The following is a 72,089-nucleotide window of genomic DNA, read 5'->3' as shown; positions in this document are numbered from 1 at the left end:
TCTGTCTTTTCATTTTGCTTATAGTTTCCTTTGTTGTGCAAAAGCTTTTAAGTTTAATTAGGTCCCATTTGTGTATTTTTGCTTTTATTTTTGTTACTCTGGGAGGTGGGTCATAGAAGATCCTGCTGTGATTTATGTCAGACAGTGTTTTGCCTATGCTTTCTTCTTGGAGTTTTAGAGTTTCTGGTCTTACGTTTAGATCTTTAATCCATTTTGAATTTATTTTTGTGTATGGTGTTAGAAAGTGTTCTAGTTTCATTCTTTTACAAGTGGTTGACCAGTTTCCCAGCACCACTTGTTAAAGAGATTGTCTTTCCTCCACTGTATATTTTTGCCTCCTTTGTCAAAGATAAGTTGTCCATAGGTGTGTGGATTTATCTCTGGGCTTTCTATTTTGTTCCACTGATTTCTATTTCTGTCTTTGTGCCAGTACCTTACTGTCTTGATGACTGTAGCTTTGTAGTAGAGCCTGAAGCCAGGTAGGTTGATTCCTCCTGATCCACTCTTCTTTCTCAAGACTGCTTTGGCTATTAGAGGCTTTTTATTTTTCAATATAAATTGTGAAATTATTTGTTTTAGTTCTGTGAAAAATACTGTTGGTAGCTTGATAGGAATTGCATTGAATCTATAGATTGCTTTGGGTAGTATACTCATTTTCACTATATTGATTCTTCCAATCCATGAACATGGTATATTTCTCCATCTATTTGTTTCCTCTTTGATTTCTTTCACCAGCGTCTATAGTTTTCTATATATATAGGTCACTTGGACTGCAAGGAGATCCAACCAGTCCATCCTGAAGGAGATAAGTCCTGGGTGTTCATTGGAAGGACTGATGCTGAAGCTGAAACTCCAATACTTTGACCACCTGATGCAAGGAACTGACTCGTTGGAAAAGCCCCTGATGCTGGGAAAGATTGAAGGTGAGAGGAGAAGGGGACGACAGAGGATGAGATGGTTGGATGTCATCACCAACTGAATGGACATGAGTTTGAGCAAGCTCCGGGAGTTGGTGGTGAACAGGGAATCTGGCGTCTTGCAGTCCATGGGGTGGCAAATAGTCAGATACGACTGAGGGACTGAAATGAACTGAACTGAATACTGGGCTTCCGTGGTGGCTAAGAATGCTGTAGTGTGTGAGACCTGGTTTAATCCCTGTGTGAGGAAGATCCCCTGGAGAAGGGAATAAGCTACCCACTGGAGAAGCATGGGGCTTATTCTCTTTAGTACATGAACTGTTACAGTTTATATTGTCCCAAGGGGTACAAACTTCCTTTTCTAAAATTCACATTCAAAAGTTTCATCTTGATGAGATGGAAGTAAATCTTTACATAAGTTTTACTTGGTTCTATATGGGCATTTTTATAAGTTGATTTAAATTTTTTTGCTTTTTCGTCCAGGAAAATTGTTGTCTCCATTAACTCTTTTTCTCTTGCTATTTCTTTAAGTTTCACCCTATGTCTCCCTAAGAAGTGAATGTTTTGCTAATCATATTATTGATCTTAAGTAGTGCTTTCTAAAATTAACTTCTATGTATTCTTGATTTTCTTCATCTAAAATATATTTTTGCTTTTCATTCTTAGTATTATGCTTTCTGTTTCTTGTGTTGTGGAATATCTAAGTAGCTGCTTTATGACTTTTTTTTCCCCTGGGTTTTCATATTTAAGTGAGAAGGTAACTAAATAATCCATATTTTTGTAAGTAAGAAGCACATGCAATTTAAATTGCTCTTGTTTTTATTTTCTGGGCTCCTGATCGCTGCTAGAGATTTTATTGCTTTTAAGTCAGAAGCTTCATTGGTATATATAGTTTCTATCCAACTACTTGATATTTTGTAGCCCTAAATTTTAAACATTCTATTGATTTAAGAGGGAATATATTTGTCTCTCATAAGAGATGGATTGTTAACAGATTATATTAATTATGGTCAGCATAATCTATTAATATATTTATGAGGATATTCTCAGAACATGCAAAACAATGTGTTGTAAAGAACTTTGAATAATTTTTTTAGCCAGTAAGTGTTATTCATGACTCTAATAAACTCAACGTTTTCTTCTTCACACTATTTCTTCAGAAATGAAACACTTCCTTAAGTCAGTTTAGCCATAATATTCATTGAAATAGATGGAAATATAGCTTAAAATTTTGGTTTAAGTAAAGAGATATTAATGTACCAAATTTGAGAGTGAACTTGTCCTGACTGATTTGGACAGAAAATGGAAGTGTATTTTCTTCCTCAGTTTTATCCTTTCTATGAGGTGGTCCTCACAAGAGCTGCATTAATTGACAGAAATTGCATACTTATTTTTTCCCCTGGTGAGCTGACATAGACTCCTGTGGTTACTTCTGAAAATTCTTCAGGTTGACAAGCAGATACTTAAAGTTTCTTACTTTTAGGACTAATCTCTAATATTGTTTTCATAAATTTTCAGAAAAATTTTGTGAACTCAACTTCACTAAATTTTACTCAAGACGAGCTAAAACTGTTACAATTATGTTGAAATTTACTGATATCTCAGTTGGTAAAGAATCTGCCTGAAATGCAGGAGACCCTGGTTCGATTCCTGGGTCATGACGATGCACTCGAGAAGGGATAGGCTACTGATTCCAATATTCTTGGACTTCCTTTGTGGTTCAGCTGGTAAAGAATCTGCCTGCAAAGCAGGAGACCTGGGCTCAATCCCTGGAAAGGGAAGATTCCTTGGAGAAGAGGAAGGCTGCCCACTCCAGTATTCTGACCTGGACAATTCCATGGGCTGTATAGTCCATGGGTCGCAAAGAGTCAGACATGACTGAGCGACCATCAATTTCACTTACTTTCATATATCAACTCTCTTATATTTTAAACTGGCTAAATGCAGTTTTCTTTCTAATTTGTTGGCTCTAGCCTTAGTGTCTAGTGTGGTACTTGTACATAGTGAACTTTCAGTCATGTTTGTTCACCAAAATAAATGCTTATTGCATTTATCATAGAATTGAACTTGTGGATAATTCAAATATGAAAGTCCAATGACATTAAATTTTCCTCTTTGGAGAGTTCTCAGACTCTCAGACAATGTAATTGAACTCTGTATGATTAATAATTAGTATGTAAAACAATAGTAATAAAATCCCAAGAAGTATATTGGTTGTCTCTAAAATATGAAAAGTTTTAAAATAGGATATGAAATGAATTACACTATTTTTAAAGGCAAAATATTGTTCACTTTGATCACTTCAATCACTGCAATTTGAAAGCATATACAGTCACAATGACAGGCTATTTCTTTTCGATACCAATTTATTAACTTCATTTCTGCAAAATTACAACCCACTCCAGGAATCTGCAAAGGAAAATTTAGTGAAATAACTGATTTCCCCTTTGTGGTAAGAATACATTATTGTGGTATTTTAGAAAAATTTAATAATAAATGGGTAAAATTATTAGTTCACTATAATAAGACCAAGACAATACATATAAACTTGTAATGCATATTTTCAAAAATTCAGTGAAAGTAACTGAGATGAACTTAAATGAAGACAGAAGTGAGGCAGAATTATACATCAAACAATTTTATTGTTAAATGATTAAAGTATGAGAATGATAAATTACTAAGAGAAAACATGGAGAAGCAGAATGTGCCTGTGTTTCACTAGCACTGGCCAGGAAGATAATTCCATAGAGAAAGATTTTAAAACACTCCAAAGCTCTCTGTAAATTGGGGATGATTATATGAAGATATCATAATTGTTTACCACTAGACACCAACATCATCCAACTGATTTCCATTCAATACTTATCCACAATCCTCCTAAATATAAATTTCCACTGCTTTCAATTATTTTATAAAGATAAAGATAGAAAAGAGTGAAACTGTGCTCTTTGTTTTAAAGATTTCTCTTTCACTGGCATTTAGTATAAATACAAATTCATTAAAAATGAGTAAGGACATAACAGACTGATTGTGTCTAATTTTACTCAAAATGTTGAACTGTTTTGCATGTGAAAAGCTAAACACTGGAAACTGGATAGGGCATCACACAAAAATAATGCCATAAGATGAGATCCTGTCTCCATGTTTAAATTGTACCTTTAGGTGTTATGGATAGTTCATATTATCTTTTAGTGTAACAATGGAAGACTTTACATTTTATTAATGCCTTGAGGATAACTTTAATTGTTATGTGCATATTTCAGAAAACATTAGATTTTAGGTCCAGAAATTTAAAATGAGCTTTTCTCTGTTAGATACTATTTAGTAATCTTAAATATATCTTCTTAGTTTTTTTAATCTCTATGCCAAAAATATCATCTGTTTTTAACTGTATCAAGATAGTGTCCAGAATTTTCAATTAAGAAAATAAATGTGAAAAATTTTGGAAAGTGCTATGTAACATTTAAAAAACTAATATTGAGATATCCATTAATAATGTCATCAGTCTGGATAAAATTTTATTTTCCTATTTTTTATAATGAGCTTCAATGATCTCCTGTTCAACTGCTTTATTAATGATTCCTTAAACTAATAGAGCATACAAATTTTTTCAGGTCATTTAACTTTTCTCTTTTCTTTTTCAGTAGAGCATGGAAAAACAGTTGCCAGACTACTACTAAGGACTGAATGGCTTTCACTGATTATAGGATCAAAATAAAGAATTGATATTTGGCTATCCATTAATATTATCTCAATAATTAAGAAAAGTTTGTAAAACATGGATAAATTATTACTGGTGATCACAAGGCAACTGTGGTAGACATAGGAAAATATATCCACGCTTGCCTTTATAATCACATTTGAACAGTAATGTAAAATGTAAAAGTGGTAATGTAAATGTAAAAGTGGTAAATAAATGAGCTTAGTAAGACCTATAGTAGTTCTACAAATAGATATGAAAGTGAAAGTGAAGTTGCTCAGTCGTGTCCGACTCTTTGTGACCCCATGGACTGTAGCCTAACAGGCTCCTCTATCCATGGAATTTTCTAGGCAAGGTATAGTGCATTGATATTTCTCCCTCTGTTCTAATTACTATTCTGAAAAGTAACCGGAGACATAATGGAACAAAAAGGAATTTTAAAATTTTCAGGGAGTCTTTGAGTGTACTTGGTCATTTACAGACGAATTTGTATTAAATCATTTTAATCTAAGAGAGAAACAAAAAACCAAACACACACACACAAAAAATAGGAGTAGCTATAACCTATATGGGAATATAGGTTATAATATATGTAATAACTTATATGGGAAAATAATCTGAAAAAGAATTAATATATGTATATATATTACTGAATCACTTCTATTGACCTGAAATTTATACAATACTGTAAATCAACAATATTCCAATGTTTTTTAAAATGAACTAAGTTGATATGTTTCTAATTAAAGATCAGTTAAAAAAAATTAAGTAATGTTTACTTTTATGAGAACAATTTCCCCTAGGCTATTTACTGAATTGAAGGAAGAAATCTAACATTTTTTTCTCTTTTATTTCACTGTGGCAATAGGAACCTAAAATTTAAAGTTATATTGGGTTGCTATTGAAATTCAAAATAATTCACATGTATTGCTTTGCTTATTAAGAATGTTAGGAGGTAAATGCTTTTGTATTATGTAATATTTTTATATTGCTGGAACTATAATAATTACTTCTCTCTCTTTACATATATTCTTTAGAGAACAGTTTCTCAGAGACATTCATGTTTGGGCAAACTGCTATAATAACACTGAAATTAAGAACAAAAGTAACAAATATTTTCCTGATATCTTCCTCTTCCATATATATTCATTTAATTCAATTAAGATTTTTCAAATGCAAAAGCCCTAACTCAATCAAATTTGATTTTATTATTGAAACCAAATTTTAATCAATGATGATTTATCAAGACTGAAACTTACACATTTTGATCAAGAAGAGTAGAATGTATTTGAGAAAATTTTTACTGGGGGTCCGTGAAAGTAGTGTATATCAAGGAGAACACCTCAGAAAATATTCTAACTTTGTTTAACAAACACACATACACACATACTCCTACCCCAAAAGTGAGATTTCCCCTTTTAGTTAAGATTCATAAGGATGTACTCTTTAAGGATTTTTTTTTAATTTATTTTTATTAGTTGGAGGCTAATTACTTTACAATATTTAGTGGTTTTTCTCACACATTGATATGAATCAGCCGTGTGGGCTAAAATTTGAAAAGTTATCCATTTGAAGCTCAAGAAGTTTGTTAACTTTACAAATATTAAGTAAACAGTATTTTGTTTATGCAAAGTTAATATATTACTTAATAATTTTATAATTTATTTTATTTGTTTTCAAAGTGAATGGCATAGTAATAATAACTAAAAACTTAAGCAATTAAGTATTAAAGAACTGTAAAACACTTTTCAAAAAGAAGTAATAATTATTTGCTTTTATCTAGAAGTTTCAATAACTTGATAAAGTATGTATTATTATTATTTTTTTTAATGGTATAATTATATGATAAAACATTATTTGGGTAACATTTTTACATTGTAAACCATGTTTGCCTTTCTTATTTAACATTAACAACAATCTCAGAGAGGTCACACAGTGCAATAGGCCACATTGCGCTAGTTTTGGAGAACTGCAGTCTAGTATTGAGAAAATTAAAGTGACTTCCTAGTGTATCAAACTGTCTAGAGTTCAAAGTCTAGGTTTATAATTCTCATTGTCCTGATTTTATTAACAACTAGGCCACATTTAGAGTAGCATTTATTAGTTATTATTAGTGGTGATTATTAGTAAAAAAAATGTCAGTGTCTGCTATAGTGTAATAAGTTTATTACTAGTTATCATTTATTTATTATTTATTAACATACTTCATTGTGTTCTCACATTCAAACTAATACCTACTTCAGTCTTTCTTTGAGTGATAGATGGATTATTTTTACAAATATTTTGCTAAGCCCTTATATTTGTTTTGGGGTAACAGATTGCCTCTTATATACATATTTCTTCACTTATTAATTTCTCAAGAATTGGAAGGTATTGTACAACCAATGTATTTATTTAAAATTGGTTTACTGTCTTAGCATTATCCTCTTCACACTTCATGTTAATTGAGCTAGTAAAAACTATTATCAAGTCAATGATATTTCTTATAAACTGTAACTTCTTAAAATATGAAATAATTCTTATAAATAATGTTTTGCCTTTTGTTTGTTAGTTTTCTATTGGCTGGATTCATGCCCTATACAAATTATTTAACAATCTGTCAATTAATGGCTATCCACTTCTTGTCTCCTGTAATAAAAATATTACATTAATCACATAGTGTAAGCTGAGGCAAATGTGGCAATTTTTTCCCAATGACCGTGAAAACAAAATATATATTTTACATATATAAAGAGAGATTAAACTCTCCTTTATAACGCATCCATGTGATTATACTCAGAATACCCTTTGCATTGGTAAATGTCTCTATAATTTGCCTTGACTCTCATGCATAACTCTGAGAAAAAATTATTTTGGATTGTTGGCATATTGTCATTTAAGTGGAATTTAGAGGGAGCAATCAGGTTGCAATATAACAAGAGGGTGTAAACCTGAGTTTGCCAAGCAGTTTATGAACTACTGAAAGTTATTTTCAATGATTCTCATCAAGAATCTATGTTATCATTTATAGGTGGACTCTAAAAAGTAAAACAAATGTCCTGAATATAACAAAACAGACACAGACTCACAGATATAGAGAACAAGCTAGTGATTACTAGTGGGGAGAAAGGAGGGGAGAAAGGTGAGAGGAGGATGTGGAATTAAGAAACATTAACTACTGGAAGTTAAGATTCTTTGCTTCTGGTGCAGGTGGGACAAATTCCTTCACTAATCAGGGGAGTTCAACGGGCTGCATGGTGGGGCCCCCCAAAAAGAGAGGGAGAGCTACAGACTAATATGTATGAAATAAATAAGCAACAAGGAGATATTGCACAGCACAGGGAAATAAGGGCTTTCCTTATGGCTCAGCTGGTAAAGAATCCACCTGCAATGCAGGAGACCTGGGTTTGATCCCTGGGTTGGGAAGATCCCTTGGAGAAAGGAAAGGCTACCCACTCCAGTATTCTTGCCTGGAGAATTCCATGGGCTGTATAGTCCACGGGGATGCAAAGAGTTGGGCACAACTGAGCGACTTTCACTTCACTTTGTAATAACTTTAAATGGAGTATAATCTGTAAAAATGATCACTATGCTGTACTCCTGAGACTAATAAAATATTGTAAATCAATTTCTTGTGCCCGGTTGCTCAGTCATGTCTGACTCTTGACTCTTTGCAACCCCATGGATTGTAGCCTACCAGGCTTCTCTGTCCATGAAGTTTTCCAGGCAAGAATACTGGAATGGGTTGCCATTTCCTGCTCCAGGGGATCTTCCGGACCCAGGAATCGAACTTGGTGTCTTCGATCTCTTGCATTGGCAGGTGAGTTCTTTAAATTTAAAAAAAATAGAGTGGAAGTGGAGCTACTAAAATTGGGAAGAAGTTGACAAGACTCGTTTGCATCTCAAATACACTGTTGGGATTGTACTGTCACAGATTATGGTATATGTGGGCTCAGTTCAGTTCAGTCACTCAGTCGTGTTCGATTCTTTGCAACCCTAGGGACTGCTGCAGGCCAGGCCTCCCTGTCCATCATCAACTCCCAGAATTTACTCAAGAATTCCGGGAAAAAAAGTGGTTTTTATAAAAGTAAACTTGGCCTGTGAATTCAGAAAGAAACAGTAATGCTATTTTCAGTAGGAATAAATAAAGAATATTCATATTTCAGAGTAAATAGGACCATATTTTCTTTCAATATTTTGGGAGGAAACAAATGGGAAACTGCAAAACTGAACAAGAGATGAAGAAATCCAAAGAGATAAAGAGAAGAGATTTGTGAGCAAATGCTCTAGAATTGTTTGGCAGGACATTCCAGGTCCAGATATATCTTATTTATCTTATAAAAATAGCTGCTGTTTAATATTTTTTTCCTCTAAGCCAATAGAAGAAGGAATATCTTATCAAAATCTGTAATTTTCTTCTCCATTTCAATGTCCCATTGTTTAAATACATGGAATTGAAGTTCTTGTGCTTTGGATTTTTCATTTGAACAATAAAAATGCGTAAATTAATATATGTCAATTATTTGAACTATCAAATACCCATTTGATTGTTTTGAAATCAAAACAATGAATTATATTATTTGATTCAAATAATAAGTTGATTGATTCATTGAATTTCAAATCAATCAGTTGTATTACATGTTTTGCAGTGTCCACTTATGACATTTGTCCAGTTTTAATTTATTCAAGGCAATCAAATTACACTTATTTCTATAGGTCAGCATATCTCAATTTATCATTTACATTTTATTGCCTTTATTGACAACAGAATTTATTACTTTCATTATAGTAAACGAGCAATATTTCCTTGAAGTATTTTACCTGTGTTATTTTTCTCAGAAAAATTTCACCCATCCTAAATTATGCATGCCACTACTGCTGCTGTGCTAACTTGAGTCAGACTCTTTATGACCCCCTGGACTGTAGCCAACCAAGCTCCTCTGTCCATGGCATTTTCCAGGAAATACTAAAGCTAGAGTGGGTTGATATTTCCTACTCCAGGGGATCTTCCTAGCCCAGAGATCAAACCTGCATCTCTTGTGTCTTCTGCATTGGCAGAAGGATTCTTTACCACTGTGCCACCTGGAAAACCCATATTATGCATATTCTCCTTTAATTTGATATTTTAAGGATTCTTTGATAATTATATATTCAATCCATTTGGAATATATTTTGATACTACATTAAGGAAATTAACCCAAGTTTATTTTGCATTTTAATAAGTCAGTTTTCTTAAATAATTTATTAATCCATCCTTTTGTTGATTGATTTGAGGCACCACCTCCTTATAATTTCCACTAATAATAATCTTATATGCTATATTAATTTTCTTTCTTAATTAAAAAGGAATCTTTGTGCCATTAGGTTTTTCCCTTATTGGACATGTAAGGTTATTCTTTCAATATACTGTTGAATTTAAATAATAAAAACATGATTTATAGAATATTCATAAAATAAAGTATTATTTGGACTTCTCTCTATATATTTAATTGAATGTTTTCTCCTTTTAAAATGGTCAAGACTTCATGTAAAATTAGAATACACTCTTTGAGTGAAATGTTAAAAGAAAATCTCCACACCAACAAATTGAATGCTTATGTACATTATTTTTTCACCAGTTTTTCCATAGGTTCAATTCTATTTTGCAGGATGTTTCATAGCATATTTTTATATACACTACCCATTTCACCCACCTTGCAAATGCATGTAAAATCTGCAATATAGGTAAGATCTTAAGTCAGAGGAACTCTGTTACCCACAGACTTTTCTTTTGGTGTGTTTGCATTGGCTGTCCAGATGCTTTTTCTGCACCAATAATGAGGTTGATCACCAAGACAAAATGACTGCTCTTCACTGGGCTCCTTTCTTTTACATGAGTCAACTTTATCTTCTAAATTGTGTTCCTCCAAATTAAGGGGTTTTGTGACAGTTTTGCCAGGATATATTCTCCCTGCCTTCTCTGGATGGCATTTCCGTATGGGATGCTTTTTTCAACCACATTTCATCTGCTTTTTATTTTTTTTCCCCTTGGGGAAGTTTTTCAAAACTGATGTCATGAATTTGGCTTCCTCCCATCATTTCAGGGCCGATGTGCATGTGATGTTGTCCCCTCATATATGTTTATCTTTATGGATTTTGCCAAATATTTGAGGGAGATGCTGGAATTTTAAATTTATGATACAATACTTTTGGAAGATGTTTTAGTAATGTATAAAAATGATGTTGAGTGCAAATGTTATTCATGCATAGAGTAAGTTATAAATGGTCATTAATGAATAAAATTAAAGTTCAAGAGGCTGTCTTATTTTTCATAGCTTGTATATTTAAGAATTTTTCCTTATTTAAGTATAGGTGTTCACTTGATTCGTGTTTTTATTTTAGTTGTAGGTGGCACAGGGTAAAGAATCTGCCTGCCAATGCAGGAGACACAAGAGATACGGGGTTTGATTACTGGGTTGGGAAGATCCCCTGGAGTAGGAAATGGCAACCTACTTCAGTATTCCGGCTGGAATATTCCATAGAAAGAGAGAAGAGCCTGGCAGGGCCATGGGATCACAGGGTCAGACACAACTGAGCTCTGAGACATTGAGCTAAGCAATTTGAGCAAGCTCCAGGAGTTGGTGATGGACAGAGAAGCCTGGTGTGCTGCAGCCTGTGGGGTCACAAAGAGTCGGACACGAATGAGCAACTGAACTGAAAACATTACACGTTATAAGGATTTGGAATATAAAATTGGGATAGAATAATCATTTTATTTACAAACTACTTTTTACTGAAATGTAAAAGAATACATATTGATTGGATTTCGTGGATCAGAATTATTTTCTGAATATGCTGTCTATGCATTTTAAATTATGAAATATTAGAATATTATTTTATAGAAGTTATTTTACATTATTCTAGTATGCATATCAAGTTTTGTTCATGATTTAAAATGTTCTTTCCATTCAATGGTATTTGCAGAAAACAACTATCAAGTGCACTTACTCTAGTAATTAAATAATTACTGTTTAACACTGACCTGTCTTCTTTTCATTAACACCTACTCATTTTCTTAGTGTAAATAGCATCATGGAAATTAAAAATGAAAGCTTCCTAAAGGATTAATGTACTGGAGAGATAAATTAAGACTAAATAAAATAGCATCACTAATATGTCTTGCCAAATTCTCAGCAAATGATTTTTTTCCTGTCATAAAATTTAGAATAAGCCATGTTTTCAAATTCCACCCTTCTTTTAATTAATATATTATTTTTTTTACATATTAATGAAGAAGTAACTAAATAATAAGTCAAATTTCATTTGAGAAGTAAATGAAATATATACTGAGTAAATATAAATATATATGAAATCCTTTATTTTCTACAACTGAACACATCCCGTGGGATAAAAAAAGAGTTTAACTACCAATCCCTCATTTTTAATTTGATGAGTCTTTAACACATCTTTAACACATTTGTTTGTCTAATACTAGTAGTTTTCTAGGGGGAACCAAAATAATTTGGATCAGAGAGTTTCTCCTGTTCTCTTTTAATGGATATATGCTTTGAGCATACTTTGATTAAAAGGAATGGTTTATATAATGGCAATGCAAGCTTTTGTAATACCTAAGAGCCTATTATAACCAAACTATTTTTGCATGTTACATAGCCATCTAATTTACAATTCTTGTGTTATGCATAATGAAAGCTAACGCATAGAGACTTAGAGCTCCTGCTTAGTTTTGAATATGACATTATGATATTCTATTAACAGTTTACTTTTCATTTTATATATAAATGTATGTACATACAGACACACAAAACATACATATTAAAACATGCTTTACAGTCATTCCAGAGACAGTATTTCATCTCTGAATTTTTTTTTTCTTTTAATCTGTATTCTAGTTACTGTTAGTGACCTTGCAAGATCTGTACTTTACAAAGCCTCTGACCTTTTAGTCCAATCACACTGGGCAGGCTTCCACATTCATTAGGACAGCAAGAAGATGAATTTGATCATGCTTCTAAAGTGACCATTATATTTATCAGCCAATTTCCATCCTCCCCAACGTTTCCAGCTTGCTTAGGAATATTATTAGAATGAATAATACAGGAAATCTTTTGTACTCAAACACTAGCAATGTTAAACAGTTGCAATATCCCCTTCAATATAAAATGAACTGTGATCAAACACAAATTGTAAATAACTATTTGCACTGCAAATAGCTACACTGTGAGCAATTCATATTTCATATGTGCATGCACACTAGAAAAACACTTGTGGTTTTATATAAACAACAAGGATTTTTCTAAGGTAAAAAAATCTGTCTTATTTAGGACTAACATGAAATAGAATATAGACAACGGCAACAATAAAAAATTGAGGTCCAGATATTTGTTTCTGACTACATGTTAATTGGCACACACAGAGACTACATTTTTTATTGAAATATATATTTCCATATATAGATTATAAAGCACTTCATAATGTTTCTGAAGTATAGTATATTTTTCGAAGTATTGTCTTACTAATTATTATTACTGAGTGAAAATTCTGTGGGCCTATCCAGGTGATACAGGGGAAAGAACAAATATTTGTAAGTACTATAAGAATATTCTGTGGATCACATAGACCAATGTTCCTGTCACATTTTAAATGATAAGCAACATATTTAAAAATTATAGTTGATAATTATTTTTCTTTAAAAAACATGTACAATTCATTAGAATAAATGTAACAATGGTTTGAACAGAGAAAATGTTTCTGCACTCTGTAAATAACAATATTCAAAATAAATGTTTATATGCATATATGTGACTTCTATATGCAACAGAATATATTCAAAAGGAGAATAAGAGATAATTTTTTTCTCTTTTAAATCTATAATAGTAGAAACAATGTTTCCTCATAAATTAATAAAGCTTAACTGCCTCAAATTCTCTCTCCTAATTTCATAAATACTTCTGTTTTACTAACATTTCTCTTTTTTTAACTCATCAGTTGAGAACTATTTACAAAATGTTATATCAGAAAGCTCACTTTCCCCCAAATTTTCACCAAACGGCAATAATTGCAATATCAACTTTTTTTATTGTTTTGGATTTTAAAGGATTATTGGAGTATATAATTGATTTATAATGTGGTGTTAGTTTCAGGTGTACAACAAAATCAATCAGTTATACATAAATGCACTCTTTTTCTTATATATTTTTCCCATATAGGTCATTACAGAGTATTGAGTAGAGTTCCCTGTGCTATATAGTAGGTCCTTACTAGTTATCTATTTTAAGTAGGTAAAATGGATAAAATAATAATGGATAAAGAAGTCGTGCATATATTCAATGAAATATTACTCAGCCACAAAAAGGAATGAAATATTTCTATCTGTAGCATGGAATTGTGCTTCCAACATGGATGGACCAAGAGATTCTCATGCTGAGTGAAGTTAAGTCAGGTAGAGAAAGACAAATATCATATGATATTGCTTATATGTGAAACCTAAAAAAAAATAATAAAAATGAACTTATTTACAAAGCAAAAACAGTCACAGGTGTGGAAAACAATATCAATATACTATTGAGTTAAATACTGTAAATATGGAAATTGAAAAATGTCATAAAACTGATTCTGTGTATCAAGGTTATGGTTTCTCCAGTGGTCATGCATGGATGTGAGAGTCGGACTGTGAAAAAAGCTTAGCACCGAAAAATTGATGCTTTTGAACTGTGGTGTTGGATAAGACTCTTGAGAGTCCCTTGGACTGCAAGGAGATCCAACCAGTCCACCCTAAAAGAGATCAGTCCTGGGTGTTCATTGGAAGGACTGATGCTGAAACTGAAATTCCAGTACTTTGGCCACCTGATGCAAAGAGTTGACTCATTGAAAAAGACCCTGATGCTGGGAGGGATTGGGGGTAGGAGGAGAAGGGACTGACAGAGGATTGAGATGGCTGGATGGCATCATCGACTTGATGGCTATGAGTCTGAGTAAACTCTGGGAGTTGGTGTTGGACAAGGAGGCCTGGTGGGCTGCAGTTCATGGGGCTGCAAAGAATCGGACAAGACTGAGCGACTGAATTGAACTGAACTAAATATGGAAATTGACAAATGTCATAAAACTGATTCCTTGTATCAAAGAGAGTAAACTGTTAGAACAAAAATTAAAAGGTAAGGTTTTCAAGAAAATTTAGCACTATAAGAAAATATATGATGACCTAAAAGTGGACATAATATTGTTGTGTCAAATGTGCAATCCCCGAGCTTCTGTCATTAGAAAAAATTTTTTATCCTCTTCTTAGATGTTTATATACCTATTTATAAAAACTAATTCTGCTTTTGCTTCTGGCAAAAGAAAATAGCAAAGTCTAGCCACTGGATATGCTAAATAGGGTTGATAGAGTGTTGAGTACTAAGAAAAGGCCCATAACTCCAGTGTCTCTCTGAACAAAATATATGTCCATAATTCAGGATTTCTCCTCACTGTGGTGGCACAAATAATGGAGATGTATGTTAACAGGTAGTATTTGGTGGAATAGGGCGGAATTTAATGTAATGCTTTGATGATGTTCCTGTTTTTGAAGTAGACTGAAGAGAAACTGCAAGTCTGGTAGACAGAGTCTTCACAGTTATTTATTAAATAAAAGAAATTTGATTAAAAAACAGTTGTTTAATTATTCATAGCATTAGAAGAGGAACACCACAGAGTCATTACAAGAATAATCCTTGGAAAGAAATATGTAAATTTGAATCCAAGACCTTTCACTTACCAAGAGCTTGGTCTGAAGTAATTTGATTAGTGCCTTGAGCCTGTTTTCTATTGTGTCTACTGGAAAAAAAACAAAACAAAAAACAACCTTAAATCATAAATTAGCAAGGATAATTAAAAAAAATAATACATATGAAATAACATCTATACAATATTTAACTGAAGATTGTTATCTAACAGGTATTTACTAATTATTTTAATATAAAATACATAAATTTCAGTATTTATGACAAAATAATTAAAATATTGATTTATGAAAGCATATTCAATGAACACACAAGTATAAGTTTATTAGTTGCTTTATTTTATCTGAATAAATTTTGAAAGATCTTCATCATACAGAATTACCCATTACATGCAAAAATAAGAAGAAAGTTAAGGAAAATTAAATTTAGACCAAATTCACCCTGAAGTCTCTCTTGCTTTCTTACTGGCCCTTGAGAAACAAGTTGCTCTTTTGTGAACTGTTTGTGGTGGATATTGCATGGCAGGGAATGGGGGATGAGCCCAGGAACCGAGGCCCTACCTGGGTCAACAGCCTGCAAAAAAACCTGAATTTTTCAATTATCTGAATGCCTCTGGAGTTGGATTCTTCTCTTGCTAAGTCCACAGGTGAGAATGCAGCCTAGTTAACTGACAAGTTTCCTGCAGCCTGATGTGATCTTGGAGCAAAGAACCACCCTAAGTCATACCTGATTTGTGATCCACAGAAACACCTGTGGTGTATTAAGCCACTTGTTGTTCAGTCACAAAGTCATTTCCAACTCTTTGTGACCCCATAGACCGCAGCACACCAGGCTCCCCTGCACTCCACTATCGTCTAGAGTTTGCTCAAATTCATGTCTACTGACTGGGTTATGCTATCTAACCATCTCATCCTCTGCCACCCCCTTCTCCTTTTGCCTTCAATTTTCCCAGCACCAGGGTCTTTTCCAATGAGCTGACCCTTCACATCAAGTGGTGAAGATATCAGCTTCAGCTTCAGCATCAGTTCTTCCAATGAATATGCAGAGTTGCTTTTCTTTAGGATTGACTGGTTTGATCTCATTGCAGTCCAGGAGATTCTCAAGTGTCTTCTCCAGCATCATAATTCAAAAACATCAGTTCTTCAGCAATAGAAAACTAATAAACATCCTTTTATTGTCCACTTATTTTGACCAAATTCTTATTTATATACTTGGTGTCTCCTCACAGCAAGTGTTTTGGCATCTCTTCTTTGTATATTTGCTCTCTTTTCAGTTGAAGTGTACTCCTACACAATTCAGTGGTTAAGTTTCCTCTGATCTTTCGTTAAAGTCTAATTTAAAGGTAATAGATCAAGAGCATACTTTTTTCAACCACTCCTATTGGTATCTCAAGAGAGAGATGAAAAATATGTTTGATCTATCATTTTAAGTGAGAAGCTCCTTAATACTTAACCAGCAATTTACATTTGGAATCCTTTCCAGTAAACTAACAAATCTACATTCTATGGGACACAAAGTGTTTTCTTTTATTAATGGTTCACAGTCTGACTAAATGCAATATTACCATAGCTTTAATAATTATAAATGACTGGCAAGAAGTAAAGAACACTATTTAAAGGAGACTCAAAGTAGAATTTCTGAAAACAGTAAATCTTTACTTAGTATTTTTGAAAAATGTATTAATCACAAAGTAGATAAAATCACATCATCTTAATATGACTTTAATGTTTGTAGAATATTAATTTATTTTTATTTGACTTTCACACCTGCAAGATGATTTTATCAGTACCTATTTTTACAAGAAGAAAGAGATTCCAAAGGATTAAGTACATACCCAAAATTAAACAGCTAATTAAGAGTGGGCTGAAACTGTAATTCAAATGTAACTATGCCTATGCTTTCTTCACTAAGTCAGTGATTTTTAATCTCTGTTACCTAGATTCTCTAAATGCTAATCCTCATCATTCTATACCCATACCAACATGCAATCTTCTGACAAATAAATTCTTATCAGTTTTATATATTTTGATTATCAATATATATAACTCTTAAATATTTTTTGCTTTTAAACATCTTACAATTATTTTTCATTTATCATTGATTTCATCATTTGATGATGATCTTACAAAAATCTCTATAACAAATTTTAGAAACAATTTATCCACACTAAATTGTAAGGGGTAATGTTGGAGTTGAATAAATTTACAATAAAAGAATCAAAACATGAGAGAAATAGATTTCCTTTCTTTGTCCAGCTGTTATTTGAACCCATAAACTCATTGACCTTAAGCTTTATACCTTTGAACCAAAAGCTAGACAGTATATGAATGCTAGAGCAAACCATGACTGTTAAGTTTAATCAATCATTTTATTTGCATGTGAGCTTAAAGTCAATACGGAGAGAGATTCGTTCAGTCATACTTAATTGAAGAAATGACTGGGAGCAAAAATTTGATATTTTAGCTTCAGTATTCTTTACAATATTGCTGCTGCAATATTCAGTTGTGTCCAACTGTGCAACACCATAGACGGCAGCCCACCAGGCTCCCCTGTCCCTGGGATTCTCCAGGTAAGAATACTGAAGTTGGTTGCCATTTCCTTCCCCAGTGCATGAAAGTGAAAAGTGAAAGTGATGTCGCTCAGTTGTGTCCGACTCCTAGAAACCCCATGGACTGCAGCCTACCAGGCTCCTCTGTCCATGGGATTTTCCAGGCAAGAGTACTGGAGTGGGTTGCCATTGCCTTCTCCGTTACGATATTGACTAACTACATAATCACATTTTTCAATGCAAAAGTCCCTAGAGACTCTTGGTCAATACAGGATAACTTGATTACAGAAAGACTTGATTACAGAAAGACTTGATTACAGAAAGATTCAAAATCAAACAGAAATAAATCTTGGTTTGAAAAAATAATAATAATTCAGAATATAATTAAAGAAAAAAGTTTGACTCTATCATCAGGAGACTGTATCTTAGGTACAAATGATGTCAGACAATGTCTGCAAGAGCTGAGGTTCAGTAAAAAAAAGCAGAAATAAGTCTTGGTTGTTTTTGGCAGAAAATTGCTTACTACAGATCATAAGCTTCTTATATCATTAGCAGACTGGAAGGAATTAGTCTGTGGACTAATGTGTGACTATTAATTTCAAGATAAATCTAATGTAGCTGAATTCCAAAGGTCAAAAAGCATCTGTCATTATTTTTACAACCACTTATCTCACCCTCAGCTGCCTAATAACTAGGAAGCATATCCACGAATAGGGAGACTGGCAGCCACAACTAGACCTAAAATCTTTCATTCTAGCTTTCACAGCCATGGGAAGATGGCCTCTACATCACTTTCACTTTTCATAATTCATATGCATGCTTCTCATTTTCACAACTTAGTTTTTACTCATAGCTACATAGGGATATAACAAATGTGTGTATGTGTGTTTTTTAAAGATACTTTTCCTGTTATAGAGAAGAAATATAAAAGGTCGTGTGAAGAGATGGTAAATATCCATAAACCATATTCACTCTGTCTCAATATGGAGTATAAATACCGAAAGCATAAAATATAGGGAATGCTTAAAACTTTAAAAAGACTAGATAAATAGGGTTAACATTTTATTCTACTGTGTTTTTACTTATCTAACTTAACAAACTAAACAAAAATGTCTTTCTCATTCACATAAATGGGAAATTGTGAAAATATACAGAAAAATTTACAATAACATATCTACTAAACTTCATTATTTTACTTTATAGTAGTAGAATGTTAATTTACATGAGGCATAATTAAGAATGACTACAGAAAAGGTTATATACACAATTTAAAATAAAAAATGAATATATAAATGTTTTCAATTCTATGATGACATGTAGGTAAAAAGAATACAAATGCAGTAGCAAAATTAAAAAAAAATAAGAATAAAAATGGGGGAAAAAAGAGCAAATCAAATCTAATGTAAGCATTCTAATGATGGAGGGAGACAATTATTAGGCAGAGATACAATCTCATATATTTCTAATACTATTTTTATTTATTTATTTATTTGGCTGTGCCAAGAGTTAGTTGTGGCATGCCAGATCTTCGATTTTCTGTGGCATGCAGGATCTTTTAAACAATATTTAAGTTGTGGCATGCAGGATCTTTAGTCGCAGCGTGTGAACTCTTAGTTGCAGCGTGTGGCATCTACTTACCTGACCAGGGATCGAACCAGGGACCCCTGCAATGGGAGTGTGGCATCTTAGCCATTGGACCACCAGGGAAGTCCCAATCTTACATTCTGAGTGATTTCTCCTCCCATATTCTCTTGGATAAATGTTACTTTATCAGTGAAATGCTATTTTTTGGTTTAAAAAAAAATGCCTGGCTTATTTTTGTTCTATTGTTGCATCTTATTTTGTTATTGTTGAGTCACTAAGCTGTATTTGACTGCAACTCCACCGACTGTAGCCCGCCAAGCTCCTCTGTCCACAGGGTTCTCCCAGCAAGAATACTGGAGTGGGTTGCCGTTTCCTTCTTCACTATATCTTATACTATATGACTAAGCATGTTTCCATGTTTGTCACAGCAATGCATTGCCTAACTTTACCTATATCAGTTTCACTTTAGAAATATATTTTTACAATACTTTAAAAAATATGTATGAAGTACATAATGAAAAATTTTCCTTACAAATGTGTTGAAATATTTTCTAGTCCCAGGATGGAGTCTCTGCTATCCAGGGGACATGTCAGCAAATTTAGATAACTTTCCTGTCCATGTAAATGCTCTGCACTTTCACTTTCTTCACTTAAATGCTCTACTTGAGCAGAAATGCAGTATATCTGTTCAGCTAATCCCCAAACCACAAGCCATTTCTGGACCATGTATTTATTTCCTTTTCCTTTTTCACTGCCAATAAGATTGACAATGTGGCCTCAGCCAATCAAATATTTCATATTTTTCTCTTCCTTGGTATTTATTCTTTATCCTAAAAAATACTTCCTGCTTTCTGCCCCATTTTGCAGTTCTCCCAAAGGACACTGTCACCTTTGTGAAGTATTAGTTTGCTTGTATAACCTAAATTGTTTTCTTTAATAATTAGTTTAGCAACAATAATTTCAAAAAATAAATTAATCTTGTTATTTAAATAACTTTTGTGAAATTGTGGTTTAACTTATCTCTCATTTTCAATAGAAAATCTGTGTCTAAAGTCATTCTGATGCTAATTATGACATCAGCAGTAATGTAACTTTTTTTGTCTTACATCAAACATATTTTGTCCCACAGATTTTTTACAAAAATATTTTTTGTTAAGTATTTTAGTATTTAATATTATTAAATGACCCCCAAACTTGAAAGTTTATTATATAGTATATGTTATTGACAGAGAAGGCAATGGCAACCCACTCCAGTACTCTTGCCTGGAAAATCCCATGGATGGAGGAGCCTGGTGGGCTGCAGTCCATGGGGTCGCAAAGAGTCCGAAACGACTGAGCGACTTCACTTTCTCTTTTCACTTTCATGCATTGGAGAAGGAAATGGCAACCAACTCCAGTGCTCTTGCCTGGAGAATCCCAGGGACGGGGGAGCCTGGTGGGCTGCCGTTTATGGGGTCGCACAGAGTGGACACGACTGAAGTGACTTAGCAGAAGCAGCAGCAGCAGCATATGTTTTTGAAATACTAGTGAACTATATGCATTTTTTAAGAAACATTATTTTTAAACTTATAATAGTAAATTCTATACTTACACAACCTCAGTAGTTATTCATTTTAGAAAAGTATACAGGATACAGGATAAAACCCAAATAAATGATCCAACAGATATTTACTAATCATCTATTATATCCCAAATAATGTTATGTCAGTTCCTAATAAATAGAAACTATAAATTTTCTCATAAGTATCCTAAAATCTAGCTATGAAAATAAAATCTGAATAAATAAAAAGTTATATGAAGTGTGAACAAATTTAACTTTCATAGAAATATTACAAACAGACACTTTAAAAAGGAGTTTACCTAATAGTAGTTAATGGACTTTAAAGAAGCAGTGATACACTGAGACATCAAAAATTGGGCATTTGTGTTTAATAAAAAATACAAACAAATGAAGCCAACTGGCATAATTCTTGGGATCAATTGTTCATTATTATACATCATTCTGATTTTGATTTATGAAAATGACAGAAATTGTTTAATATTTTGTACTATCATTGCTGGATTTTTTAAAATTCTGATTCATTCCTACTGTGCAGTATAGAAATGTTCAAGGCTCCCAGAGATTCAGCATAGTATGGGAAACAAGTACTTAAGAGTTTTACCTGACACTTAACTAGAGGAAGTCTGTTGGGGGATTTTCCATCTCCACTGTCACTCAAGCCTAAAACTTCTTTCCATGGACAAGGGCGCACAAAGCACCGAGTAGGTAGAACCTGACCCCATTTGAATGCAATTCCTGAATGGTGCTCCTCCTGGTTTCCTATCCAAGCAAGCTTTCCTCAATTTTTTCAATAAAATGGAAACAATGAGAACCCAAATTTAAACTAAACCAATGCTTTCTTCAACACTTATCATGACATCTCCTCAGTACATCATTTGCAATTTTCCAGGGGACAAAACAGTGCTTTCTTTTAAGTAAGTGAAATACAACTTCTACTCTGCAGATTGAGTGCAGCAATAAGAAGAATTTCATCTGAAAATTACTTCATGAATAAAGCCCCTCCTACAGTTGAAGATAATTTAACATATATCTAATCAATAACATGCTCCTCAACATCAGGTATTAAATTTGTCATATATTTGATTAAACTGAATTTGAAATGTTCAGGATTCTGTTAGGTCTAATTTTAGAAAGGTGTTTTTATCTGTAAACTTTTTCCTCAATAAATCTGCAGAAGATTTTATGCAATTTATATTTTACATGTTGGAGGGTTGCATCCTCTTCTGCTATTATTATTTTAAATCATTTTTTAAAGTGACTATTACCACGGAGACAGTGATTTTTGGCAATATCAGCCAAAATATTTTTAAAGTTAGAAATGTGTCCTATACTATCTGTAAAGTTATTAAATATAAACAGTTTTACTAGTAACTTCCTACTCCTTGGATTTTCCTTTGATGATGAAATACAGGGTGTGATTTCATTGAAATACGGTAGTTCCAATATGCTCTTACCTGATAAACATGACATGCTATAAATTTCTGTAGAGTTGGAAAATTTCTGCACTTTATCTCATTTTTTTTCTTGTAGCCACTCTACTGAGATAAAACTTTCACTTTTCATAAGTACATCATATATTTTCTATCAGTCAAAATCAATTTAAAACAGTAAATCTTTTGTGTTTTTTTTTGTTTAATGAAAATTCAGAAGCAGCTTACAATTAGGCAGGCTTGAATAAAATATTTTTAAGCATTTAATTATTAAATGTAGTGCTTAAAAATGTTTAACTCAATCCTGTCTAGTATATTTCACACACACATATAAGAACTTAAAGTTATTTTAGACTAACATCTTATAAAATGATTTACGCTAAGTATACAGGTAAACTAAACAGAAGTTAATCATCTATGCCTTAGAGTAATCACATAATTACATTGGGTGTGATTTTCCTATAAAAGACTTTGAAATTTAATATTACAAATATTATTGAGAATAAAAGTTTTAAAAATTCTTCCTCATACTAATATAACATTTATGCTTCTCTCTGTAAGAATTAAAATGCATTTATTTTAAAGAAACTCATGATTCATATTTTAAGAATATCTTCTTTAAAATGTTTATTTATTTGTTTGTTTTACTTCTTTTTTTCTTTTCAAGAATATCTTCTTAAATAAGGAGGAAAATATTTGGTAAGGGAGGAAAAGTGGTGGTGATGGGCTAGCCCCAATGTTTCCTCCATTTTATTACAGCCATCAAAGGAGATTTTTTAAAAGCTTCTTTTCAATTTCTAAGCTTGAGTATATAGCATAGAAACTTCCAACATTGGAGTAAAAGGATAATAAAGACTACAATATATACACATACACAAAAAGATAGTCAAATGAGACCTAGAAGGGCACCTCAAATGGTAAACTGCTAGTTATTATGAAATATTTTGTTTGTTGTGTTTTTTTATTTATTATTATGCATGTTAACTTTTAAGAAATAAATGCCATTTTAGCAACTTTAAATAAAAGGATATTCAAGAACTGTACTACAGCTATGAAGCATATAATGCAAATTATAATACATCCAGACAATGGAATATTATTCAGCACTAAAAAGAAATGAGCTTAAACTATGAAAAACCACTCAAGCACATATTACTAAGTAAAATAAGCCAATCTAAAAAGATTATATACTGTATGATTTCAACTATACCTCATTCAGTAAAAAGCAAAATTATGGACACACCTAACTTATGGTTGCCAGAGGTGGGGAAGGAAAGGATGAATTAATGGAGAACAAGGAATTTTAAGGCAATGAAAATGCTCTGTACGATACAATAATAAGGGATATATACCATTACAAATTTGTCCAAACCCACTGTATGTACAACATTAAGAGCAGAACCTAATTTATTCTGTGATCTTTGGATGATAATGATGTTTCAATATAGGTTCATTAATTGTAACAAAAATCACTCTGGTGGGGAACATTAACAGTTAAGGAAGGTTATGCATATTTGGAAACAAGGTAGGTATATGGAATATTTCTGTAACTACCAAACAAACAAATTACTCTTAAAATAAAAATATTTTCTGAACTAATTCAGGTTCAGACATCAGTTCTGGGGAAGCTGAAGGCTCATCACTCTTCCAGCTATGATTCTGAGAGTCATGTTACTGTTTGAGTCCGATAGGGAATAGTTCATTGGCTGCAAAGTGAGAAACTGTCTTAGGTAGGAAACATTTTAAAATGGAGATTTGTATGCAGGAAGTTACTAGGGGGAGTGCTCTTTGTTGGGGCGGGTGGGTAGCGTAGGGGATTGATGGAACAGGAATTAGGAAGAGAGAATGATTAACTTGCTATAGTAGCAACTAAGGGTTCATAAAACTCTCTCGGGGGCCACTGCAGAATTGCACCAATTGGAGTAGGAGAGTCAGAGCTGTGTCTCTGAATTCTGATATCACCACTCTTTGAATACTGGCTGCCTGAGGTGAGGAGTGTGAGAGTGGGTGAGGCAGCTGTTTTTCTCCATGTGCAATGTCACATTCTTTTGGTCTCTGATGTTTCTGTATAGTTGATGAGGCTTCCCGAGTGGCTCAGTGGTAAAGAACCCACCTACTAATGTAGGAAACACAGGAGTCATGGGTTTGATCCCTGGGTAGGGAAGAGCCGCTGGAGGAAGAAATGGCAACCTACTCCAGTATTCTTGCTGGGAAATCCCACGGACAAAGGAGCCTGGTGGGCTACAGTCCATGGAGTGGCAAAGAGTCGGACATGACTGAGTGACTGAATGTGACTGATACATTGGAGAATGACATACTAATTCTTCTTTGTTCCTGACTGTCTTTGCAGGTGTTTCTGCAAGTGAACCCTTGGAAGACTGAAATAGTATGTCCCTTTGGAGTAAAATAATGCTTGCTGTCCAGTAGAAGAAAGATAATGTCTCTATCTAGAACCAAGGCCAGGCGTGTTATGTGTATTAGAAAAGATTAAGTTCACTTTGTTAAGGACCCCTTTATATTGTGCTGCTCAACACGTACACATCATCGTTTTCTCTTTATGCTGTGTTTTGGGAAATGGTGCTGATATGTTGATTACTACAATTGCACTGAATAACAAAGTATCCTCTGTATCTGAATCAGGAGGTTTTTTTGTCTTCTAATAGTATGCACGATACTTCGATAGGCTAACTTAGTAGCTTGCAAATAGAGTAAAATCTTAGATCCATCATAGTTCTTGATAGTCATTAGCAACAAGGACACTTTCAGTAGCTGGAAGGAGTACCTTGATCCTGAAAGGAGGACCTAGGTAGTGCATCTTAACACCCATCCAAGAAGCATATGAGAATCTGCAAGTAAACGTTTAGGGAAGAATAAATATTTGGGATTCAGTCTGATGTTACCCCCCCCCAAAAAAAAAAAAAATTGGTACAGGGGAGGCGGTCCTAAGATGGTGGAGGAATAGGATGGGAAGACCATTTTCTCCCCCACAAATTCATCAAAAGATCCTTTGAATGCTGAGAAAATTCCACAAAACAACTGAATGCTGGTAGAGACCAGGCACCCAGAAAGGCAGCCCATTCTCGTTGAAAGGAGGTAGGACAAAATATAAAAGACAAAAAGACAGACAAAAGAGTTAAGGACCGAGATCCATCCTAGGGAGGGAGTCAAGAAGAAGTTTCCAAACAGCAGGAAACCCTCTCACCAGACGGTCTGTGGGGAGTCTTGGAGTCTCAGAGGGCAACATAACCAGGAGGAAAACAAACAAAAGACCCCACAGAATATGCACCTAACTGCAACTCTCAGAGGAGAAGTAGCCCAGACCCGTGCATCCACCACCAGTGAGCGGGACTGGAGAGTGAGGCACAGGCTGCATTGTGCCCAGTCCTTGGGGCCAGAATGCCCTGAAGACAATCTGAGGGAGCTAACGTGAGATAGCAACCCAAACTGTGGGATAGCCAGAGAGAGGAACAAAAGAGAGAGACAGAGATAACTTTCCCATGAAATGCTCTAACCTAAGGCACAGCCTGCCTGCTCACAGAACAAAGGATTGAGTGATTACCAAAGAAGAGTTAGCTGGCTGCAGACCGGCCCCTCCCACCACTGGAGGCAGAGAGACAGGCAGGGGACAGTCAGAGCCGGAAGCAAGGGGCAATCTCGGCCCGAGTTGGGGTCCTCCTCCAAACTGTGAGCAGGCACCCAGTTGCTAACCAAGTCTTCCTGGGATCCTGGACAATGGACATCTTCCAGGAGGGCCACAGCCTGAGATCAGCTCCCCAGAGGAGACACATGGCACATCTGAGATGCCACACACCCAGGAAACCGAACAACTGGGACCAGGGAGGAGATTAAGACACATAGTCCACATGGGACAGTGCCCTTGCCAAGCACCGGGTCACCTGAGCTTCTCGGACCTGGGAAGGGCACAAAACGCATGCCCAACCAAGTTTGTACCTTTGTGGGGTACCTAAGAAACTGAAGCTGACAGCTTAGACCTAGGAAGTGCATGAAACACAGGGCCCACTTTGGACAGTACCCCTACAGAGCAACTTGGAACCTGAGCAGTGTAGACCAGGAAAGCACACGCCCCTGTGAGCTGGAACAACCCAGTGTGGTCCATACACTGCAAGCACTCCCCACACATGTCAATGATATTTGTTTGAAGTGTCCCTCCTTCCCCACAACACAAGTGAACCTAAATAAGTGACCACCTTCACCCTCTTGTGTCAGGGTGGAAATTAGACACCGAAGAGCCTTGCAAACAGAGGAAACCAAAATAAACAAAGAAGAGGGAACTGCTCTGGAAGTGACAGGTGCAACAGATTAAACCCCTGTTGATAACACTGACTAAGCATTGGAAGGGGCCTATAGACCTCGAGAAGAAGTATAAGCTGGAACAAGGAACTATCTGAAACTGAACTGACAACTGACCCCACACTGCCCTCAACAGCTCCAGAGAAATTCCTAGACATATTTTTACTATTACCATTTTTAAAAATTTTTAATGTTGAAGTTCTTTATTAGCCTTTTAATTTTTATTTTGATAATCTACTGTTGCCTTGCAAAAAAAGGAACCTATTTTTAAAGCAAATTCATATATATATATATATTTTATAATTTTTGTGACTGATTTTTTTTGTATTTTTAATATTATATTTTTGAGAGTCTAATATCTACTCTAGATTTTTAATCTTTGATTTTGGGGACTTATTATCAATTTTTTACCTGTAAGAATCTAATCTTCAGTACCCATTTTTGCTTAGGGGTGTGATTACTGGCTTGACTGCTCTCTATCCTTTTGAGTCTCCCTTTTCTATCTGCTCCCTCCCCCTTCTCTTCTCTAGTTAGTTCTGTGAATCTCTCTGGGTTTTCTGGGCTGTGGAGAACACTTAGGGAACTGATTACTGGCTACATTGGTCTCTCCCTTTTTGACTCCCCTTCCTCTCCTCCTCATCCCCTCGTTCTCCCTCCTCTGTCTTCCCTTCTCCATGTAACTTCCTGAACCTCTCTGGGTGTTCCAGACCGTGTAGAGCACACAGGAAATTGATTACTGGCTAGATTGCACTCTCCCCTTTTGACTCCCCCTCTTGTCCTCATGGTCATCTCTATCTCCCTCTTCCCTCTTCTCATCTCCATGTAACCCTGTCAACCTCTCTGGATGTCCCTCACTGTGGAGAATCTTTTCACCATTAATCTAGAGGTTTTATCATTGGTGCTGAATGGGTGGAGAACTCTTGAGGCTACTGTAAGTATCAGACTGAAAGCCAGAGGCAGGAGGCTTAAATTTAAAACTTGAGAACACCAGAAAACTGACTCTAGAGAACATTAATCATGAAGAGCTCATCCAAAAGCCTCCTTACCTACACTGAAACCAAGCTCCACACAAGAGCCAACAAGTTCCAGAGCAAGACATACCATGCTAATTCTCCAGCAATGCAGGAACACAGCCCTGATCATTAAAATACAGGCTGCCCTAAGTCACACCAAACACCTAGACACCCCAAAATCACTACTGGACATTTCATTGCACTCCAGAGAGAAGTCCAGTTCCCCCCACCAGAACACAGACACAAGCTTCCCCAACCAGGAGACCTTGACAAGCCACTAATCCAACCACACCCACAGGGAGCAAGCTCCACATTAAAGAGGAGCCACAAATTGCCAAAATAGAGAAAGGCCACCTCAAACACAGCAATCTAAGCAAAATGAAATGGCAGAGAAATATTCAGCAGGGAAAGGAATATGATAAATGCCCAGGACATCAAACAAGAGGAATTAGGGAACCTACCTGAAAAATAATTCAAAATAATAATAGTAAAGACGATCCAAAATCTTGAAAACAAAATGGAATTATAGATAAATAGACTAGAAATGAGGATTGAGAAGATGCAACAAATGTTTAATAAGGATCTAGAATAAATAAAAAAGTCAATCAATAACGAATAATGCAATAACTGAGATCAAAAACTCTCTGAAGGGGACCAACAGTAGAATAAGTAGCAGAAGATAGGATAGTGTGGTGGAAGATAGAATGGTGGAAAGAAATGAGGCAGAGAGGAAAAAAGAATTAAAAGAAATGAGGACAACCTCAGACCTTTGGGACAATGTTAAACATCCCAACATTCGAATCATAAGCGTCCAAGAAGAAGACAAAGAGAAAGACCATGAGAAAATACTTGAGGAGATAATAGCTGAAATTTTCCCTAAAACAGGGAAGGAAATAGACACTCAAGTTCAAGAAACCCAGAGAGTCCCAAACAGGATAAGCCCAAGGCAAAACACCCCAAGACACATATTAATCAATTAATGAAGATCAAACACAAACAGCGAATATTAAAAGCAGCAAGTGTAAAACAACAAATAATGCACAAGGGGATGCTCATAAGGATAACAGCTGATCTTTCAATAGAAACTCTTCAGGCCAGAAGGGAATGGCAGGACATAAAGTGATGAAAGAGAAAAACATACAACCTAGATTACTATACCCAGCAAGGATCTCTTTCAAATATGAAGGTGAAATCAAAAGCTTTACAGACAGTCAAAAGCTGGGAGAATTCAGCACCCCCAAAATTTAGCATTCAACAAATGCTAAAGGATCTTGTCTAGATAGGAAACACAGAAAAGGTGTATAAAGTTAAACCCAAAACAACAAAGTAAATGGCAACAGGATCAACTTATCAATAATTACCTTAAATGTAAATGGGTTAAATGTCCCAACCAAAAGACAAAGTCTCACTGAATGGATACAAAAGCAAGACCCCTATATATGCTGTCTATAAGAAACCCACCTCAAAACAAGGGACACATGCAGACTGAAAGTGAAGGGCTGGAAAAAGAAATTTCATGCAAAAGTAGACCAAAAGAAAGCAGAAGTAGCAATACTCATACCAGATAAAATAGACTTTGAAATAAAGGCCATGACAAGAGACAAAGAAGGAAACTACATAATGATCAAAGGATTAATCCAAGAAGAGGATACAACAATTATAAATATATCTGCACCCAACAAAGGAGCACCACATTATGTAAGGCAAATGCTAACAAGTATCAAAGGGGAAAATAACAATAACACAATAATAGTGGGAGACTTATTACCCCAGTCACATCTATGGATAGTTCAAACAGAAAATTAGAACAGAAACACAAACTTTAAGTGATACGGCAGACCAGTTAGACCTAATTGATATCTATAGAACATTTCACCCCAAAACAATGAATTTCACCTTTTTCTCAAGTGCACAGGAAACGTTCTCCAGAATAGATCACATCCTGTGCCATAAATCTAGCCTTGGTAAATTAAAAAAAAAAAAAAAAAAAAAAACTGAAATCATTTCAAACATCTTTTCTGATCACAATGTGGTAAGGTTAGATGTCAAATACAAGAAAAAAAATTATCAAAAATACAAACATATGGAGGCTAAACAACATGCTTCTGAATCACCAATGAATCACAGGAGAAATTAAAAAAAGAAATCAAAATATGCATAGAAACAAATGAAATTGAGAATGCAACAACCCAAAACCTATGGGATTCAGTAAAAGCAGTGTTAAGGGCAAGGTTTATAGCAATACAAGCTTACCTCTCGAAACAAGAGAAAAATCAAATAAATAACCTAACTTTACATCTAAAGTAACTAAAAAAAGGAGAAATGGAGAACTCCAGTGTTAGTGGAAGGAAAGAAATCATAAAAATTACAGCAGGAAATAAATGAAAAATAAACAAAGGAGACTATAGCAAAAATCAACAAAGCTAAAAGCTGGTTCTTTGAGAAGATTAATAAAGCCAGACTCATTGGCCAGACTCATGAAGAAACAAAAGGAGAAGAATCAATTCAACAAAGTTAGAAATGAAAATGGAGAAATCACAACAGCCAGCACAGAAATATAAAGGATCATAAGAGACTGCTATCAGCAACTATATGACAATAAAATGGACAACTTGGAAGAAATGGATGAATTCTTAGAAAAGTATAACCTTCAAAAACTGAAACAGGAAGAAATAGAAAATCTTAACAGATCCATTAAAAGCATGGAAATTGAAACTGTAATAAAAAAAATCTTCCAACAAACAAAAGCCCAGGAGCAGATGGCTTCACAGGTGAATTATACCTAAAATTTAGAGAAGAGCTAACACCTATCCTACTCAAACTCTTCCAAAAAATTGCAGAGGAATGTAAACTGCCATACTCATTCTATGAAGCCACCATCACCCTAATACCAAAACCAAAGATGCCACACAAAAAGAAATCATCAGGCCAATATCACTGATGAACATAGATGCAAAAATCCTCAACAATATTCTAGTAAAGAATCCAACAACATATTAAACAGATCAACCATCATGACCAAGTGGGCTTTATCCCAGGGATGCAAGGATTCTTTAATATTTGCAAATCAATCAATGTGATACACCATATTAACAAATTGAAAGATAAAATCCATATGATTATATCAATCGATGCAGAGAAAGTCTTTGACAAAATTCAGCATCCATTTATGATAAAAATCTTCCAGAAAGAAGGCATAGGACAAACATACCTCAAAAATAAAAACCATATTTGTTAAACCCACAGCAAACATTATCCTCAATGGTGAAAAATTGAAAGCATTTTCCCTAAAGTCAGAAAAAAGACAAGGGTGCCCACTCTCACCACTATTATTCAACATAGTTTTGAAAGTTTTAGCCACAGGAGAGAAGAAAAAGAAATAAAAGGAAACCAGATTGGAAAAGAAGTAAACTCTCACTGCTTGCAGATAGCATCATCCTCTATATAGAAAACCCTAAAGACACCACCAGAAAATTACTAGAGCTAATCAATGACAATAGTAAAGTTGCAGCATATAAAATTAATACACAGAAATTCCTTGCACTCCTATAGACTAACAATGAGAAAACAGAAAGAGAAATTTAGGAAACAATTCCATTCACCATTGCAATGAAAAGAATAAAATACTTAGGAATAAATCTACCTAAAGAAACAAAAGATCTATATGCAGAAAACTATAAAACACTGATGAAAGCTATCAAAGATAACACAAAAGATGACAAAATATACCATGTTCATGGATCGGAAGAAACAATATAGTGAAAATGAGTATACTGCCCAAAGCAATCTATAGAGTTCATGCAACCTCTATCAAGCTACCAATGGTATTCTTCACAGAACTAGAACAAATAATTTCACAATTTGTATGAAAATATAAAAAAACCTAGAATAGCCAAAGCAATCATGAGAAAGAAGAATGGAACTGGAGGAATCAACCCACCTGACTTCAGATATACTGCAAAACTATAGTAATCAAGACAGGATGGTACTGGCCCAAAGACAGAAATATAGATCAATGGAACAAAATAGAAAGCCCAGAGATAAATCCACACACCTATGGACACCTTATCTTTGACAAATGAGACAAGAATATACAATGAAGAAAAGACAATCTCTTTAAGGAGTGGTGCTGGGAAAACTGGTCACCCCCTTGTAAAAGAGTGTAACTAGAATACTTTCTAACACCATACATGAAAATAAACTCAAAATGGATTAAAGATCTGAATGTAAGAACAGAAACTATAAAACTCCTAGAGGAAAACATAGGCAAAACACTCTCTGACATAAATCACAGCAGGATCCTCTATGACCCACCTCCCAGAATATTGGAAATAAAAGCAACAAACAAACAAACAAACAAAAAACAGACCTAATTAAACTTAAAAGCTTTTGCACAACAAAGGAAACTAAAAGCTAGGTGAAGAGACAGCCTTCAAAATGTAGAAAATAATAGCAAACGAAACAACTGACAAAGAATTAATCTCAAAAATATATAAGCAACTCCTGAAGCTCAATTTCAGAAAAATAAATGAGCCAATCAAAAAATGGGCCAAAGAACTAAACAGACAGTTCTCCAAAGAAGACATACAGATGGCTAACAACACATGAAAAGATGCTCAACATCACTCATTATCAGGGAAATGCAAATCAAAACCACAATGAGGTACCATCTCAGGTTGGTCAGAATGGCTGCTATTAAAAAGTCTACAAACAATAAATGCTGGAGAGGGTGCAGCGAAAAGGGAACCCTCTTATACTGTTGGTGGGAAAGCAAACTAGTACAGCCACTATGGAGAACAGTGTGGAGATTCCTTAAAAAACTGAAAATAGAACTGCCATATGACCCAGCACTCTCACTGCTGGGCATACACACTGAAGAAACCAGAACTGAAAGAGAATGTGTACCACCATGTTCACTGCAGCACTGTTTACAATAGCCAGAACATGGAAGCAACCTAGATGTCCATCAGCAGATAAATGGATAAGAACGCTGTGGTACATATACAGAAAGGAATACTACTCAGCTGTTAAAAAGAATGCATTTAAATTCGTTCTAATAAGGTGGATGAAATGGGAGCCCCTTTTACAGAGTGAAGTAAGTCAGAAAGAAAAACGCCAATACTGTATATTAATGCACATATGGAATTTAGCAAGATGATAATGATGACCCTATATGTTGCTGCTAAGTCACTTCAAATCGTGTCCGACTCTGCGACCCCATAGACGGCAGCCCACCAGGCTCTGCCATCCCTGGGATTCTCCAGGCAAGAACTCTGGAGTGGGTTGTCATTTCCGTCTCCAACGCATGAAAGTGAAAAGTGAAAGTGAAGTCACTCAGTCTTGTCCCACTCTTTATGGCCCCATGGACTGCAGCCTACCAGGCTCCTCCATCCATGGGATTTTTCAGGCAAGAGTACTGGAATAGGTTGCCATTGCCTTCTCCAATGACCCTATATGCTAGACAGCAAAAGAGACACAGATATAAAGGACAGACTTTTGGACTCTGTGGGAGAAGGTGAGGGTAGGGTGATTTGAGAGACTAGCATTGAAGCATGTGTATTACCATATGTGAAATAGATCGCCAATCTAGGTTCAATGCATGAGACAGAGCGTTCAGGGCCAGTGCACAGGGATGACCCTGAGGGATGGGATGGGGAGGTAGGTGGGAGGGAGGTTCAGGACAGGGGACACATGTACACCCCTGGCTGATACATGCCAGTGTATGGCAAAAATGACTACAATATTATAAAGTAATTAGATACAATTAAAATAATAATAATAATAATAAAAACATTGGTACATAGCATTGAAAGGCAAATGTTACATTCCAACTGGAAGGTACACAGCATTGGGCCTATTTGGTTCCAACCCCTTTTTTTCATGTCCTGTTTCTCTCAAAGCCTGTGTCATTTTTTAGGTTTGTGCCCTGACCGCTTCCCTCCTGTCTCAGAAATATGCTACTTATTAATTAATAAAGGATAGTGCTATTTTGAAAAGAATATGAACACTACTTAATTAACTTAATTTTTTTTTCAGATTTAAAAACTCATTCCTTTTGCTTTTTTCTTCAAATATCAAGTAAGAGTTTTCTAGTTCTCAGTATTCTACGTGATGTAAAACATATATTGGAAAATATGGCATGAAGTTAACTTGGAAACAAAGACTTTAAATGAAAAAGCAATCAATTGTTTTTCAACATGAAAATTTTACTAAGAAGACCTATAAGAACATAGTAGAAGCTGAGATTAATTGTGCTTATGCAGCTGATATCCAGACAGATACAATGACTAGTATATAATGAAAGTTTAGAAAATTATAACATTTTAAATCATTTTCAAGGAGTCATGAGATTAAAAAAAGGTATCAGAAAAGAGGTTAGCTATACAATAATATGTTACCAATTTTATGAAACTATTTTTAATCCCACTGTTCCTCTATTTGCAATAAATTATTTGGATTTGTTGGGTTTTTTCCATTGAATCTTTAAAGAGGTTGTGATATTAAAGTTTATTCTTACAAGAAGAAAGACCATGTGCATTAATATATACCAATAAATACAAACACATAGTATTTTAACTGAGTTTGGGTTTAAGCTAAATCATGGGGAAAAAACATATAGATCTCTGAGAAAAAGGAATGTGACCCAATGGACAACCATTCTTTACTTCATAGTGAAAATCAGTTTATAATTACTAAATCAGATTTGTGAGGGAAGCATTTTTATAAATCCTCTGATACTTAATTTGTTGTGTCAACTTGATGGAGCTATTGGATGCTCAGACACTGTGTTAAACATTATTCTGGGTGTGTCTATGGGGTTGTTTCTAGATGAGATTCACATCTGAACAGGCAGACTGAGTAAATCAGAGTGCGCTCTTTAGTATGGATGGGTCTCAATCAGCCAACTGAGGGCCTGAATAGAACAAATGGATGGGTAAGAGGGGACTCTTCCTGCCTCAGTGCTTGAGCTAAGATACTGATCTTCTCCTACCTTCAACCTAGAACTTATATCGTCACCTCTACTGGTTCTCTGGCCTCTCGACTTGGATGAGGCTGAAAGTTGAAGTTGAAGTGTCATTTGTTCAATTGTGTCCGACTCACTGTGACCCCAAGGACTGTAGTCCAGCAGCTCCTCTGTTCAGGGAATTCTCCAGGCAAGAAGACTGGAGTGGGTGGGTAACCATTCCCTTCCCCAGGAGATCTTCCTGACCCATGGATGAAACCCAGGTCTCCTCAATTGCAGGCAGATTCTTTACCATCTGAGCCACCAGGGAAGCCCAGACTTAGACGGGTACTACACCACAACTAGAGAGTCCACGCACCACAATGAAAGATCCTGCATGCGACAAATAAGACCCAATACAACCAAATAAATAAATACTAAAATAAATCAATAAATAAGAAAGTAGAGAAGTTGAATTAAAGTTTAGTTTTTTTTGACAATCTCCATGTTGTTAAATCTTCTACCAAGCTTGTTTCATGTAGCAATGCAACAATATAGAATGCACATCTTTTAGCAAGTGTAAACCAGGTTCTTCTGGCACACTATGAAACACACATGAAAACATTTTGTACACAACTGGAAAACGAGTGAGCAGTTCAAAGGATAATGTTTGTTGCTTTTAATAGAGAGATGTAGAATTGATTATAAGAGATTTCTAACTTGGGATGATTTTTCTTTAAATAACCTTCAGCTTACCTGAGGGGCTTCTTCAGTGAACGTGTTCTTTCAACTTGAAATACACTTTTAAATATTATTAACTTACTAACCTATGGAAACAGTTTCTTACAACACTGTCTATTAAAAACATTTTCTATTTTTTTTATTTCCCTCTTAACCAAGTCCTTGGGTTTCAGCTAAATATTTTATGGATAAGTACAACATTTCTTCCTCAAAAAGAAAGGTAGGTAAAATGTATAGTTCTACCTCCCTCCCTATGTCTTGTACTTTTATGAAAAGGTGGCTTTAAATGAGAAAGTAAAAGACAAAAATATTTTGCTTAATCTCATGAAGGTAATTCCAAGCTCTGTGAAAACTTTATTTTTAAAATTTATTCACACAAATATATGTCATAAAAATTTACACCAATTATTCAATAGTTGAATGCATTTATTTAATTTATAGCCAACATACAACATTACTATGATAGCATTAATATAGTCATAAGAAAAAAGTATGATTAATACTTGTGTTTAAATACAGCACATGACATCACCATTTTAACCTACCTTTCAACATCACGCCAGGTTTCTTTGTTATCATTCTCATGTAAAGAGAGGACTGACCTATTTTCAAGGCTCCACTACAGATTGCATATGCAAATGTCATCTTTGCTGTATTATGTTCAGGATCTGCAAATGCTAATACATAAATTCTCTCACACAGAGCTGAAGAGGTTGCACTATGCATTGTACTCTAATATAATTATTTTTCATCTCTATCAGGGCATGTGCAAAGCCTAGATGAAATTGAGAAAACCCAGACACCACCAAAGAAATCAATTATAGACAATGCTTCTCTCACAGGAAAACTTTTACATATTTGTTGGCAGATGTCCAGTTCCTGTGAGAAATACACCTCTTCTCTTCACCTTGGATAAAGGATAGCACTCTAAAAGTGGTACACTTGAAAAATACTGGTCTTTGATATGATGGTTTCCTTTTTAAAGTACATAGAGACCTTGGTTTTAATTACAATTCTCATATTTTCTAGTGAGACTAAAGAAATTAGCAAGGGATCAGAGATGAAGACTCTGAAAAGCAGAGTCAGTAATAAATAATGCAGGATTACAAAGCAGCCCTAATTTTAAATTTCAAAGCTATGTGCCGCAGAGATGAGTGATGTTTCAAGTCAATTTAGTTTAGAGATTTTTTGTTATAGTTGTTTTGTCTTACTCTAGAACATTCTGCACAGGCAATATCAGTAACTCCATAAATCTCTTTTCACTTACATTGAAAGTCTGAATTTAAGCCATGTTCTCTGAGGTAAAGGGTCAGGGGTTTTATCCACTAAGCCACCAAACCCCTCATTTCAAGTACTTTTGAGTCCTGGTATTTCTTTGTGACAGAAGACACTCATGAGGAATTATGCGCTGTGCCTGCGGGTGAAAGAAGCAAAAGAAAGCCTTATTAAGAGTACACGTGCTGCAGCCTGACAGATTTTGACCTTCACAATGACACAAAGGCAAAGATGAATGCAAAAAAGCTCCACTGCTGTTAAACATTGTAACAAGACAATCTGTAGGACCTCAAAAAAGAAAGAAAGAAAAACAGAAAAGAGGGAAAATGTTTATCAGTTCAGGGAGGATCAAAGCAAATATAGTTTTGGTCTGAAAAAAATAAAGAAAAACCAAAAGATTAAAAGAAAAAAAAAAGAAGCACTTTCAAATTGAAGGTCAAAAAAGATACTAAGAATATGGATATAAACTGATTAGTAATCCTTCATAATATTGTCTGATATTGTCTCCCATATATGGTTATATTGTCATTTAAACTGCTTTCCTTATTTTGAATGCCAGAATAATTCTCATTCCCCAAATAAAAACCCATGGACAGGATACTTTTTAGTTTAGTTTTTAAAAGTATATTCTGATTGGAAATAGATCCAGATTTAACCAATAAAAAGATATAGCAAGTATAAGAATATTGCTAATTTAATTATATTTTTATCCTAAATTAAATATTTGTGTGGGGTGGGGGGTATTATTTTTAAAAAGCTAGAAAAAACCCACCTGGTTCCTTAAACTTCATGTTGAGCAAACAACATTTGTTTAGTAAGATTGCAACAAGAATAACTCTTTAGTTTAGTTTTAAGTAAAAGATATTGTCACCTCTCTTTTAATTTTTATTAAGGAGTTACACTAGAACTAGATCTTCATTAGCAGAAAGTTGTCTCATCTTCCTTATCACCTCACTGCTTTGCCCTAAGCTTCTGTGTCTCCTGTATAGTCTAATCTAAAGTGGCTTAATTCTCTTCAAATAGCAGGGAGGAGACAGCACCTGGAAGCTCACTGCAACCATTGCTCCTTAAGCTGTCAGAGTTCTCAACAGCATCCAAATACAACTGCTCATGGTAACATTGCAAAGATCTATTTTCATCTCTAAATACACAAAAATGAATAAATCAAGCCACCAATGTAAGTTAAATTATTTCAGAAAATTCCATCATTTAATAAGATTGGCTTAATTCAGATTAATATTTTTTAAATATCCATATGTTTTCATTACAAAATTTCTAAAGAAAAAAATGCTTCTTAATTTTCATTTTTTGAATTGCAACTGCAATAATACTTCCATTTAGAAGAAATTTAACCAGTACTCTATTATAATTTGTTAATGAAATTTTTTAATTATTGAAATCATACTCATTAGAAGAAAGAGTTAACTTTGTATAAAGTTCCTAGATCAGAATTCACAGTCAATAGGTCTTGGCTTCTGTTTAGTTCAGTCGCTCACTGGTGTCCGACTCTTTGTGACCCCATTAATTGCAGCACGCCAGGCCTCCCTGTCCATCACCAACTCACCGAGTTCACTCAAACTCATGTCCATCGAGTCAGTGATGCCATCCAGCCATCACATCCTCGGTTGTCCCCTTCTCCTGCTGCCCCCAATCCCTCCCAGCATCAGGGTGTTTTCCAACGAGTCAACTCTTCACATGAGGTGGTCAAAGTATTGGAGTTTCAGCTTCAGCATCAGTCCTTCCAATGAACACCCAGGACTGATCTCCTTCAGGATGGACTATTTGGATCTCCCCGCAGTCCAACGGACTTTCAGGAGTCTTCTCCAACACCACAGTTCAAAAGCATTGATTTTTCAGTGCTCAGCTTTCTTCACAGTCCAACTCTCACATCCATACATGACCACTGGAAAAACCATAGCCTTGGCTTAATTCATACCAATTATCCTGTCATAAATACAGCAGCTATATATCTGTAGGTTTAAAAGGTATATAATAATGCCAATATAGACTTCCCAAAACTTTTGCAGAAATTTGCCCAAAGTTTTTTTCTATTCACAGACCTAAGGTGACATAAGAAATGGACAGATACTTCTTCACACTTACTGCATAATGGCTCACAGTGAAAGTGAAAGTTGCTCAGTCATGCCTGACTCTTTGTGACCCCATGTACTATACATGGAATTCTCCAGACCAGAATACTGGAGTGGGTAGCCTATCCCTTCTCCAGCAGATCTTCCTGACCCAGGTATTGAACCAGGGTCTCCTGCATTGCAGGAGGAATCTTTACCAACTGAGCTATCAGGGAAGGCTAATGGTTTGTAGGTAGTTTAAAAAACAAGATATAGAAGTTGCTGCTGACTAGAGCAATCTATATCAAGTATCAACTTATAGGCACTATATGTAGATATATTCTCTTGTTCTTTGATTATTACTCTTTCACATTTCTTCACCAAAGTAAATGTATTGTGTTCTAGGATCTAACCAATAGGATGATGGATCCACATATCTCTTCACATCATTTGCATCTTTACACGGGCAATATTTGCCACACACCTTATCAGATTTGTCTTAAATAAATACTAGATAAAATAAAGCTCTGCCTCAGATAACTAAAACAAATCTTCTGAGAAATGGTTCTCAAAGTTTAGCCTGAAATCGAAACTACCAGAGAAGCCTTCCAGGACAGACTTCTAAGTTCCTTCTCCAGAGTTTATGACCTGGGTTAGGGCTCAAGAATTTGAATTTCTAAAAAATTCCCAGCGATGCTCTGTTATTATTTGGACCTCACTTTGAGAAACACTGTCCTAGGAAATCTATTTTTAACAAATTCTCAGGTGATTTGCTGATTAACCAAGATTAGGGAGCATTATTCTATGACTGAGCTCTAGCTAACCTTTTGATATCCAGCTTTTAAAAATCTGCTATCATCTCAGCCTATCCTGCCCTAGTCACACATTACTTCCTGACACATTCTCATTTGTATCTAAGAATGATATTTCAGTGAAGCATATTTCAGCACAATCAAGAAATTGGAATTTGAAGGAGTTAATTGCTTCTTTCTTCACAAGACATAAAACACTTTTATAGTTTTTATGAGACTATATTCCATCTTTGGTTTAACATAGTATTTCTCCACCTTGATTATAGTTATAAATGTAAATGCCTGAAGAATAGAAAGACAAACTAAATGAGATAGATGGGTTGAATGGAAACTTTGGTGAACCGCCTGGTCCATGTCATGTTTACTGGAAAAACACAGCCCTTTCTAATTAACTATGACTATAAAACAATATGGGCCCAATACTTGCAAGTGATGAGCTTTGTTTTGTTTGTTTGTTTGTTTTAAGAATCAAATCTAAATGTGTGTGCTGGTATAAATGCAAGCATCTAATGCTTTTTCAGTGAATAAAAATAAAATAACTACACATCTAATAATCTATGTTTTTCATAAACATTAGCTTTAAATTGAAAACAGTACAGAGTTCTCATATTCCCTTCATCACTTTTATCTTTAACATCTTATATTATTATGATATATTTGATACAACCCTGGAGCCAAAGTTGGCATATTACTATTAACTAAATTCCACACTTAATTCAGACTTCACAAGTTTTCCTCTAATGTTCTTATTCTGTTCCAGGAGCCCATCCAGGACAGATTATATTTAATTATTATGTCTCCTTAGGCTTTTTTGGCTGTGACATTTCTCAGAATTTTCTTGTTTTTTATAACTTAACATATTTAAGAAGTTCTGGTAAGGTATTCGGTACAATGTAATTTAATTGGAGTTTATATGATGTATCCCATCGGCATTAAAACTAGGGTTATATGATTGGGAGGAAGACCACAGAGGTAAAGCACCATGTTCCAAATATCCTGGAAGTACAAGCCACCCACAGGGCTCATTGTTGATAATGTTAAAAGTTATTCACTGGAAGCAATGTTTGCCCACTTTCCGCAATGGAAAGTTACTCTTGCTCCCCTTTTTAATACCCTGCAGTTTCAAAGCAAGTCACAAAACAGAACCAACACTCAAGAGAGGGAAGACTAGCTCCACCTTCTTGAGGATGGGGTGTCTTCATGAATCTGGGATTCATTTGTAAGAGATTTGTCTATTCTTCCTCATAATAATAAATTTTTAATCAAAAAGATTTTAATAGAAAATAATGAGAAAGTATTTTAAACATAATATGATACTTTAAAAGAAAGTATATTATTTTCTGTTTTATTCTTATGGGATCAAAATGTTATCTTCTAAATTCTATTACCCGGTAACACCTTTTATAAATGCAGATTTTAAAATGGGGTGTGTATTAATGAAAATCACAGTCAGGAATGGTCTAGAGCATGAATAAGTTAGTAAAGCAAATCTTCTCTGGGATAAAGAAAGAGAATGTAAGACTTTGAAGAGCATGTAATATACAAGCACCAAAGATAAACAATGTACTTTACATTTGATTGTCTCAGGCCTCTAATACATTGAAGACTCCAGCAGTTAACCATATTTTTAGATTTCCTTTGCTATGGTCAACAAAGAGACAAAGAACAATAACAAAGAGAATAATACAATTTTAGGCCAGGAGAGAACCTCAGTCATCATTAATTTAATAACCTCATTTCATATAGGAAAATGTTTATTCTGAAAATGTTGAAAGACTTGCATTGTGGTACACAGCTATTCAAGGAATAAAGAGCATTATCCTCCATTTCTCTGACTCCCAAGTCAGTGCTTTATTATTACACTCTATTTTACTGTGAAGAATCACAGAAGAAAATTAACCTGTACCTGTAAGAATGCCAAATTCCAGTTTTCTTTGTTTGTTCCTGCACTGTTTTGTGTTTTGTCCATGTAGCTAAGGTTGTGTGTTGTTTCCATGAATCCCCTCTTCAGGGTTTTGGATTATATAGATGATCAAGAGTAAAACTTACATGAGATTTGGAAGGTTAAAAACAAATAAATAAAAACTTCCCCCCAAAAAAACAAAAACATAAACAAAAACTTCCCAAGAGCTGGCAGTTTCCACAGGTTTTACTTAGACATTCTTACTCCTCCCACATCAATTTTTCTTCAGTTGCCAGATATGCTTAAATTCTTGCATTTTCCTGTAGCTCTGAGTTGTGCACCAGTACAGACTTTTGTTTTGAGTCACCAACTTCTCCATTCCAGACATTTTTTCCCCCCTCATACTATCTTCCAACTCCTGTTCATTTATGAGATCTAATTCATTAAAAAAAAAAAAAAAAAAAAAAAAAACTCTGATTCTCCTGCTGCTTAATAAATTTCTTTTATTTTCCAATTTTATTGAGATATAAGTGACATACAGGGATTGGCATACAGGGATCCCAACCCAGGGATTGAACCTGGGTTTCCTGCGCTGCAGGTGGATTCTTTACCATCTGAGCCAGCAGGGCTTCCCTGATAGCTCAGTTGGTAAAGAATCTTCATGCAATGCAGGAGACTCTAGTTCAATTCCTGGGTTGGAAAGATCTGCTGTAGAAAGGATAGGCTACCCACACCAGTATTCTTGGGCTTGCTTTGTGGCTCAGCTGGTAAAGAATTTGCCTGCAATGCGGGAATCTTGGTTCGACCCCTGGGTTGGAAAGATCCCCTGCAGAAGAGATAGGCTACCCACTCCAGTATTCTGGCCTGGAGAATTCCATGGACTCTGTAGTCCATGGGGTGGCAAAGAGTCAGACATGACTGAGCAACTTTCACTTTCACTTTTGACATACAACCCTGAATAAGTTAAAGGCATATGGCTTAATGACTTGACATTATATTGTGAAATAATTATCAGAGTAGGTTTAGCAAACATCTATCACCTATATATCATCTACATAGCTACACTTTTTCCCTTGTGATGAAAATTATTAGAATCCACCCTTATCAATTTTAAATATACCATAGCACTGTTAATTATAGCCATCATGCCATATATTACATTGCTGTTGTTCATTCACTGAGTCATGTCTAATTCTTTGCAATCCCATGGACTGCAGCATGCCAGGCTTCCCTGTCCTTCACCATCTTCCAGAGTTTGCTCAAACTCATGTCCACTGAATTGGTGAAGCCATCCAACAATCTCATCCTCTGTCACCCTCTTCTCCTCCTCCCCTCAACCTTTCCCAGCATCAAGATCTTTTCTTGAAGTCAGCTATTTGTATCAGGTGGCCAAAGTATTGGAGCTTCAGCATCAGTCCTTTCAATGAATATTCAGGACTAATTTCCTTTAGGATGGACTTGTTGGATCTCCTTGTTTTCCAAGGGATTCTCAAAAGTTTTTTCCAACAACATATTTCAAAAACATCAATTCTTTGGCTCTCAGCCTTGTTTATGGTTCAACTCTCATACACATATATGACTACTGGAAAAATTATACCTTTGAATATACAGACCTTTGTTTGCAAAGTGAGATTGCTATCTAGGTTTGCCACTGCTTTTCTTCCAAAGAGCAAGTGTCATTTAATTGCATGGATGAAGTCACCATCCACAGTGATTTTGGAGCCCAGGAATATAAAATCTGTCACTGTTTTCACTTTTCCCCCATTTATTTGCCATGAAATGACGGGACTGGACGCCATGAAATGATGGGACTGGATGCCATGATCTTAGTTTTATAATGTTGAGTTTTAAGCCAGCTTTTTCACTCTCTTCCTTCACCCACATCAAGAGAGTCTTTAGCTCCACTTCACTTTCTGCCATTACAGTGCTATCATCTGCATATCTGAGGTTGTTATTTCTCCCAGAAATCTTGATTCCAGCTTGTGATTCACCAGTCTGGCATTTTCATGATGTACTCTGCATATAAGCTAAATCAGCAGGGTGACAATATACAATCTTGATGCATCCTTTCCCAATTTTGAACTAGTCAGCTGTTCCATGTCAGGTTCTATTTGAAATTTGTACCTTTTGGCTACTTTTGTTCAATAACTATTTGTTTGGCTAACATCTGACAAATATTGTTGTCTTGTTTTTCATTTTTTTTGCTATGCTTTACCCCTTTGGATTTTTAAATGAAGGTCATGGGGAAGCCTTCTTTGAAATGAGAAAAAGCCTTACTACAAATATGATGATTAAAAAGCAACGATTAATAGAAATTACTGTCATTTATTGCATGTATTCATTAGCCTGCCATAATAAAATACTATATACCATGCGGCTTAAATAACAGATATTTATTTCCTCACAGTTTTGGAGACTGGAAGTCTGTGATCAAGGTGCCTGCATGATCTGTTTCTGGTGAGGCTCTCTTCCTGGTTGCAGATGACTGTCTTCCTCTCATGTCCTCATGTGCTCTGCTCTAGGTGCAGACACCCTGAGAAAAAGAGTGAACATTCAGGTACTCTTCCTGTAAGAATACTACTCTTATCATATCAACTCACAGTCTTAACTATTTCCTTAGACTCTCCATCTCCAGATAAATCACACTGGAGATTAGGGCTTCAACATGTAGATTCTGTGGATAGACATCTAGTCCATAGTGTTACTTAAGTAAATAAGCACAAATAATAAACCAATGTATGGATATATAAATAAAAAGTAAAAACACAAAGAGACGATCATTAAATTGAGTGTCTCAAGCCATATATTCCTAAATGTCAACCTTAAATATATGTCAACCTGACACTTTAAAGATTAATTGGGGATTTTAATCAAAATGCAGATCTCAGATCCACTGAAATCAAAATCTCCAGGAAGCAGACCTAGAAGTGTATATTATGACAAACTCTTTGAATGATTATTAAGAAAACAAATTTACAACCAATAAACAACTGGTTTTAAAACACAAAATCCAATTCATTGTTAGCCATTTTAGTCATATTATAGGAAAGATTTTAAGACCAAACTTGATTCTAACTTGAAAGTACTGTATACTATCAGAAGGCCCTAGTATGGACATAAAAACTTACAGCAATGGCAGATGTGGCATTTGTGTCTTCCCTGTTAAAAGTTAAAACAGGAGATGTATAATATTCATATCTGTAATATGCTCCTTTAACTGAATATTTGTCCTTTAAGTTTTTTAAAGTTTACTTAAAAGTAAATTTTATAGTTTAAAATCTATTGTGAGCATTTATAGCAGAAGCTAAACCAAATATTCTATAAATGTCAAATGTATTTAAAGTTTTATTATACATAAGCAGAAAAAGATCAAGAATATAATACAGTTTAAATAATGGGAGATATCTTCTGAATAATACAAGAAACCTTGAAAATTAAATTCCTTCCATGTTTAGGGATTCTTTTTAATAGAAAAAAAGAAATGCAACTTTAGGGAAGGTATTAATTTGGAGAATTAATAAATTTTGACAAAATGCAGCTATACCTGTCTTTAAATGAGTTTTTAAAAACATAAATATTTGGGCAGGTTTATTAGTCATCAAAAAAGATTTTACTGAGTCAAATAAATACTTAAAAGTGCATGAAAAGTTATTACAAAAGGAAAATCGAACCATTGTTTCGGTCTTAAGTTATGATGTAACCAGGTGATCAGTTAAAGGAGAAATCTGAGTACTCATTGTGAGCATATAGAAAACTAGCTGCTTTTAGGGATCATACAAAGTAAGAGACAACATGACTCCTAACTTAAAAATGGAGGAGCAAAATGTTGGATAAACCAGTGGAATTAAACTAGATACAGATAGCATGAGTGAGGGCTGAGATAAAGTGATTTAAAGAAATAGGTTAACATGAACAATATTAGAAGCAATTAAAAAAAGGCAGAACTTTATTAAAGCAAACAACTCTTCAGCCAAAGTAATCTTTTTGTTTTTTCCAGAAGATTATAATCCTCTTTTATATTACTCATGTTAATATTTGAGAGCAGGCAATGTAAATAAATGTGATAAAGATACTTTGGTATTATCAGAATGGGACCAGGTGTGGGAGTTAATATTCTGTCGTTAAAATAGCAGCCAGGTCCAACGGTTTAGAATTTTTAAATTCATCACTTTGTTCATTATTTACACATGTCCATTGGCAGCTTGCCAATCATAATGTATGCACAAAGACAAAAGCCATATAATTAGCTGTGGATGACCTGTTTTGGTTGGTAACCTTCCTTCAATACATCAGAAATGTTATTTTGAGGCAAATATTTTGATAAAATTTTTGTTAGGACAGATATAACTCACTAATAAACTTATGCCCATATGAAAATATGTTCTTGTATTCTTTCCAAAATTATTTGTTTGTTGTTATATGACATTGGCTGACTTGGAGGATGTAAATTACTCTCTCTGTAATGTTTGCTAATATAGTACTGCAGGAAGAGATATTTGCTATCTGCCTCAAGATGGAGAATAATGGTGCTGACTTTTCAGTAACTTAACAGTTGACTCTATTTTCCCATTTTATTTTATGTGCGGTTTGAATTGCATATGCACTATATTTCACAGTTGATTTTAGCACAGGATCCAGATGTTCCTGACACATCTGTTTTCGTATCTTTATATAAATGAACTTCAAAATGGTACTAGCAACTCTGGGGACTGCATTAGCCACAATAAAAAGTACATATTTTTGTCTTGTCTACATGGGAACCATCTATGTATAAAGTAGATGTGGAGTAGCTAGGCATTTTTTCTGTGTCCTTACAATGCAGTTATTTACATACCACTGATTTGTTATGCCTGGCCATCTGGTTACGGATGAAATGCTGCAGTTACTTTTTTTTGCCTTTGTTTAAAAGGACTTTCTAAATGTTATCAATACCAAATGCTCTATGTCATTTATGCTAATAATCTACAAAAGCATTATATATTCTTCCAGATTGTTGCATGTTGCCTTTCTAAATTTACATATCCTTTGCTTTTTAGCTGACTTTGTAAAACGGTGGAATTAAAAATGTTTTGAGCATTTTCATAGATGCTATATGATGCACATTATTTCTTAATAACTATATGAAACAGTAGATCTACACCACCTGTTCTTTCACCAGTAAAGATGCAGCCTGGTAGTTAAAAGCTCAGGCAGAGCAGTCAGTTTTTATGGCAAGAATGGCTGTGAAATTTGTGACTATGTGAACTGGGAAAGATACACACATCTCTAAATCCTAATTTCTTTATCTGTAAAGCGAGAGTAGTTGCAGTATTAATTTAGACAGTTGTTGGGTGAATTGAAATAGGTAACTTATTTTAAGAATTTAGCACTGCACTGAGTATATAATATTTTTTTAAATAATCATTTGGTTTAATATGGCTATAATGATCTATAGTGGTAAGTGATAAGTGTTAGTCACTCAGTTGTGTCTGACTCTTTGTGAGCCCATGAACTATTGCCTACCAGGTTCCTCTGTTCATGGAATTTTCAAGGCAAGGATACTGGGGTTGTTGCCATTCCCTTCTCTAGGGATATTCCTAACCCAGGGATCAAACCAGGGTCTTCCGCATTGCAGGCAAATTCTTTACCATCTGAGCTACCAGGGAATCCCCTATTAATACGATTAAAGATAGCAATTAAAATATTTAATATGTTTAAAGAAATTGACTTTAACACTGCTTACTGTAACTAAGTATTTTTTCTATTTTAATAATGCAGATAAACTCTTAAATAATATATATTCTTATTTTAATGTACTTACATAGTATTACAGGAAGTTGGTGCATGTTCCAAATTTTTTTAAGGTTTTTAAAAGATGAAGGAGAAGTCTAAAATACTCATATTCATACACAACTTTTTCTAAGTAAAAAAGAAAAAAACAGCTTTACTGAGGTATAAGTTTTAGGCAAAAACTGTTTATTTAATGTATTCACATTGATAAAACCATTACTTCAATCAAAGTAAGAGACATATGCATCATCTCCAAATGTTTCCTTGTGTCTTTGTGAGGCTTTGTGTGTATGTCTGTGTGTGTACGAAAGATAGAGCACAAGACTTAACATGAGATCTGCCCTTTTTAATAGATTGTTAAATGCATAATACAGTATTGTTGACTAGAGTTACTATGATGTACAGCAGATTTCTAGAATTAATTCATCCTCCAGAAGTACTGAATAATATATTCAATAACATTTTTATTTCTAAAGCAAAATCCCAGTGTATAGACAGTATCATTGAAAAGAAATCTGAAAATAGCAGATCATTACCAATACAATGTGTTTCCCTGTTGTTCACATAGAAAAAAAAAAATGTATACCATATTTACATTCACAAAAATAAAGTAAAAATTTGTTAACAAAATAACATGTGAGAAAATTTTCAAATTTGATTTCATACATAGTAGTAATCAGATATTTTGAAAAGTTTGCCAACTATTAACAAAAGGATATATGTCCCTAGGCTAAAAGTCAATATGTGTATGTTACTAAGATGAGTAATTTTGAAATTATAAAAATGAGATTTTCACAATCTTAAAATGATTTTTTATTACTAACATATAGATATTTTAATAGCTTTTGATGATGTTTTAGAAAATGTTTAATATTTTATGTTAATACATAGCACTATGTTATGCTTTTTCCATTTGCATTTTCAAAGGAACATTTGATTTTCAAGAAAAAAATACTGAGTCTAAGTGGAAAAACAATTTAAAATTACTAAACTGATAAAATGTTACATGTTAAAATGAAATCTAAAACACACTTTTCTACAGCTATTATAGCAAAATACTTGATAGATAAAGCCTTAGGGATAAAGAGGAAATTCAACCTATTTCTCCATTTAATAAAAGAGAGGGAAGAGTTCTGGACTAGATACAATTGATTTTAGAAACAAAATATCTCATTAGAAAGTTATGAACATTTAAGAACAGTATTCTATATCCCCAAATCTTTGATATTGAAAAGATGGCAGCTTAATGCAAATGAAAAACTAGTTGATTTTTTTTTTATTTGTATGTATTTGCCATATTTTTCTGTATTTTAAAAGAAGTGAATGATTTCAAATACAATAGTTTGCATTTAGCTTATTATCATTTTATGCCTATTGTTAACATCAACCTCATCATGATAAGGGAGCCCACATTTCCAGATATTATCATAATAAAGAATAAGATTGAAGGACATTTGATATATATGTTCGCCTATGGAAAATAATGTTGATAAAACTTCAACTTTATTTTTTAACCACAGTATACTTAATGCTCTGATACAAATTTCCATGGGCATGTGTGCTTAACACAAAACAAATTAATTAATGCTGTCAAGTTGCTTATCAGGGTGCTTTGGATGTTTGGTCAGTAAGTTGAGTCTGACTCTGTGTTTACACCAATGATGAAGATTTTGGATTTTTCCACATCCTTGCCAATACTGACATTTTAATGCTTGGCTAATCTGCTGTATATAAAATGCCATTTTCTTGATTCAATATGAATTTTTTTGAAAATTGATAAGGTTGAGCAGCTTTCCACACGTTGCATATATTGTCTTCTCAGAATTTTGTTTCTGTTGTTTGAGTGGTAGTTGCATGCTAGCGTTGTCTACTTCAGTACACAACTTAAATTCTCTGTTGCTAAATTTCCTTCTAATTTAGAACAGAGTCTGACACTAGCACTCAAAATTTTATTCATGATTATGTTCCTACTCATTTTGAGGAGTTTTTCCTTATCAGAGAATGACATAAAAATGTATATATAAATCAATAAAGCACTTTTAGTTATAGAAAATGAAACTGTTTCTGTAATTTTTGTGAGTTTTATATAATACCAGTTTATATATAAATATGTAATATCAGTTTATATCTTGATATAAGTTAAAATATCATTTCACAGGCTCCCTTACATATTTGAAATTTAAAAAAAAACTTTGAAATTAAAATGAAAGATATGATAATACATCTCTGTCTTTTCTTTGGCTCTGTAATTCAGTATTTCCTTTATGAAACAAGATAAATTCCTGTTCCACAAAAAGCTTTCCTGGTTTTTAGCCACTTAGTCATGTCTGACTCTTTTGCAACGCCAGGGACGGTAGCCCACCAGGCTTCTCTGTCCAAGGGATTTCCTAGGCAAGAATACTGCCGTGGTTGCCACTTCCTTCTCCAGGGCATCTTCTCCACCCAGGAATTGAACCCATGTCTCCTGAATTTTGGCGAGCAAATTCTTTACCACTGATCCACTAGAGAAGCCTTCCACAAAGCTTAGTGAATACTATTTTTAATCTATTACAAAATCTGGCTAGTATAGGGACAAAAGTTATGATTACATAAATGTGTATGATACTACATAAGTAGAGTTTAATATGCTAATTTACCATCAGAAATTCTCCTTTTCATTTCACTTGTATGTGACTGTGTGACAAATTTCAAAGTGTGCTAGATTAAAGGGAAAGATATTTATGTCCTTGTTTTTACCCTTCACTAACAAAGAGGGTTAATCAATGTAACTCTCCATTTTCTCATCTGCAAAATGAACTACCACATCAAATATGATTGGTCTCTTTTGTTCTATATGCTCTATATATCCCTAAAACAACCTAGAGCTTCTGGGGGAAAACAGAAAATAAAATAAATAAAATAAAATCAATAGAAGGACATTTTGATGAAACCAAAGGTTTTTTTTTTTTTTTTTTTTTTTAAGGAAGCTCAATATAGAGAAGTATGAAATGATCAGATAAAGAAGAGTCTGAGATTTTGAAATAGTTCTTTTAGTTAGCAATAAGACTCCAAGTGAAACAGTGGTTTTAGAAACAAGAATAAAATATTGCAGAATGAAGTTCTGACTAAAGTCACACTGCAGAAGTAGTTGTGGATAAAATTCCTATATAACCGCCTGCATTTCAGAAGAATAATGCAAATTATTGCTAGTTACCAAGATTGGTCTGTTCCAGGGAGAATCACAAGCTAATTTAAATAAGTCCAATGACCCCTCCAACAGAAGAAAGAATCCTATTTCATCAAAGTGGATTCAGCCTGTGGCGTGCTGTGTTTGGTTGTGGCCCAAGTCACAGCCCGCTGGGAGTGGCAGCCCCTGCCATCAGTGTCTGTCAGAGAGCAGACACTTCTCTTTGTTTTATCAATGAGCTCCAGGCTCTGGTGCCGGGCAGACAGCAGTGAAATGCTGACAGTGAGCTGCTGCGCAGACAGACCAGTGAGAGGCTCTCGCTCTGTATTTAAAGGGCCCAAGAACTGCAGGAAGACGGTGTTCCTGACTCTCCTAAGTGGCATGTATGAAGAGATATCTGATTTAGCAGCTCTGACAGCCCACAGGAAACTTGATCCAGACAGAAACAGAATGTGAAATAAGAGGCGCTCTCATCCTTGAGTTTAAGAAAGAGGAGAAGAAACTAAGATTTTGAGTGTGTCTGAAAAACTAGAGTTAAACACATACGTTTATTTAAGTTCCAAAAACATCATGCCTACTTGTGGAGTGTAAATAATGTACCTTCAGTTATCTAGTAAATAAGTAGTGGTGGAGGAAAAAATCTAATAAGCTGAAGTGAAGCAGCCATTAAAACACAGTGATGAGGGGATATATGTATACAGATAGCTGATTCACTTCATTGTATTGCAGAAACTAACACAACATTGTAAAGCAATTATACTTCAAAAAAAAAAGAAAAAATTTCCCCTATAAAAATAAACAAAAATCCCCATAATGATGAAAAATGTGGCCCTTGGGATCCTGTGACTTGGTTTCAAAATTTGTTCCAACCACTTCCCAGCCATGAGAGCTCAGACAAGTTTTGTAGACATTTTTGTGTTTTTGTTTCTTCATCTCAAAACGTAGATGGTGTTCACATAACAGAGCTTTAATACTTAAATAAACCATCTCTATTAATTGCTAAGGAAAATATTTAATGTTTCTTAATTCCCCAGTCAATGTTTGACATTATTTTCTACTGGTCATCAAAATCTATGCTCATTCTAAAATGACACTCAACTTTCTGTATTTGAGTGTAATAGTCTATTGAAATATGCTTCTCAGTGTTTCTATACTCTGTCTATAATATAAGCACATCACTCTTATTCATATAATTTATCTAGATTCATGGTGGTGATCTTACATTATTTGTGTATTTGTTTAAAGTCAACTTATGTTTGAAAGATACTATTTGATTAGTTATAAGCTTTACCTTATTGGAAACAGAAAGCTTAATCTGTATCTCAGGAATTGTGATTAGAAAGAAATGAAGATATGAACAACTTTTTAAAGAAACAACAACAACAAAAAGATGAGTACATTAAGAAAAACAGATAAAACATCTTGTGTGTGCTCAGTTATGTTCAACTCTTTGTGACCCCTAGCCCTTCAGGCTCCTCTGTCCATGGGATTGTCCAGGCAAGAATACTGGAGTGGGTTTCTATTTCCTCCTCCAGGGTATCTCCTGACAAAGGAATCAAACCTGCATCTTCTGAGTCTCCTGAATTGATTGACAGGCAGAGTCTTTACCTCTGCAGCCACCTGGGAATCTCACCATCAACTGAATGACTAACAGTATCTTGAAAACTACTTATCTCCTCATCCCTATTGCAAACTGATTCTGAGGTCTGTTTTGCACGTCCTGTTAAATGAGGTGGATTAAAATCTATTAATTTGTTTGCTCTTTTTGAATCAAATCTTTGTGAATTACATAGCATTAGACAAATGCCTCCTAAAATGTACTTTTGGATATATACGACCATGTATTCAACAAATATTTAATATCTACCATAGACCTTTACTTTTTTTTTAACTTTATAAACAATGAGTAAAAAACAGGAGTTATTCTTCCCATAAGGAGCTTATAATCTTCACAGAAAGAGATGAATCCATGCAGAATACACTTAAAAATTTTGAGGGTACTGATGGGAGAAATTTTCACATGTTGAGGTATGGGTTTCTACATAGTTTGAACCTTATGATAAATAGAATAGCCGGTCTTATGGCCTACAAATATGCATTGTATACTGCTGTAACCATTAAAGAAATGAATACATTTAATAATCAAACTGGAGTAATGTGGTTCAAACATTCAAAATGGAACTAAGTGGCCATTGTGTATATGGTTTCAGACCATAATTGCATCACTGAGTACTTGAATTTTCTGAATAGTATGAGACTCAAGGACAGCATCAGCCATTCTCAATATGGGCTAGCAGCTGAGAGCTGCAATTTTATAGTCTTAAAGTCTTGTAATTATGCAACAATTTTGGATCCTTGTCATTTTTTTTTCCTAATCAATTCTTGCTTAGCAAGCACCTTATTCTTGCCAGCTCCAATCCTAATTCTTGACAAACAATCTATGTAACTTTGTGGGCTTTACTAAATAAGCCTCCTCCATTTTGTAGTCTGGAAGAATACCATTCAGGTGATTCTTGAAACTGTGTCTCTCAGGCTATAGTCTTCAGCTAACTCAAATAAAACTTATTTTATGCCTAATGGATTATTTATTATATGTGTTGATAATACTTACTATAAATATTCACAATAAGAAAATAAAAGAACAAGAAGAGCAGTTGTCATCCTCTTGATTTTGAACTTCCACATGCCCAGAATTTTGAATGGTGAGAGAATAAATTTCTATTGTTTTAAGCTACTCATTTTGCTGTTATTTCTTCCAGCAGCTCTAGGAAACTAATATCAATTGATTTTAGGCTTGTCATCCTTCTACTTCTTGGGTGTAAAAGTTTTCTTCCATTGTCCCTTGATGAAATGTGTGCGTTGGGGCTTTCCTGGTGGCTCAGTGGTGAAGAATCTACTTGCCAATGCAGAGGATACAGCTTTGATCCCTGGCCTGGAAAGATCCCACTTGCCGTAGGGCAGCTAAGCCTGTGTACAACAACTATTGAATCTGTGCCTTAGAGCCCAGGAGCCTTTACTACTGAGCCCAAGAACCACAGCTACTGAAGCCTGCATGCCCTAGAGCCCAAGCTCTGAAACAAGTGAAGCCATAGCAATGAGAAGCCTGCACACCACAACTGGAGAGTAGCCTCCACGCTCCACAACTAGAGAAAAGTCCACGCAATAGAAAAGACCCAGCACAGCCAAATAAATAAACAAATAATAATTTTTAAAAGTTAAAAAAAGTGTATACTTTTTTGGGCTTCCCTGGTGGCTCAGAGGTTAAAGCATCTGCCTGCAGTGCAGGAGACCCGGGTTTGATCCCTGAGTTGGGAAGATCCCCTGGAGAAGGAAATAGCAACCCACTCCAGCATTCTTGCCTGGAGAATCTCGTGGAGGGAGGAGCCTGGTAGGTTACAGTCCATGGGGTCACAAAGAGTTGGACACGACTGAGCGGATTTCATTTTGTATCTTAGATTGCTTACTAGGTGTATATGTCTATATTTTACAAAGCACACATTTTGTTTCATGTTATATTATTCAAACTGGGTTTACTAGGATCTACTTTCATTTCAAATTGACTTCCATTTCTTCCTTCCAGTTCTTTGTATTTTTAATAAATTCTAATTGTATGTATTTCATAAACCTCATTGTACATTGGTACTTGTGCTTTTCTAATTTTAGGTATTTCAATTGGTTCTTTTCTACAGTTTTTATTTTTGTCTTAATATACCCTATTTGAAGTATTGTACTCTTAATTTTCATTGTTTACGTAAACACAGTTTAATTTCTTGAATTTATTTACAACATCTGAGTCAGAGGTTTTGTTTAATAAATGTGACATATGGATCCACTCAGAGTTCTTAATACATTTCTCCTGAGTACATGCCATACTTTTTATTTCTTTGCATGTCTTATGTTGACAATTGGATGCTTCATATATTATTTTGTTACAACTCCAAATTTTGCTACCCCTCCCCCTTAAGGGTAGTTGTTACTTTTTAAATTTTTGTTTTATTAATTTATTTGTGTATTTTTAAATTCTATTTTAGCAACTTGCTTGGACTAAACCTATGAAATTTTCCTCCCTGAAATGTATGGCTGGTGATATCACTTCTGTTTTTTTTTGTTGTTGTTATCCTGACTTCCTTGGTGCATCTGCTTTTTCTACACAGTTCAGTGGTTAATTCAGAATTGGAAAGAATGTACTTAAACAACTTGAATTTCTCTTCAATTTCTGACAATAAATCTGTGTGCGAGTTAAAAACCACTAAGGACATCTTCAACACTTGCTAAGCATTTTCTTTTCCTAGAACCATCCCTGATCTCCCATGCACATGTACATAGCTTCCCACTTAGATGGGGACATCCGAAAAGGTATATAACCTTTTATGTCTCTCTAATTTCAAAGATTCCCCACTAATTTTCTGGCTAGCTTATTCACTGACCCAACAGGGATGCTAATCCTAGAGTAACAGTCATAAGATTTCCCCAATGTTGCCTACAGAGTTTGCTACATTTACAGATGACACAGTCAGGCCCAAGTATTCATCTTCTGCCTCAAATCAAGTCTGCCCTTAGGCAGTGAAACTTTTATTTTTCCCTTTCCCAGCCCAAATATAGTAATATTACAAAATCAAGCTTGGCAGAACAGAGGTTGGGTAAGGCTACAGACCTCCACAGTTCTTCAGTTCAGTTAAGTTCCATCACTCAGTTGTGTCCGGCTTTACAAGATTTGAACTGCAGCATGCCAGGCTTCCCTGTCCATCACCAACTCTTGGAGCTTACTCAAACTCATGTCCATTGAGTCAGTGATGCCATCCAACCATCTCATCTTCTGTTGTCTCCTTATCCTCCTGTCTTCAATCTTTCCCAGCATCAGGGTCTTTTCAAAGGAGTCAGTCCTTTGCATCAGGTGGCCAAAGTATACATTAGTCCTTCCAATGAACACTCTCGACTGATCTCCCTTAGGGTAGACTGGTTTGATCTCCTTGCAGTCCAAGGGACTCTCAAGAGTCTTCTCCAACACCACAGTTCAAAAGCATCAATTCTTTGGTGCTCAGCTTTCTTTATAGTCCAACTCTCACATCCATACATGACTACTTGAAAAACCATAGCTTTGAGCCCACTATTCTTACCCATCATTTAATAGTTTCTCTTGAATGAACACTTATTACAGTTTTACCTTATTTGATTTCCAGAGATGAGAAATTATGAAATTTGAAGGGGTATATTTTCCAGTTTTTACATTTATTCTTGTGTTTAGAAGAGATAATTTGCCATAGTCCACTCCACTGTAGCTGGAAGTCAAAAATCTATTTGAGGATTCCCTGGTGGCTGAGTGGTAAAGAATCTGCCTGCCAATGCAGGAGATTCAGGTTCGATCCCTGATCTGGGAAGTTCTCACATGCCATGGAATAACTAAGCCCATGTGCCTCAACTACTGAGCCTATGCCCTAGAGCCTGGGAGCCAAAATTACTCAAGCCTGCATGCCTAGAGCCTATGCTCCTCGACAAGAGAAACCACCACAATGAGAAGCTCGTGTACCACAACGAAAGAGTAGCCCTAGCTCTCCCCAACTAGAGAAAAGCCCTTGTAGCAACAAAGACCAAGCACAGCCAAAAATAAACAAATATTAAAAAGTCTATTTGATGTGTCTGATGTTAGTTTATGTCATTTAAATATTTTAAAAATTACTTAATGTGTGTGCTATATAGGAATGCCATTAATTTTAAATTATATTATATCAAAGAAGTTGTTTAATTCATTTTTTAATTATATTTATTCCAGGTTTTTCTGGATTGTGTAAATTAAAAATCATTTGATCATAATAATGACAAATGCATATGTTTGTTCCAGTCTTATGGGTTTTTTAATTTCATTTTTCCCCTTGCCTTTTGTATCCTTCAAGATCTCAAGCAAAATTTTGTACTGAAATAATGATAACAAGTATCTTTGTCTCATTCCTATTCTTAGGAGGAAAGAATTGAATAGATATTATCAGATTTAAAATGTATGTCAGTTTGTATATACATTATCCTGGTCTTCAGATTTTGTTATGAATTTTATAACACATTATATTATGTATACATATATTATATATGCATATATTGTATAACATATAGCATACATAGTGTTATAATATGAACTTTATAAAACACTTTTGAAGCATCTATCAAGAGTTTTTCATTTATTCTATGGATGTATAAATTCATTTGATTGATTTTACTGAAAACAATATTGCATTTATCAGATAAGTCCCACTTGGTTATGAAGTATTGAACATCTATAATGTCTGGATTTGAATCTTTATTACTATTTTTAAGTTTTCACATGTTATGTTTGCAAGTGAAATGGTCCAGCAATTATCCTTCCTTGCTGTGTTCTTATTAGGGTTTGCTTTCAAGGTTATTTTTGTCTCAAAAAATGGCTAATAAATGTTAATTTATGGAAAAACTATTACAAATCAAGTATACTCTCTCTTAAATGAAGGGATAAATTTAACCAACAAAACCAATTGCTTTGGCAATTGCTTTGTGGGAAACTTTTCAACTCAAGTTTGGTTTTTTTGTATTGGGTATAGGATTATGTGTGTGCATGCAGTCTAAGTCACTTCAGTCGTATCTGACTCTTTGTGACCCCATGGCCCATAGCCCACAAGGGTCCTCTGTCCTTGGGATTGTCTAGGCAAGGATATTGGAATGGGTTGCCATGGCTTCCTCCAGGGTATCTTGCTAACCCATTAATCGAACCCGTGTCTCTTAGTCTCCTGCATTGACAGGTGTGTTCTTTACCACTAGTGCCTCTTGGGAAGCCCATAGGATTATGCTGGATTTCTTTTTACTATTGTGTCACTTTTGGTAAATTGTGTTTTACATGAATTTTTCTTTTCATTTAAGATTACTTGGTAAACTTGTTCACACCATCTCTATTATCTGTTTAGAATTTAACACACAGTATATACTTCAAAAATGTTGATTTTACTCAGAAATGTATAGATACATATTAATATGAAGTTTTCTTTAAAAAAAAAACACAAAAACTTGATTTGTTACAGATATAACAGTTTTCAAAAAAAAACTGTTTATCTAAAAAAAAAAAAAAAAAAAAAGGATAAAAGCCAAAAATATATGTTAAAAGGTGGCTGCTACTCTGAGATTGACTCATTTTATTCTATAAAATTATAAATGTGTTAATTTTTAGAATAACTGAGGCATTATTGTTACTGGCATCTTAAAGCAGGCTTATATGGAAAATATTTCTGAAGCATATACTATTACTTATATTTATAATAGAGTCTAGCTTTAATAAAATAGCATTTTATTATACAGTTTTATCTAGTTTCAACTTCCCATCTTGGTACTGTATTGGTACTCTGTAAGGATATTTTAATTAATTGAAAATCTTTTTTTTTCTATTACTTGGAATCAACATTTATTTATAAATAGTTTGCAAAAGAATTTAAAATGTAATTTGCAATTACATCACTGTGTGGTTATTACAATGTTTCTAAATCATAGTATGGTTATAGGGATTTGTAAAGAAATTAGAGATTATTTGTTGCTTTTTCATAGGTATTATCTTTTTTCTCACCTGACATGAATTTTCTGAAATTAGGTCTAACTAATATTCATATTGTCTCAAAGCAGGAAACTGAGTCTCAGATTCTTACGGAGCAAGATATGTTCTTAAAACCTTTGAGATTCTCCAAACTCATTATCGAAAGTAATGTATACTTCATAATTAATAGAGTCCAAAAGAGTGGATGGAGATGGTGATATACCCTGTAGAATATGTTCTCTCACTTCCTATGTGGTTTTCTCCTTTATATGAGCTTTGAAACACAAGCAATTAAAATTTTTGCCTCACCTTAGCAAAATCACAAACCACTATGAAAAGTTAGAAACTTTCTAGGTTATCCACAGATAACTGAAACTATAATTGAGCAAACTTGGAATGACAATCTTACATTCCAAATTCTATCTTCTTCTCAGTGTAATAAACAAAGAAAAATCCAATTTTATTAGTCAATTACTTGGCATCTCAAAATATTAATGCTTAAGCAGACTATCCAATATAAAAATTAATATTAAGAATTTCATATTTCATATAAAAATTACAAGCATGTCAATATATTCACTGTTTTCTTCTATTATAATTTACCTTAAGTTTTAGTTTTATCAAGGTATTCAAATGAATTCATCCCCTTCCATCTTTTTGTTCTGTCATTTGGACCCTTGACAGATTGGATGATGCTGCCTGCATTAGGAAGGACCATCTGCTTCACCCAGTTCACGAATCTGAATGTTAATCTCTTCTGGAAACACTCTCACAGACACACACATATTGTTTTACCAACTATTTGGGTATTCCTTAGCCCAGTCAATTGACACATGAAACTAAACATCAAATGCTGCAGAAGTCTGTTGTACAGAGTATTGTCACCCCAGGGTATGACTGGGGAGAAACGATCCATTCTAGGATGGCTCACACACAGGCCTGGCAAGCTGGGCTGGTTACTGGTAGGAAGCCGCAGTTCCTTCCTGTGTGGATGTCCCCAGAGGCCTTTTGACGTGGTGGTCTGCTTCCTCCAGAGCAAGTGAAAGCCAGAATGTACTTCATGACCATTGCAGGTCGCACACCCTCTTTCCTATTAAATTCTTTTGGACAGTATTCAGGGTGAGCCTCTTTCAGGGTGGGAGGAGATTTATACAAGGATGTAATGGAAACAAAAAGGGGTAAGAACTTTAATGGGCCATCTCAGGGGCTGACCAGCACAGACTCCAAACTTTTTTCATTGTTCTGGATGGATATTAAACCTAAACCAGAATTATCTGTGTGGTATGAAATACCAGCCAACAGACATCACTTAAGCAGAAATGATTCTAAGCCACTAACCCTGAGGTATTCAAGCAGATGCAAAAAAATAAATACATAAATAAAGCAAAAGTAATCCAGTAAAATCAGTGAGTACAGCTTACTTTTATTTCCCATTAACCCTTCAAAATTTATCCTTTAGAGGGTTGAACTCATCTTCCTGTGGTTTAAAACCTAGTCAGTCCCCATGACTTTTCAAATAGTGTCTAGATGATAAATGGTTTTATATTAACCTTAAACGGCAAACATGATCTTTTTCTCTTCCTTAGTGGCCAGGGTAGTTTTGCTTGCTGTAGCATCTGGGGTAGGGATAGGCATATGTGGTACAAAAAATCCTTTCCTTCTGTTTTATCCTCTTCTCTGATTTTTAGCTGCGGTTATCCATATATCTGCAGTTGGAGCCCAGTCACAATGAATGGTATGGAGGAAGAGGTGGTCTTTCCTAAATGAGCCCTGTTGTGAGATGGGTATATGTATGTGTGGTGGGTGAGGGGGGGAGCTGTGTGGGTGAGGGGGTGTCTGACTCTGTCTTATTAAATCTGGTATGATCCGTTCAATGGAATCCCGTCAACCCTCCCATGAAAGCCTCTCAGCTTCCCTGGTGGTTCAGACGGTAAAGAATCTGCCTGCAATGCAGGAGACCAGGGTTCAATCCCTGGGTCAGGAAGATCCCCTGGAGAACAGATCGGCAACCCACTGGTACTCTTGCCTGGAGAATTCCATGGATAGAGGAACCTGGTGGACGACAGTCCATGGGGTCGCAGAGTCAGACATGACTGAGCGACTAAAACTTTCATTACTACACCACTATAGGGCTTAGAATATCTCAGACCAGCTCCCTGTCTTTTGTGGTCCAAATCTATCCCACACAAAAAGCTCGCACATTCTTTTGCCTATTAACTTGTAATATGAGTGTAGTTATTTCTTTAATTGGAAAGCAGTTCATCTTTCTGATGCTGCCTTTCAGATATCCTGAATGGAACTCAGATTCCAGAGAACGCTTCTGAAGTCTTTGAGTAGGTCTCTTGAAGCACCTCTTGCTGGACTTGAGGGAAAGAGTAGAAAACCATTCCTACCCTTTGGGACATTAATCTTGCTTGGATTGACAGCACACTAAAGACACCCTCAAAAGTCTCCACAAAAATCTCCTCTCCCTTTTCCTAATCTGGACTCTTTCCCAGACTTGAATCTTCATAGTGTGCATGGACCAAAGATTATGAAACTGTGCACAGGTGACTGAAGAGCAACAACAGAAATAAACATCGAGTGTCCATCCACTAGAACAACTCGGCATCAGGAGTTTAATGTGGCTATTGTCCTTAGGAACTTTGCTTGGCTAATTCACTATCTTCAAGTTTTTGGCTTAAATTTCACCTTCTAAATGAATATTGCTCCTCATGGTCAATTTAATAAAGCAAACTATCTCACGTCTTCCCCATTTTGCATTTCAAACTTCCATACATGGTTCTAGATTTTCTCTGCGATGTTTATGCCTTCTCATATACTATGCAGTTTGCTTGCTTGTTATGTTGTTTATGATATGTATTGAGAGACTAAAAATACAAACAGGTGATGACAAGACCATATATAAAAACAGAACTCTGACTTATAGCCTTCAGCAAATTGTCCAGGAAACCAGCCCCCATATTTACAGTAATCAGCCCAGGAAGTCAGCCTGCTGTAAGCCAAACTGGTAGGAAATCAGACTGCTATCTCTAGTAACTGTTCTCTCCAGAAAACCAAACAATATTTATTACAGTTGGCCCCAAATGGTCAAGACTTGATTAGTAACTGACAGTTTTCTTAATTTTTGTCCCTATTCCAACTTAGGACCAACTAAAGAAAGCCAAATATGCAGCCCTAACCAACTACAAAAGATGCTCCACTGCTACAGCTTCTCCATTTCAACAGCTTCAAATCAGGGTATATGTGAAGAGTTTCCTTTTTCCCACTAAAATGCACTTCTATTCTTTTGCCTGCCATTGAATTTCTGTTAAAACTCAAGGGAGGGGGGCTTATCTGGTGGTACAGTGGAAAAGAATCTGCCTGTCAAGGCAGGGGATATGGGCTTGATCTCTGGTCTGGGATGACACAGAGCAGCTAAGCCCATGTGCCACAACTACTGAAGACTGTGTTCCCTAGAGCCCGCGTGCTGTGACTACTGAGCCTGTGTGCTGAGACTACTGAAGCCTGTGTGCTGAGATCCTGTACCCCCATGCATGGCAACTAGAAAAGCCCACAGAGCAATGAAGATCCAGTGCAGCTAAAGATAAATAAACAAATTAATTATAAAAATACACAAGGGAAGGGATTTCTCTGGTGGTCCAGTTGTTGATAACTGCCTTCCAGTGCAGGAGATGTGGATTTGATCCCTGGTGGAGGGAACTAATATCCCACATGCAGCGGAGCAACTAAACCCCTGTGTCTCAACAACTGACCTACGTGCCACAACTAGAGAGCCCATGTGCCACAACAGAGATTCCATGCGCCACATCTGAGACCTGAGGAGGCTAATAATAATAATAGTAATGTGTGTGTACTTGGTCACTCAGTTGTGTCTGACTCTGTGCATCCCCATGGACTGTAGCCCACCAGGCTCCTCTGTCCATGGGGATTCTCCAGGCATGCATACTGGAATGGGTTTGCCATGTTCTTCTCCAGGAGATCTTCCCGACCCAGGGACGAACCCAGGCCTCCCGCATTGCAGCCAGATTCTTTACCATTTGAGCCACCAAGGAAGTCAGCTAATAATAATAAATTAAAACCAAAAGAAACACAAGGTACAATGACTATTTTCTTACCATGAGCAAGCTCTGAGGAGTCTTTTGTTGTTCTCACTTGATTCTTCCTTTATTACCACAGTATTCTCACCCTCCAATTCCCCTGCTTTCTGAATATGAAGGTTAATTTTATGTGTCCACATGGCTGGTCCATAGTGCCTGGATATTTGGTCAAATTCTTATTTTGGTTATTTCTGTGAAGGTGTTTTTTGGATGAGGTTAAAATATAAATTGGTGGACCTCCAGTAATGCAGATTACCCTCCATAATGTGGGTGGGCCTCATCTAATTTGCTGAAGGCTTTAAAAGAACAAAAACTGACCTACCTAAGCAAGATGAAATTCTGCCAGGAGACAACCTTCAGACTTGAACTTCTATGTTGACTCATCCCAGGGTCTTTGGAGTCAGCCTACTCTGATGATTCTGGACTTGCCAGCCTCCATAAGCACGAGTCAATTCCATAAAACAACTCTCTGTATATGTACGTGTGTTATTGATTCTATTTCCCTGCAGAACCTTGATTAACACACTGAACCAACCACTCTGCAACTCCCCATTTTGGACTGTTAACTCTATGAAGGAAAGCTTCAGGTCAGTTACTGACATATCTCAAGTGCCAAAAATATGCCTGGTACATAGCAGTTAGATAATGTATTGATAGGATCATTGAATAAATAAGCAACAATCTCTAAAATGTATACTTTGGTGCCTAAGGTTTGCATCTCTCAGGAATGTTGAATGATTAGAGAGACAGACAGACAGACAGAGATAAAAAAAAACAGAGACAGGGAGACAAAAATGCACATAGAAAAAGAGAGGTAATACCAGATAAGCCAAGATCTTATGAGTCTAAGAAACAATCAAGTAGAAGCTGTTGAATTTTGCCTAGGGTTACCGCTGCTCTCTGTTAAACTGAAACAAAATAGAAAGGAAACCAACATCATACCTCTTATTAATGGACTTTCATGAACACATTTCATCTCAATTTATATTTCATGGCATCCAGGTGCTAAGTGCAGTTTCAAACCTACTCTACCCTCCCATAAATTATACAGTAAATCATCACTTGGTAATGGGCACTTTATTTTTCATGCTGATTTCCTTAAGTGCTCTGCTCTGAGGTCTCTCAGTCATGGCCATATGCTTTTCTTTCCTTTCACATATTTGAATATAGAGCCATACTGATAGTTCCAAGATCTTTTTTTTTTTTTTTTCCTACCTTTTCTTATGAACCTTGGGTTATTCAAAATTGTTCTTTCAGATCAAGAACAGAGTGAAAATCTTTCACAGAAAACCAACATGTAGCAAACTCTTTTTTTTTTTTCCTTTTATCACTCTTGCTAAGATTCATTTGAAAAAGATTTTCCTGAAAAGATAAAAGGAAGTATGACAACTTTTGAATCAAAAATGCCTTGAAAAGTAGAAACATAGCTCAAGAAAATGTGTTTCAATGTTTAAGAACTTTGACACATTAAAATATGTGTTATTTTGTTTGTTTGTTTTGCTTAGCTGTTTTTGCTCTTTTGCTCTTTTGTTAGGATGCAGTATACTTGGTGTCTGACACCGGATGGGAGATAAATCATATTTCACAAATAGGTATCATTTAAAGTTGTACTGTTATGAACTGATAAACTATTTTTTCCCCTCATCTTTCTCAGAAATAGTCCTCACAATAGTTCATTAGCATTGTGACAACCGAACCTTCAGGCAATCTCAGACTGCTGTCTGGGTAAACGTTTCTCCATGCTGCTAATTCCATGTACTGCTCTCTGGCCAATTCCCAGTTGTCCAATTTCTCTTGCCTCAAACAGATTCCATTTTTCAAAGGTTCCTAACATTCTTCTGAACAAGGTTTTAAGAATAAATCTTTTCCACTTTGAATTTTGGTACCTAATTCTCAGATATAACATCTGGCTCTAATTGCCAGTTATTATAGGTTATTATGACTTGAATTGTGGAAGACAGAAGAATTATTATACCTTATTCAGTATAGATTTCTATAAGATGTGTTTTCTTTATATATTTTCCTTTCTAATTTATAACATTAAGTGCAAAATTAAAATCATTTTCATGAGTTATTTATACAAATGTAAAAAGAAACGTTCTCTTCAAAGAAGATGTATGGATGGTCAAGAGGAACATAAAAAGATGCTCAACATCACTAATTATTAGAGAAATACAGATCAAAACTATATAATGAAGTATTACCTCACACTGGTCAGAATGGCCATCATCGAAAGATCTACAAATAATAAATGTTGGAGACCGTCTAGAGAAAAGGGAATGCCCTTTCATTGTTGGTGGGAATGAAATTGGTAGAGCCAGTATGGTGAAGAATATGGAGATTCCTTAAAAAATGAAAAATGGAACTACCCTATGACACAGCAATCTCAGTACTGGGCATATACCCTGAGAAAACCATAATTCAAAAAGGTATATGTACCCCAATATTCATTGCAGCACTATTTACGATAACCAGAACATGGAAACAACCTAAAAGTCTATCGAAAGATGAGTAAATAAAGAAGATATGGTATGTATATACAATGGAATATTGGTGGTGGTTGGTGATTTAATCACTAAGTCGTGGCCGACTCTTGTGACCCCATGGACTGCAGCCCACTAGGCTCCTCTGTCCATGGGTTTCCCAGGCAAGAATGCTGGAGTGGGTTACCATTTCTTTTTCCAGGGGAGCTTCCCCACCTAGGATCGAACCCACCTTTCCTGCATTACTGGTCTCCTGCATTGCAGTCAGATTCTTTACCACTGGGCCACCAGGGATTCCCACAATGGAATATTGCTCAGTCACAAAAAGGAATGGAATTGGGTCATTTGTAGAGACGCGAATGGACCATAGTCTGTCATACAGAGTGAAGTAAGTCAGAAAGAAAAAAACAAATATAATATATTAACACATATATGTGGAAACTAGAAAAATGGTACAGCTTTGCACAGTGGCAGTATCATGGCCAATGAGGTTTATCTGAAGCACAATTATTGCCAATAGAAAAATGGTACAGATGAACCTATTTGCAGGGCAGGAATAGAGACACAGACATAGAGAATGGACATGTGGGCATGGGAGGAGGAAGGACAGATGAACTGGGAGGTTGGACTGATCTATATGAACTAGCATGTGTAAGCCAGATAGTGGGAACCTGCTGTTAAGCCCAGGGGGCTCAGCTCAGTGCTCTATGATGACCTAGATGGGCGGGATGAGTGGTGGGTGTGAGAGAAGTGCAAAAGGCAGGTATATATGTACGGCTATAGGCAATGCAAAATTGGGAAAGGAGTATGTCAAGGCTGTATATTGTCACCCTGATTATTTAACTTATATGCAGAGTGCATGATGCAAAATGCAGGGCTGAATGAAGCACAAGTGGGAGTCAAGATTGCTGGGAGAAACAACAGTAACCTCGGATATGCAGATGACACAACCCTATGGCAGAAAGTGAAGAGGAACTAAAGAGCCTCTTGATGAAGGTGAAAGAGGGCAGTGAAAAGCTGGCTTCAGACTCAACACTCAAAAAACTAAGATCATGGCATCGGATCCCATCACTTCATGGCAAATAGGGAAACAGTGGAAACAGGGACAGACTTTCTTTTCTTTCTTTCTTTCTTTTTCAGAGTTTATTTTCTTGGGCTCCAAAATCACTGCAGGTGATGACTGCAGCCATGAATTAAAAGATGCTCGCTCCTTGGAAGAAAAGCTATGACCAACCTAGAGTACATATTAAAAAGCAGAGACGTTACTCTGCTGACAAAGGTCCGTCTAGTCAAAGCTATGGTTTTTCCAGTAGTCATGTGTGGATATGGGAGTTGGACCAAAAAGAAGGCTGAGTGTCTGAAGAATTGATGTTTTTGAAATGTGGTGTTGGATAAGACTCTTGAGAGTCCCTTGGACTGCAAGGAGATCAAACCAGCCAATCCTAAAGGAAATCAATCCTGAATATTCATTAGAAGGACTGATACTGAAGCTCCCATACTTTGGCCACCTGATGCAAAGAGCCGACTCATTAGAAAAGACTCTGATGCTGGGAAAAATTGAAAGTAGGAGGCGAATGGGACAGCAGAGGAGGAGATGGTTTGATGGCATCACCAACTCAATGGACATGAGTTTGCATAAGCTCCATGAGATGGTGAAGGACAGAGAAGCCTGGTGTGCTGCAGTTCATGGGGTCACAAAGATTTAGACACAACTGAGCGACTAAACAACAGTAGCCAATTCATTTTGCTCTGCAACATTGTAAAGCAACTATATTCTAATTTAAAAATTAATGAAATAAATAAAATATTAATAAAATCCATACTGTGGGGGGAAAACATTCTGTGGTCTTAGAAATCAAATTATAAGAATTATTCTTAAGCAACCAGGCTAGAATAGAAGAAATGAAGCTTTATTAGAAGAGTTCACACTTCCACAAGGGACTTAATTTCATTTTCCCAAATGGCAGAGGCTTGAAGAAATATCTGTAATAGTTGCTAACCAACATGTTTTAGCTTTATGGCAAAATGTTTTAAAATGAAATGGAAATGTGTTTTCAATAACTTTTAATGAATATAACTGGCAAAAAACAGTCATCATTTTTAAGTACATAGATTTTTTTTTTTTTGCAGATAAATAATTATTGGAAAAGATATTTAAAGAGTAGAATAACTTATTTGGAGTTTTCAAGAAAAAGAGACCTCTTACTGAAGCACATTTGTAATTAGCCCTTTACCTTTGAAATAACTCTTCCCCTAATTTTGTGGACAAATTTCTAAAATATAATGTTTGTAAGATGCAGTGTTTTACCTTCTTAACTAAAATATGTATATATTCCATATCCTTTGCTTAGACGAATTCTTGTATCATTCTGAGCCTTCTTTTGACAAAACATGAAGAACTGATGTCATCAAAAAAACATGAATATATCTTGAGCTGCTTGGCTATAGTTTTAATTAGGGACTTTTTTTTTCTTATTCAGTGTTAGATTAGTATTTACTATCATCCTCTGTAACATCTTCTGCTCTCAATAACACCTTTGAAGTTTCAGATTTTCTTGATCCATCAAATCACCACAAATGTTTTTAAAATCACATATTTATATACCCCATAATCAAATTATGTCATTGGTAAAAATGGTGTGAGTTAGTTAACTTTTAATTCTCTTTCTAAAGCCATGCAGAGGATTATTTCTTTTAGCCAATTTTGAGAACAGTTATTCAAATTACTACCTTCTTGTTGGATATGGGGTGGGAATTATTAACAGGATGATTTCATATCACATATATTTTTCACCACCAGCCTGAAATGAGACTGTCAGTGCGATTTTAAAACAAATATTTTCCTTCTGAAACATACATTGGAATTTTATCCCCCCATCCTTACTTATTCTGCTTTCCAGAAGTGTTAGTGTGAGTTTTATAGAGAGGATAGAGAAAGAAGAGCAATTTCTTTTTTTTTTTTAGCTCTCTAATTGAGTTAGGCAATAGCTCAAACTCTTATCTTAAAGTTGTGAGATGTTGTGTTACCCACCATATAGATCTTGTGATAATCACCTATATCATTGTCCAACTATTTCTGTTGGCAGTATCACTTTGGGTTCCCTTCACAGAGAAACTGAGTGGGGCCCTGTGGGGCTCTGAGGCACCAAGGTCTTTCTGCCCCCATTTCTTAGAGGCAAAACACCAGCCATTATGACTTTCCATGAGTTCCAAAGGGTGGATCTCCTGACTGTTCCTCCCTTGACCTGAAGCAAGGTTAAAAGGACCAAAGAAGCCATCAAGATTGCAGACTGATCACCTGGGATGAGATCAAGGAGGTGAAAACTCTGCTTATAACCTGATCTTGTCAGAGACCCCATTTTTGAACTCCCATCATAAAAACCCTCATCAAGTATTCTGGGTTTGATACACATAGTTTTTTGAGGCAGAAGCATGGTGGGTCTCTCTTTGCCTGGCAAAACAAGGAACATACCCTTTCTGTTGCTGTTCAGTTGCCTAGTTGTGTTGAACTCTTTGTAACCCCATGGACTTTAGCCCACCAGTCTTCTCTGTCCTCTACTATCTCCCAGAGTTTGTTCAAATTCATGTCCATTGAGTCACTGATGCTATCTAACCATCTGACTCTTTCTTCCAATGTGCTCTGCTCAGCTGTGTCCAACTCTTTGCAATTCCATGGACCCACCATGGTTCTTTGTCCATGGGATTTCCCAGGTATGGATACTGGAGTGGGTTTCCATTCCCTTCTCCAAAGGATCTTTCAGATGCAGGAATCAAACCTGGGTCTCCTGCATTGCAGGCAGATTTTCTACCATCTGAGGCACCAGGGAAGTCCATGTGCCACTACTCCTTTGTTAAATGCTGCCAGTCCTCATGGTCATTCTCATTATGACCTCCACCAGACAGGCTGCAGACATGTAGTCAGGACATACAGTGTCAGCTTCCAGCATTTAGTATGGCGTCAGATGATTACATGTTCTTTTCAAGAGCTGCAAGCCCTGTAGTCTGATTCTCCCCTTTAGCTCTGTGTGTTTTGAAGGATGTGCCTTCATGTTGTAAGGCATATTACTGTTGGAAGTACATTTTTTTCTCTTGAGAAACTTGCATTCAATAAGGGGAAAGAAAAGTAATACATAATAAAACAAATAATACACAATTTTGTAGAAAGATTAATTTTAAAAGTAAGGGGTTAATAATGCCCTGGGGGCAGAGAGTGATGAGGTCTTCCTTCAACCTTGAGAAAAGAAGAAACTAAGTCATATGTAAATATCTGGGGAAAGAGCATTCCAGTAAAGAAAAAACAAAGACAAACTATTAAAGAAAAGGAAACAAATAAATAATAACAAACAAAAGCCAATATGAAAGGAGCAGAAATGAGTACTAAGCAAAAGGGGAGGGTGGGGTTAGAGAGAGAATCATGAAAAATGATCATCTTTTCAACTTCGCAGGTCATGTAATAGTTTTGTTTTTTATTCTAGGTAAAAAGGTAAGTGTGGCTAGGGTGGGAAATGTAGATAAATGAAGTTTTCTTTTTAATTTTTTTTCATATATGACAGCTACTAAATATATTCAGAAAAGAGCTGATACAAAAGGAGAACTTAAAGACACTTGAAAGTTCAAAGTTGACAAAAAGGAAAGTAGCTTAGGAGAGGGAATCTATATAATGGTCAGAAGGAAAGAGTGACGTGCATGTAAGTGTTATGGTGTGTTAGGATGCCCATGAAACATAGGCCTGTCTTCAAGGAAGCGTTGATTGACACAGCTATCTGGTTCTCCATCTGTCCCAGCTCCAGAGACCCACCTCCTCTTGCTTAAGGAAGTGGCCTTCCCAGGGTAGCCCACATCAGTGACTGACTGAGGCCAATACAAGACAATTTTAGTGGGGCATACGTATTCCAGTTTCCCACAGGACTGTCTAAGATCACACTTTTAATTTTCTGTCTGTTCAGTCTTGCTTTCAACTTCCTCCTTCAACAGATGGTGATCTCTAATAAATAGCCAGCAAGACAAACTGACGCAAAGAACCTAACAGGTGACAGAAAACAGAAATGATTTCTCTGAAAAAAAAAAAAAAAAAAAAAATCCTGTGAGTTAGGAGACAAAATCTTCTTGAGAATGAGATATGAGAAGTATATAAGTATTTAAATAGTAAGTTCAAAGTGGTAGTATTTAAATAGTAAGTTCAAAGTGGTTATAAATGTTTGAATTAGGTGTTAGGGGAAAAAATGGGCTAAGAATAGTCTAAGGAACCGATAATTGCTAGACTGTCTTGGCAACCAAATTAGGGTCATTGATCAAGACAACTGTGGACATTTTTTCTTTAAAAATATCTTCCCTCAGATATTTTCAAAATACACATATATAGCTTTCCTTCCATCTGTCTTATACTCCTTCTCAATCTTTTCTAAGGATCTTTTTTCTTATCCTTATCCTGTTGAATTTAATGTTTATCAGAATCTATCTTGATGTACTTCATGCATTTTCCTGAATAGGCTTATTCAGTCCTATACATCACTACTCTCCATCTACTGATGAATTCCCAAACTTTTTGCACCCCATAGCTCCTTTTTAAGCATATGGCCATGTAACTGGTAGTCTATTGGTTATCTAAATCTATAGGTGTTCTAAATCCAGCATACACAAAATTTAACTCTTTGTTTTTATCTTGTTTTGAAAAATGTGTTCTTCTCATCTTTAATATTGCATTCCATAGATTATTTTCTTTAATTTTGAAATGAAGCTAATTATCTGTAATTTCCTCTCTTCTTAATTATTAAATGTTGTCAACTCTATAGCCTGAATAATACTTGAATCATCTAATATATCTTCTTTATATCCTCCAATGTGTTGGACATGTATTATTTCAATACCCTGAAAATTGGTCTCCCTAGCTTGAGTCTTTTTCCTCCTGTTTTTTAAGTTAAAATTCTATCATTTTATTAGATCTTCATTAAATTGTTGGAATTGAGAGCTAAACGTAAGTTTAAAGAAAATAGAAAGACCTCAAAAATAGATCCTGAAAGGCATCTTCTTCTGGCAAGCAGTCATGGAATAAGTATGTAAATAAATTGACTTGTCTGTTCCATACCAGTCATGTCCAATCACACAATCTCTGCCTTGATTTTAATTAACATTATGCAGACCCCTTATATATCTAACTCAAAGTTTATTGGCTACCTGGTGGCTCAGATGGTAAAGAATCTGCCTGTCATGTAGGAGACCCAAGTTCAATTCCGGTATTCTTGCCTGAAGAATTCCATGGACACAGAAGCCTTGCAGGCTTTTATTATAAAGCTTGATCTCTGTACACCAATCAAATCCCTGGAGACAGAGCTTTGGGTGAAGCAGAACAAATAGCTTCACTGCTTTGCCAGAAAAAGGCTGCCTTGAAAACCTATGTGTTTCCACCCCAGAGACACTGATGAAGATTTTCATAACACTGAGTCAAAGGTGGGGTCTCTGACAAGATTAGGGTGTAAGTAGGGTTGTTAAAGTTGCTCAGTCATGTCCTTGCAACCCCATGGATAGTCCATGAAATTCTCCAAGCCAGAATACTGGAGTGGGTGGCCTTTCCCTCCTCCAGGGGATTGCCCCAATCCAGGGACTGAACCCAGGTCTCCTGCATTGCAGGCAGATTCCTTACCGTTGAGCCACAAGGGAAGCCCAAGAATACTGGAGTGGGTAAGCAGGGTTTGCACTCCCTTGGTCTCATCTCAGGGTGTCAGTTGGCTAATTTTAATGGGCTTCTCTGGTCCTTTTAATCTTGCTTCAGGTGATTTCTTGGCTGTTTCTCTCTTGATAAGCAACTCTTCAATGGTGGTTTAGTCACTTAGTTGTGTCAGACTGTTATGACACCATGGATTGTAGCATGCCAGGCTCCTCTGTACATGGGATTTTCCAGGCAGGAATACTGGAGTTGGTTTCCATCTCCTTCTCCAGGGGATCTTCCTGGCCCAAGAATCAAACTCAGGTCTCCTGCACTGAATGAACCACCAGGGAAGCCCTTATAACTCAGGGAAGTTTAGAATGGCTGGAGTCAGGCCTATAAGAAATGCGGGAGAGGAGACCTCTGTGCCTGGCAGGCCCACAGGGCTCCACTTGGTTTTAGAATGCCTTGGCCTTCTCATGAATTCTGGGAACCTATTTTTCCTCGTAATGCTGAGGGGTGAAAAAAATAAAAAAGCTTTTAAAAGCTTTCATTTGAGATGCTGGCTTCCTTGTACTAAAGCCATACATCGGTATACAATAAGTAATTAGAAAATGTTGAAGTATGAAAAGATTTCTTCTTCCCACCAAAAGCACTGCTTTCTGAAGGAAATTTGTTTCTCAGTTCAGCCACATTATGGCATTTAAAATTTATAATTATTACCAGGACAATGGAAAAGCATTGAGGCGTTTGAAGCAGAAGAAATATTCAGAGGTCCTTTCAAAAACCAGACTGGATTCAACACTAGCCTAATCTCAGACACTCAAAACTCCAGAAAAACAAGGACTTGGTATCTTTTGGATGTCAAACAGAGAAGTCAGAGAGCA

Source organism: Muntiacus reevesi, chromosome 21 (genome assembly GCF_963930625.1).
Source record: "Muntiacus reevesi chromosome 21, mMunRee1.1, whole genome shotgun sequence".
Lineage (NCBI taxonomy): Eukaryota > Metazoa > Chordata > Mammalia > Artiodactyla > Cervidae > Muntiacus > Muntiacus reevesi.
Note: the sequence above shows the minus strand (reverse complement) of the source record.